The 53,825-nt window shown below is 35.0% G+C and overlaps 2 protein-coding genes across 2 annotated transcripts; one reads left to right on the forward strand and one right to left on the reverse strand.

Annotated features, from left to right (window-relative positions):
• Positions 1-6,317: 6,317 nt before the first annotated feature.
• LOC132278388 (putative pentatricopeptide repeat-containing protein At1g12700, mitochondrial) lies at positions 6,318-45,863 on the forward strand. Its single transcript, XM_059780179.1, has 3 exons — positions 6,318-6,872; positions 7,600-7,791; positions 45,807-45,863. The coding sequence occupies exons 1-3, from the start codon at positions 6,318-6,320 to the stop codon at positions 45,861-45,863; spliced, it is 804 nt and encodes a 267-aa protein (XP_059636162.1).
• A 2,754-nt stretch (positions 45,864-48,617) lies between these two features.
• On the reverse strand, positions 48,618-50,599 carry LOC132279823 (acyl-CoA-binding domain-containing protein 2-like). The gene is made up of 4 exons (XM_059781867.1): positions 49,979-50,599; positions 49,190-49,307; positions 49,041-49,103; positions 48,618-48,926 (listed from the first exon to the last, which is right to left on the reverse strand). Exons 1-4 carry the CDS (start codon positions 49,988-49,990, stop codon positions 48,853-48,855), a joined length of 267 nt encoding a protein of 88 aa, XP_059637850.1. The 5' UTR covers positions 49,991-50,599; the 3' UTR covers positions 48,618-48,852.
• Positions 50,600-53,825: the final 3,226 nt, after the last annotated feature.

Below are 53,825 nucleotides of genomic sequence, written 5' to 3' on the forward strand. Positions count from 1 at the left end.
TTATTTTTATTTATTTTTGGCAAAGAAGAGAACAAAGGAAAAACAAGAACACTACCACCAAACTAAGGATCAAGACCCAGAGTATGATCCCTAGCCAAAGCCGCGATCCGACACAGAGGAGGAACCAACACCCAATCATCAGTCGTCCAGGTTCGAGGAAAAACCGCGAGGGCATGAGCCACCCGATTACAAATATGAAAGTTGATAATGTCGAAAAGTTAAAGAAGTTAGTAACCTGATTTCTGTATACATAAATAATACAAAAGTAGAAAACAAACCAACAACAATTGGCTACTTGACTTTTCCAAATATTCACCCAGAAGTGTTGAGACATTTTCAACTACGTCACTATGAACATATCAGCACAAGAATCCGAGGACGCGCGTGGTGTATCATAATGAATATTTGTTGTCGATTAATGAAGAGACAAATATGTTTTTTCCTCTCACCAATATCCGTAAGTAGACCAGCGCCAACCGAGTTGGTGGAAAGGGAACTTCTAAACGTTAGACAATCATATCTAGTACTTGAATGTGTTTCCAAATATTCACCCAGAAGTGTTGAGACATTTTCAACTACGTCACTATGAACATATCAGCACAAGAATCCGAGGACGCGCGTGGTGTATCATAATGAATATTTGTTGTCGATTAATGAAGAGACAAATATGTTTTTTCCTCTCACCAATATCCGTAAGTAGACCAGCGCCAACCGAGTTGGTGGAAAGGGAACTTCTAACGTTAGACAATCATATCTAGTACTTGAATGTAGGTTCGAATTTTTTTCAACTCTTTAAATTCCTATCTTAAAATGTTACTTGCATTTTAGGGTCGGGGTGAGTAATTGGAGATTTACCTGATAACTACATGTCCAAATGGCTGATAGTTGCGAGATTTCACATTATTAAAAAAAGAAAAAGAAAAAGAAAAAAAGAGGTAAGTAGAAAAAAAAATGGGTCGATGGCAAACCATGTGATCTTTTTGGTCATCCAATGAACATCCACCGGTTTTTGTCTCATCAATCACTTTAATCTCCCACCCAGACTTGTTAGTCGTGGGGGAAGGAAATAATTCATTTCTACAATTAATTTATTTTTCATTGATTATACATTTAAAGAAAAAACTTCTTATAACCACAAACAACTAATACTACAAACAACTAGTAGTAAAGTAATTAGGGGTATATTTGATTAAAGTTTAAATTGTCAATTTTGTGAGCTAATAAAAAAATCAAATTCGTGTTTCTAGCATAGACTTAAGTTCGGGTTTGGTGCAATTGACTTTCATTTACTCTCCTTCTGTTGACAAAAAAAAAAAAAAAAAAAAAATTATATATATATATATATTCAAGCATTTGTTTGATTGTAAAATGATTTACATAATTGTTGAGAAGAATAAAAAGTAGCTTTCAATTACAAACTAAAAAATGACTTACCAATTTTTCTTTTTATTTTTTATGAGTGATTTTCTCTAGAAATATATATGTCCATAGATACAAGAACATAGTGCGTATATATAATTGTTTACACATTTTGTCTATTATATAAATTATTCATGTATATATAATTCACATACCTGTCTATGTATGTATATATATCAATTTATTTGTATGTAAATGTTATGAATAGATTTAGAGTGGGACAGACATGTCTCAGCAAATCAAAATGCACAATTAATGGCATGCTATGTCTTGTGCATCATAAGTTCTCCTCCAATATTATATACATGTCCCTATATATGTATTTACAGAATAAATTTTTAAATAATCCGGGATCATGTAATACTTTTTAGCGCGAAAGAAAACTATTTTTAAGAATTGAAAAATTATTTTCGAAAATTCAAACAAACAAAGAATATTCTTAATACTAGTAATACATTGTTCAAGTAGATAGCTAATCTTTAATATCATCAAACATCAGCTTAAGAAAAGAGTGAGGCTTTGTAGGTGATTTGTTAATTCTCAATCATTAAAGCTGAATCTAAAGTCAACCGAGAATAGTAAACGATAATGAATAAAAATGGGGATTGAGAAGACAGCGCAGACAGGTAGTAATATATGGAGAGAAAGCAAAGCATGTGGTAGTGGGGGCTAATATAATGCAGTGAAGAAAATTGGAGCTTTCCATGAAAACAGCAATGGTGGGCATCTCACACTGCAATTCTCAGACTAGCTTGGGCCATAGATATATATATGTAGATATATGTACGATTGCCCACGTGAATCCATTGGATCTGTCTCTCTCCATACAAGTGTGAGTGAAAGAGGGGGAAGGGGAAGGAGAAGGTGGAGGAATCGCCGTACAATGATTGTGAAGGGACCAAGAGAGGGGGGAACTATAACTTAAATTTAGGGATCCAAATGCTCTCGAAATGTCAATGCATTTCGTCTAGTAGTATCTCTTGTCCTTTCAAATTGAAAGATAGAGATTGAATTTTTCAAAGGATACGGAGTTATTCGATCACGGCATAATGATTGTGATTTGTGAAGTAACCTAGAGAGAGAGAGAATTAGAGTTTAAATTTAGGAATTCGAATGCTCTCGGAATATGCCAATGGTATCTCTTAACCTTTCAAATTGAAAGGTAGAGATTTGAGTCTTTCAAACAAGAAAAGATCACTGCACAATAAGAGAGTGAGAGAGAGAGAGAGAGAGCACGCTTAAATTTAAGGATTCAAATACTCTCTTAATTTCAAAAAATGTGGCCTAATGATAACTTTTATCTTTTCAAATGGAAAGGTAGAAATTGAGTCTTCCAAAGAGTAATTGTCGAGACAAAAAACACCACAACAACAACCATAAAAAAAAAAAAAGAAAAAAAAAGAAGCTTTGGAAGTAACTTTTTTCACAGTTTTTCAACAATTTAAATGATAAATTTCTTACCAGAAACCAATTTAAATAGTGAATTTCATTATTTTTATAAATATCAATATCATAAACTTCAATCATTTTTTAATATTTACAGTAAAATTTTATCATTTTTATATACGAATAAAAATAGATAAAATATGATCTTGTAGAGTTTTATGGCAAAAACTACCAGACAGGGTTTTGATTCTAATGTAGTTTACCCAAAATTCAGTTTAGGCCCAAATATTGATTGGTGCCCGTGTTACAAGTGTCTCAAGTATTAATAATATATGGAATTTTTTTTTATATTTTAATTAAACCTTAATATGAGGAGAATATTTAAACTTTTAATTAAATATTTCATAACTTGATCGCTTATAGGATTTAACTTATAAACATGGTCTTCATTGTTTCAGGCAACAGTAAAAGTTTAGATTCTTAGGCACTAGAACAGAAATAGTCATTTCAATTGAAAGTTAAATCAATATTTAATCTATTTTTTGTAACAATTAACGTATACTATATTGGATAACATTTAATTTTAATACTCGGATTATTAAATTTTAGTAGTTATATTCTTTGCTAGTAGTTGATTTGAGTATCAAAAAGTAACTGGTGATACGATTATATGATACACTTAATGATTTTTTTCTTAATAAAAATTAAATGATTTCAAGAAGATTATGAATACCACTCCTCAGCAATTACAAGATCTAAGGTTGTAAAAACGAATAAATTGCATCAAATTCGAATATTATCGTGTGTTGTATTTATTGTGCGTCGATTTTGTACCTTTACATTATTTATGCTGGTTGTTGCATTTTATGGGAGCTCATACTTGAATCTTTTAGCATTTGAACCACGCACTCCATCTCCATCTTTGGCTCAGATGAGGAATATTGATGTTACACATGTTTTTGATGTTACACATGTTTTAGATTCATGTAATTCATTGAAATAAAAGACAACTATGTCGGATATGAGCGATCAAATCAACAGGACCACCAAGGATGAGTACAAATGTAAGAGGAACAAGTTGAGACATTTTTTTTTCTTTAGAATTGACCAGAACCACGAAAATCTTTCGACGTAGCAGTTGTATCAAGACCGATGGAATCGTGGAGGCACTGTGTCCTGTGGTGTAGCAAGGAGCAACATTATTGTTATATCTGTATCATTTTCATATCTTATCTTGGTCCAGAAAATCTAAAGATTTTGTACTATCATGACTATTGCTTGATTTAAGACCAATAAAATATATTGTACTTGTATCTGTCCAAGAATTATTTAAATTTCGGAAAATGTTGTTTTCATGAGCACGTGATTTGAACTTTAATCACTAAACATGACAATGAAATCATAGAGGACAAATGTTATTACAACCAAAATAATTAGCCAAAGAGAAAAAGCTAAACACGTGGCTTGAACTTTAGTAGAGGACAATGTTATTACAATAAAAATAATTAGCCAAAGAGAAAAAGCTAAACCCGTGGCTTGAACTTTAGTCGATAAACATGACAATAAAAAAATAAAAAAAAACATGACAATGAAATGGTAAAAGGGCAATTTTGTTTCAAAAGAGAATAGTGAGATAATTCTAGACGGTTAGATTATTTTTTAAGAGTAAATCAATATATGTTTGTGTCCAATTTAATTATTTTATTGTAAGCACGTGATTGGCTTTATTATCTTTCCTTTTGGAGTCAGGAGAAAAATGTTGCCTTTATGGACTGAGATTAAATGCTTCTTAAACTTTCTTAAGCACAACAACAAATCAAGTAACATTGAATTTTCGGGAAATGGCAAAATATATATTATTTAGTAAAAAAGGTCACCCTAAATTATTAAAATAGGCGCGCGCGCACACACACAAATAAATAAAGAGAAGACAATACCATTAACACCAGATATATGATTCAATCTTGTTTTGACACATCATTTTTTATTGTCAATTAAAAATAAAATAAAAAAGAATTAAAGTTAGGTTGGGGGTTCATTTAGTCTTGGGTTAATTTCACTACATCCCTTGAGGTTAAGTCATTTTTCATTTATATAAAGATTTTGGTTTTAACTTTCACTTAGACAATGTTTGGTGTGAGTGAATGAAATCAAACGAAGGTGGAATGGAATGTATTTGTTTCCATTCTCTTGTTTGGTGTGTCACATTAAAAGTGAAATGGTCATTCTTAGGGAATGCCCATTTCACTTTTTGAGAGGTGGAATGACCATTCCATTTCCACTAAGAATTAATAAAGTAATAAAATAATTTAAAGAAATAATTCACTGATACATACATTATATAAAATATGTATCTATATGCTATTTGTTCCCCCTCTTTATCTCGTTTTTTTTTTTTTTCTCTCTATTATCTCTTTCCCTTTTATTTTTGCAAATTAATTTTTTAGTTAATTTTTTTTATTATTAATAATATAAATTCATTTTATTCTAACTTTCTTACCAAACATAGGAATGAGAATGGGATTTCATTTTTACACATTCCATGTTTACAACCAAACGGTAGAATGAGAATTGTTATTCTCATTCCATTCCCACCTCCATTCTCATTCTCATTCCATTCCAATTCATTCCACCACACCAAACATGCCGTACACCCCAATTTGCTTTTGGACTCTGACACATGTGAATGGACCCTTTTACCCTTAATTTTTTTAATACAATTTAATGCAAAAAAAAATCTATAACTCTAAAAGACAAAACTACCCCTATCATTGTATACTAACACAGTAACACGCACCAAATGACACACACCACACAACACCCAACACACCTCTCTGCATTTCTCTCCTAACCAAACTAACCCATATATAGTCATGGAAAATATAACCCACGAAGCTCTCACTTTAAGATAAATTAGAAAGTTCTAGCAAATTTTGTGATCTCAAATCCCAAACTCATTTTGTTTTATGAATAGTGAATACTACCTGTAATAATATAGAATATCCATTAATACGTCTAATTTATATTTTGATGAAAATGCATAATATACATCTAATAAATTATACTTTACTGTATCCCATAATCAAGAAGACATGCCCATTGACCTGTCCATAGTTTTCTGCAGCTGATATATGATTTGTTTATGCAAGTCTATATTCATACATATGCATGTTTGTAACTTCCAAAGTACATATATCTGAACAATTTTTTCAGTTCCAAATACTCCTACTTTAATGTTGCAAAATAATGCAAATGTTCTTATAGGTAATGCAATTCAAAAGAGTAAATATATATACTCTTTAACCTTCATATATATAAATCCATTTCAATATTCTTCTTCAACTTCCAAAACTAGCGAATCTGTAGGAGAAATAATGTTAAGGGTTGTCCAAAAATACTTTGACAAATTGAATCAAACGCAACCAATGCCGTCAATGGATACGTTTAATCATCTATTTGGTTCTATCTCCAAAGTCAGATGCTATTTGGTAGTGTTTTCGCTATATAAGAAGATGGGTTTTGCTGGAATTGAGCTTGATTTGTGTACATTGAACATTTTGATCAATTGTTGTTGTCACTTGAATAATGTTAATTCTGGGTTTGGTCTTTTTGGGGAGATTTTGAAGAGAGGTTTGAAGCTGGATTCAATGACCGTCAATACTCTGGTTAAGGGCTTGTGTATGGAAGGTAAGGTTATGAATGCAGTCCAGTTGTTTGATGAAATGACTGAAAAGGGTGTCCAAGGAGACGTGTTCGCATATGGAATTCTTATTAATTGGCTTTGTAAAATCTGCGAGATGGGTCTTGCTCTTGAGTTGCATAGGAAGATGTTAAAGACAAACTACGAGGTGAATGTGTTTACATATAGCATGATCATTGCTTCTCTTTGCAAGGATGTGTTGATAAGTAAGGCGATTGATATCTACACAGAAATGATTGGCGGAGGAGTTTCTCCAGATGTTATTGTTTATAGTTCTTTGATTAATGGATTGTGTAGTACAGGCCGGTTGAAGGAAGCTGTAAGATTTTTCGATGAAATGGTTGATCAAGGAATTCCTGCTGATGCAGTGACATACAATTATTTGATTCATGGCTTTTGTCTGTTGGCCTTGTGGGGGTATTTTTGTCATGAAAAAATTAAAATACACTTTTTTTAAGTCAACAGATGGTCAAAAGGGTAGAATAGTCATTTTATACCTAAAAAGTATTTCACTTACCTTCCAAATTGACATTTGGGGTGTAAGTGAAATACAAAATCACTCTTTCAAATATAAGTAAAAATTAAAACCAAAATTTTCATCTAGGTGAGAAATGACCTAACTTCAGGGAGTCTAAGTGTAATTTACCCTTTAGTCTCTGTATGATATTATTTACTTTTATATTTTATTGATTATGATATATCATAATAAGATTGTGTCACATATATAGTGAGGATAATAACCGATGAGGAGTTAACTATTGTCCCAAAAAAAAAAAAAAAAAAAAAAAAAAAAAAAAAAAAAAAAAACTCCTCAGAATTTAAGAAATGCTACATATTATATCTCCGTTCACTTGTGTTTTTTTTTTCTTTTTCTTTTTTTTTTTCAAAAATTAAAGCAATTTTCATTGATTAAAATATGTACAAGAGGCCTTAGGCCCAAGAGCGACAAGCCCAAATAACATAAAGCTATTAAAACCAACCCAACAAGGGAGGACCCGATCCCAAATGATAACTACCATTAACGGCACCGGCTGTCAATGGAGATCATATACAATCTGGTGACATCAATTCGTAGCTAAGCCGCTATGATTCAGTCTGGAGGGCGCGGAGGAGGTCTTGTAGAAGACGGTGAGATGTTCCAGTCCATGAGGATAGATCTAGATTCCAAGCAATCCTTGAGATTGCCAAGCTTCAAGATAGTAGCGATAGTGGAAGAGATCTTGGCGCAGACAACCCTCTGTGAAGCTTTCTTCCCTCTGAAGATTCTGGCATTCCTTTCCTCCCAGGTATGGTACACCATGGCTGATAAGCCCAATTTCCTGTATAGATTTTCATGTGTGTTTGCGTTCTACTGAGTACTAGACCACTGTACAAGGTTTTCCTAATTAGTGATAACTGTCTGAATATTGCACCAATATTTGATAAAACGCTATATAGGAGAGACGAATGAGCAATTAAGAAATAAGTGGTTATGAGATTCAGGTGACATATTGCACAAAGGACATATGTTTTGGTGGTTGGCCATAGACTTACTGTCAAGGGTTGGCAATTTAGATTGAGCAGCCAACCAAAGAATAAATTTCATTCTTGGAATGGATAGGGAATGCCAAACTATATTGTGCCATGGGACGTTAGGAAGGGCTTCAGCTAATTGTGCAGCTGTGTGGCTAAAAGAGTACTTGCCAGTAGGGGATGGAATCCATTTTTTAATATCACTTCTAGATATGCAAGAAGCAGGTAGAGTGAGCAGTTCTGGGATGGCATTGGTTAGGGTGGTAGGGAAAACCCAGGAATTATCAACAATGAAGTTATCCACTGTTGCTTCTTCATTCAATCTACTCTCTGATAGAAGATTAGTTGTGAATCTAGAGCATAGAGGCCCTCCTGGAGCCCAGTTATCCCACTAGAAGGATGTAGTAGCTCCATTGCCAATAGAGTGTTTAATTGTGATACCCTCGGATTCCCGAATGCGGGTTGGCCGGCCCACGCCCGAATATCCGAGGATATCAAAACAAATTGATAATAAACGAATATAGAGTACAAAAGAATAAAGAAGAATAAATAAAATGCTGACAAGAAACTAAAATGATAATCTAATAATAAACCTCAGAATGTATTTCCATTAATTAATAAACTCTTCTGATACAACTTGTAATACCCCTAATTTTAAAAGGATAGTCCTGACATTTATTTAATTGTTTAATCCTTTATTTAATTGTTTAATTGGTTTTTATTTGATTTAATTAGTTTAAATTGTTTTTTTTAATTGTGTGTTTATTTCATGGTTATATTAAATTTGGGTTTTGTTTTACTTAATTGATTAATTGTTTTGTTTAATTAGTTGTCTTAATTGCAGATTTAATTGTTTTAAATTTTTTTTTTAATTGTGTTGATTTTAGGGGATTTACTAATTTAATTGTCTTAAGTTAATTGTTTTAAGTGACTGGTTTAATTAATTTAAATTATTGTTCATCATGACTGTCTTATAGTTATGTGCCGACAGTTAGTATAACCTAGGTTTTTATGGGCCGAGTTATACATGGATTAGGGTTTAATCACTAAGCCTATAAGATTAGGGTTTAATCACTAAGCCTATAAGTATGTGTGTCACGGTGGTTTAGGGTTTTAGAATAATTAACCGTAATTTTTGTAAAAACAGAGACCGTGGGATACAGAGGGAGAATTAAGAGAGATAGGAGAGGAAGGATAGGTGGGAGCAAGGTAGAAGGAACGTGGGTTTGTGGAACAGCATTGGGGAATTGAACGGGCAATACAAAAACTGGGAATTTAGAGTTTCAAGTCTGAAACTCAAAGGCAAGTTCTTTTCTTTCTCCTTTTCTTTGGCCCGTGTTATGTGCACCTAGATAATCTTTAGGGTTTAATCAATCAATAACTGGAAGATATATGTTTAATATATGTCATATGAACGATCTGTTTATGTTGAAAACCATTTTGTTACAGTTCATGCATGGCTCGTTTCAGTTTTCTGTTCTTTAAGCATGTTGCTCTGTTGTAACTCTAGTCTTTGGAATATTTTTTTTAGTCTCTGTAAATGAACCATGGGGATATTATTGGGATTGATATAAGATCCGTAGGTTCAGTGGTGAAGAGGAACAGAGGGTTCGGAAGAGAACTGAAAGTTTCTGAAACCTGTTCCAGTATTGTTTTTCAAGCATACTAGTTTAAATGGCTTGATTAAACTCTGTAATTGTTTTCAAAATTATTGTAAACAACCTTGGGGATGCTTCTAGACTAAATTAAGACTCCTTAGATTAGTTTTAGAAACCAATAGAGTGGTAGGAATTGATCAGATAGGGAGCAGACGGACTGAAACGAAACAACGGGACAGAGGCTCTCAAAGGAGGTGAGAGCCGGTTCCATGGATGTGGGAGCCGGCTCCCATAACAAGTAGAGCCGGCTCTAAGGACTCCTAGAGCCGGCTCTAGGCTGAAAGAGCTTACTCCCAAAATTTGGAGCAGGCTCCCTCTTCATTATACGATTAATTTTATTTTTTTTTAGTTTTTAATGCACTGTTTGGTATTCTGGACACTGTTTGAGCCTTGGGATGTTTCTAATGTATTGTGGGAACTTTACAGAGGATCTAATTACTTGATTCTAAGTGTGATTAAACTAATTGATGCATGGTTTAAGTCTCCAAGATAAAGAATAAAACAGTATAAAAGCGTATGACTTAGTACACTGTTATCGGATGGGACGAAATAAATTGTTTAGGTTAATTTAGCAATTTGTTGGACTATAATAGGATTATAGAATTTGTTCTAAATGCATGATAGAGTCATTAATATATTGGATTGGGTCTATGCATGCTTTCGATGCTAGTTGTGTAAACTATTAAACTGTTTCCTGCAATTACATGGTTTAATTCTGGGATTTAAATTGCTGAAATCTTAAATACTTTTCTGCAATTATTTGGATGGTGGTTTTGAACTGTAAATTACTTGTTTATTATGTATACATTGTAATTTACCTGGATATGGAAGATTGTATACACCGGAATGGGACGGTGACATACTGGTGACGGTTTAGCTCCAAACACCTAAACCTAACCTAACGGATTTAAGGAGTGGATTTATAAATATTAAATCCTAATTTTGGTTAAGACATGTCTACTGCAACTAAGTTGAGTGGCTTCCTAGATTAATGGACGGAGGTTAAGTCACATCAACTGAATAAGTTGAGTGACTAACCAGTTGGTTTGTTGTATGTCAGTTTATTAAATATTTGAACTACATACCCTGGATTTGGATGGATTATATATATATGTTTATAGTACCACGAGCTGAGCTTGAGTCTCAGACTCGTTGGTTAGGGTGCGTATATGCGGTGGATACGTAGCTGGTTATAATAGGTTGAGGTGTACCCTGTTAGGTCTAGGTACTCATGCCTACCTTTGGGTGCGTATTCGCATGTTGCCTTCTATTCAGGTTGATACCCCTATTATAGACCAGTGAATGTCCCTTAGTGTGGATATATTTATACGTATGGACTAGATAGATTTTGTGAGGTGTCTACGGTGTATCTGCGTATCGGGTCATTGTATGGATTGCAGTTAGATTAGAACTTGCTCGTGGGTCTGACCCTCTCCTTTATTATTCTTTTCAGGTACATGACGGTTCCAGCCTTAGAGCTTGATCGTGCTTGTCAAGGACAGTCTCACATTCATTTGATTACGTAGGATTTTTCTCGATGTTTCTAGCATTTTCTATTTTAAGTTTTCAGTTTCAGTTGAATTTTTGGTTAGGGGGCCACCAGTGGATTCCCAAGTTGTAACCTTGAAGTTTTGGAGGATTGGAGTTTTATTATTTCAGTTATGCATGGAGGGTTTTATAATTAATGTTTCTTTCAGTTTTATTCTATCTTTATTATTTCATTTTGTCATCTGTATTCGCTTTAAAATACTTTAATTGTTTGATATTCCCTCGGGTTTGGGCCTGGGCCTGATCAACCCGTGTCTCGGATCCGAGGGGTATCACAGTTGGTATCAGAGCACTCCAGGTTCAAGTGTTTCTAAGACGTTTCGTATTAAGACTTCCGCATAGCGTTTTTTTTATATAGAGCTTATGTTTAGGATTTGTTGAATTCTTTTACGGTTCGTTTAAACTCGTACTGATATCTGTCTTTCTATGTTAACAGCATGGTTAACACTGGAAGAGGACAGAACATGAATAGTCGACAGAGGAGAGCGGCACGTAGACAGTAGGAACGTCTACAACGTCGGCAAATGGAAGAAGAGCAGCAAATGCCAGGGTTTCAGAAGGAGCATGAGGAAGTTCAACAGAGTCAGGGTCGGGTCAGAGATCCAGAGATTCCTCCACACCTCAATGACCTTGTTGCTCGAGCTATAGAGGCTGGGGTAACAGCTGTACTCCGGAACCAACCACAGGTTCAGCAGACACCTGTACCAGCACTAGTGGTTCAGATGGATTCTTGGGGAAAGGCTAGGAGCTTTTTCGCAAAAGGGAGTCCACCTGTGTTCTCGGGCTCCACCGATGCGAGAGCAGCTCACCAGTGGAAACAGGATATTGAGCGTCATCTTCGTTTGGTTCAGTGCACGGAGGTTCAGAAGCAGATGCTTGCTACTTTCAAGTTAGTTGGGGATGCACTACAGTGGTGGGAGTCAGTTACCACCCAGAGGAGATGATGACATTGACTTATGATGAGTTCAATGCTCGCTTTGACGAGAAATATTTTCCCTATGCAGTCAGGGCAGCTATGAAAACTGAGTTTCTAAATCTGCAGTAGGGGAACATGACAATGGCGGAGTATGAGCAGCAGTTCATGCGCTTATCACTTTTTGCACCGGAGGAGGTGGATACAGAAGAGAAAAAATGCAACAGTTTCGTCAAGGGACTGATGTGGTCTATCAAGAGAGCTATTACAGGTAGTCCAGCCTATACTACTTATGCTCAAGTGGTAGACGCTGCGCTACAGCAGTATCAGTTGACTGTGGATATCAGATAGGCCAAGGGTGAGAAACGGGTGACAGAAACTCTGCTAATCAGTCAGCTGAGAAAGGGAATGGGAACGGTCACCGACAGAATGACAAGGGCAAGTTCCAAGGACAACAGCCTTGGAAGAAGCACAAGGGTGGATCAGATGCTCCCAGGGATGTGGCACCTGTTCAGCGACAGCAGAATGGGGGACCACAGGCAGGACAGGGTCAGCCACAGGCTAACCGACAGAGGAGGCCATTCGGTACTTTTCAGGGTAGTTGCTGTACTTGTGGGGAGTATGGTCACACTTCCCGGTAGTGTTCTACAGTCAGACAGGGACAGGGACAGCATGTGCCGCAAGGACAGAGGGAGCCAGTGCCTTTACCAGCTCCACAGGTTCCACGGATTCAGGGACAGACACATCTGGCTTTACCGGCACCGCCGCAGATTCAGGGACAGGCACCACAGCAGTTACACTATGGCAGGGTGTATAACCCCATGCCACAGGATGTTCAGGCACCTCAGTCTATTGAGGGTAAGTTTCTATTCATGGTTTACATGGACGTGTTTTATTTGATACGGGTGCTACACACTCATTTGTAGTTAAGACTTTTGTTGCTTTGTCTGGGATGAGGACGAGGGTATGCACTAGACCTCAGGGTATTTCTACACCATTGGGCGATACAACTATTATACATGAGAGTGATGGGTCTGTGACACTAGATATTGGCAAACTCAGATTTCTAGCCAACTTATTGGTCCTAGACATGCACACTTATGATGTAATACCTGGGATGGATTGGTTGTCTCACTACCATGCCCAAGTTGATTGTTATGATAGATCTATTATATTTACCATACCTGGTCAGGATATGTATGTAGTAGCTATGCCACGTTCTAAAGGGGGCGGTAACACCTATTTGTTCCATATGGAGGAGGAAAAGGAGGAGGGGATTACTGTGTCATTGGATAGCATACCAATTGTACATGATTTCCCAGATGTATTTCAGGAGATTCCAGGATTGCCACCTAGTCGCGAGATCGATTTTGTGATAGACTTAGCTCCAGGCACTGCGCCTATTGCTAGGGCACCCTATAGGATGGCACCGGTAGAGATGAGAGAGCTGAGGGATCAGATTCAGCAGTTACTCAGCCAGGGTTTTATTCGTAGAAGTACATCACCTTGGGGAGCACCGGTTCTGTTTGTGAAGAAGAAGGATGGTTCGCTTCGCCTGTGTATAAATTACAGGGAGTTGAACAAGGTTACAATTCGTAACAAGTATCCTTTGCCCAGGATTGATGACTTGTTTGATCAATTAAGGGGAGCCACATATTTCTCTAAGATTGATCTGCATTCTGGGTATCATCAGCTGAGGGTTAGGGAGCAGGATGTTCCTAAGACAGCATTTCTCACGAGATATGGTTCTTATGAGTTTCGTGTTATGCCGTTTGGGACGACTAACTCACCTGTAGTGTTCATGGACTTAATGAACAGAGTTTTCTAGGCTTATTTGGATCAGTTTGTTATTGTTTTTATTGATGACATCTTGATCTATTCTCGGTCGGAGGACGATCATGCTCGACATCTTCGCATAGTCTTGCAGACGCTTCGTGAGCACCAGTTATATGCCAAGTTCGAGAAGTGTGAATTTTGGCAGCGGGAAGTGAAGTTTCTGGGTCACGTGGTGTCAGAAGGGGGGATAGCGGTTGATCCAGCCAAGGTTTCAGCTGTGGTGGAATGGGGTCAGCCTACTTCACCTACCGAGATTCAAAGTTTTCTCGGTTTGGCAGGATATTATTGTCGGTTCATCCAGGGGTTCTCCAAGATAGCAGGACCACTCACTCATCTGACCAAGAAGGGTGTACAGTTTGTGTGGGATGAGCACTGTCAGCGAGCTTTTGATGAGCTAAAAAGGAAGTTGACTTCTGCACCAGTTCTGGCTACTCCACAGAGCGGGATATAGTATCTTGTCTATACGGATTTCTTATGGATCTCGGAAACTTAAGCCTCATGAGCTTAATTATCCAACACATGATTTAGAGTTGGCAGCAGTGGTCTTTGCCTTACGTATTTGAAGGCATTATCTGTTAGGTGAGTCCTTCAGATTATTCAGTGATTACAAGAGTCTGCAGTACTTGTTCACTCAGCGGGAGCTGAATATGAGGCAGCACAGATGGTTGGAGTTTGTAAAAGACTATAATTTTTCTATACAGTACTATCTAGGGAAAGCGAATGTGGCGGCGGATGCACTCAGTCGTCGACCTGTTGGTAGTACCTTTTGCTGATGGTTTGAGGAAGGATGTAATGACTGAGACTCACCACTCTGAGTTCTCTGTTCATCCAGGAGGCGATAAGATGTATCAGGATATGAAGCGGCAGTTTTGGTGGGCAGGTATGAAGAGGGATATTGCTCTTTTTGTTTCTCAGTGTAGTACTTGTCAGATGGTTAAGATTGATCATCAGAGGCCGCCAGGAGCTCTACAGCCACTACCAATTCCGGAGTGGAAATGGGAGAGCATATCTATGGATTTTGTGGAAGGGTTGCCAAATTCTTCCAAGGGGCATAATTCCATATGGGTCATTGTGGATAATTCCATATGGATTTAAATATCTTATCGGTTGTTAAGAGCATCCACTTCCATAATTGCTTCCACCAGACGGAACTTGATATAAAGTGTGAATTACCACTTCTATCTATCTAAACCGTCTCGTGATCCATTCTATTCGTATGAACTGAAGTCCTACCAGTTTGAAATAGACAAGAATCAAGCTGACCTAATGTATCAATCAACCAATATCCCATCCAGAATCCTGACTCTTGTGTAAAATCAGAAATCCCGCAACTAAATCTGTAAAATGCTCTCTCATTTCCACTTTAGTATAAGAAATGACTGCAAAGGATCTAGTGATCTTTGATGGTCCATCTCTATTATCTAATAAATATTAGACTTGGAGATAAATCACTATGTCCATTCTCTTGCCTATCGTGAAGCATCATGTTTCCACCAGGATGAAGAACTAAAAGTTGTGAAACTCAGTCCTTGCATCCTCCATCCAATTTGTCTGCAGAAAGTACCGTTAATCCGGTACCACCAGCTTTCGTCTGTACCTATTGTTTAAATTGGAGTATCTTCAAAAGCGAATTCTGCAACTAAATCTTTCCACCACTGATCTGTGATAAACTTACCGATATTGAAAGTCAATTGGTAATTCCATTTATCAATAGTCAACTATGACTTTAACTTAACAAAAGTCAACAAACTACGACATTTCCATACATATCATACACCTCATCTTTATATAAGTGTTGTAATACCCCCTAATTTTGGAACACAGGTTGATCAAGTCCGCGCACAAAATCAAGGGATATCAAAACAATTTAAGTATTTAACAAGCACAGAATACAAAGATGAATAATAAAGAATAAATAAACCGCTGAAGAAAACTAATAAATAAATATTACTTAATGATTCTCCAACAATTACAATTCGGAAATCCCATAACTCAAGGACCCCTTAAAACATTATCCAATAATCCAATACTATTTAAAAGTACACAAGATGAATAAACGAATGACAGTCTCCCAGCTGCGGATCTTCAACCTCGAGACTGGAACCTCTAATAACCTGAAAAATAAATCGTGGGTTAAACCCTACGAGCAAGTTCACTCTACCAGGCCTCTGAAAACCAATAAACAGATCATCTCTGATCAAAACCAAACCTAATAAAATTTTAACTTTAATAAAGCACGATATACATGTCTATATATAATTATATATACTATACTAATCACATCCATTAATAGGTTTATTAAATTTCCATACCTATTAAATAATTATTAAAATAATATTCATACCTAGACCAATCTACCATTTCATTTTATAAAAACTCCTTTGACCTTAATCCCATCCTAGTCAGTTGTTTAATAATTTAAACAACAAATTATAATAAAAGCAATACTCTATTTAATCCCAACCCGATAATGATTTTAATTGTTTAAATCACATATCCAAAATCCAAGTTTTGACAAATCATCCACGTCTTCCCCAATATTATTTTATTAATATAAAATAATACACTAACCAGTAAGTACTAAACTATTCTCATTTAAGAATATCTAACCCTAATCCAATCCATACATACAACAACCATAGATGATATTTTAATCATCTAACACATAACAACGTAATTATGCTTTGGCAAATCAACCATGCCATTGTAAATATTTTTATTTATATATTGGCAATTCAACCATGCCTCCATAAGTATATTTATTTATACATTGGCAATTCAACCATGCCTCCGTGTATGTATATTTATACATTGGCAATTCAACCATGCCTCCACAGGTATATTTATTCATACATTTAATTAGCAATTCATCCATGCTTTCCATATATGTATTCTATTCATACAAATATTTAGGTAATATATTTAATCATTTGACAATTCATCCATGCCCACACTTTAACCATGAATTAACTTTAAAATTAACAATACGCTAAATCATACATAGCCATCACATGCATATTATACGCATATCATTAATTTAACAACCAGCCTATTAAGATATGCCAAATAAGATTGATAATATTAATCATCTTAAATGATTTATATATATATATACCTACACATATGTTATTTAATGTATATATGTGTTTAACACCTTCTTTAATAATCCTTAATTATTTAAAATCAATATACATATATATATATATATTCATCCTTCCATACAACTCATAGACAAATTAAACTATAGACAAATTAAACTATATATACACATATATAAATAATTATATATATATATATATATATATATATATATATATATATACACACTTCCTTTCATAACAAATTATTAATTTATTATATTTACACAAATTAGTCCAACTAAATATGTCAGAAATAGTTTCCTTTAAATACTCCATATTGGTTTAAATAGTTTTCCGACACTTTCTCACTAAAACATAAATATCTCCTAGTAGGATGGGAATCTGATAATGAAATTGGTACCATTGGAAAGAAGACGAAAAATCCTTGAATTTGAGCTCAAGAATGACCCAATTTCGATTTAAAATGACTAAGTTATGACCGTTTTAATTTCTAGTGTCGAATTAGGCCAACATAGTTTCCCACGCGCGCCCACGTGCTTACTATGCACTTGCACGCGCTGGATTCAAGCCTCCTTGTGTGCTGGTATTGGCTAAGCTCTTTCAGCTACCGTGAGCTCACCACACTGAATCCATCACTTCCTTTATGCCGCATCCAATGGTCATAAATGAGTGCGCAAATGAACACGCTCACACTAGATTATTTTCTATTAACTATAATAGATCTAAGGTCCAGATCAGCGAGTGCACCATCTTCTCATGGTCTGCAATACACCAAATAATCCCATAGTTGACCAGACCACTTCTATGGTCCAGATACACATGCGCACCAAAGTTTTATGCGCCGCGATGCACCATATCAATTCACATAAGTTTAATTAATCAAATGGCCCTAATTGGCGTATACACCCTATTATCCTACACCGCGCCGCACTGGATCAATTCTTTATTGTGCCGTCGCTCCCAGTTACCTAGTATATATATATATATATATATATATATATATATAATTATTTTCCAAACAAATAATAGGAAAATAAATCCTAATAAATTCCTAAAAATATCAGAAAAATTCCAGAAAATTACAGAACAATTCTAGAAAATAAAGAAACCATAATTAACTCTCTTGGGTCACAAATCCACCTATAGATTGATTTTAAAATATACATAACACCTATATATATCAATTAAAATCCAATAATCTAAAAATCAAATATAATAGTTTATACTTTTTAATTATTCCGATCTAACCATAATTTTAAACAAATAAATTTAATTAAAGCCTTGATACTCAAGGTGAAATCCTTATGAGTTCTAAGAGGAAAGTTAGAGAAAACTCGCCTGAAGGTTTCGAAACGAAACCGACGCTTTAAGCTTTAATTATCTCTTCCAATTCCGACGTCCTCCTTTTCAGATCCGACCTCCTCCTTGTCAGCCCTTCTTCTTCCTCTCTCTCTGTCTGTTTTAATTTTCTAACGTGTAAAACCTTTAACCCTAAAGCCTTATGTGTATTTTTATACACCTTAAATTCCAAATCCTATTCCAACTAGTATTATGAATTAAAATAATAATCTTTAAATAATTTATATCTATAAACATATATATATATATATATATATATATATATATATATAAATATATATTCCTTCCATAATTAACTCATTAGTTAATTAAATCATATATACTTATAAATATCAATAAATATATATCTATATATATATCTTTCCATAACAATTATTAATTAATTATATATATATATATATATATATATATATATATATAATTGATACAAAAGTGATCATTTAAATAATTAAATAACCACGGACCTTCATTAATTAACCCAATAAGGTTTCATACAAGCCCAAGACCACATCTTTTGGTCCAACTTTCCTTAAGCCCAATCCAATTAATTTAAATAAATAAGATAATTAATTAAATACAGAAATTAAAATAACTAATTACATGAAGCACATAAACAAACAAGAATTTACAACTCAGTCATATAATACCAATAAAATCAACACACCAATAATTCAATCAATAATCAACCACACAAACAATCAATCATCATACATAATCACGAAATATAACTTAATTAAAATAAGATAATTAATCTAGCACTCAATAAAATAAAATAAATCATTGAAAAATAAAATAAAATAATTAATCCTAATTAATAAATCTTTTAAAATTATCGGGGTATTACAAGTGTTTGGTTTCACCATCTTGTCTTTGACACACCCTGCTTCTTTAACAAAAGTTAATGACAATCCAACTTCTTTGTCTAACTTCAAAAGAATATGAAATCTTTCCATCCTCTACATAAGTCATTAATTTCCTTGCAAAAGCTAATTATTGCAAATTGTGACTAAAAAAAATAATTCCATATTATTTATGGAAATGAAGAGACTTAGTTTCCTCCTCCATGTGCAACACCGGCAAATTCCTCCTAATGACACACCCTCTTGAATAAATTCTTGATTAAGAATTTACTGATGAATATTTATTCAGTCTCCTATCCTCACTCGGTGTCATTCCAATAAGTACTTAATCTAGTACTAAATCCTCCTTCCGACTTGGTAACAACTTTTGAAATTTTCAAGAAGATGTTCAACAAATCCAGCACCTCTGATATATTATCATGGCGTTACAATGATCTTTATTTACCACTACCTCACGCATACCGAAACATTAACAACCACCAATATCATGGCGTTGTAATATGATACAAATCCATACCTAACGTAAAGTATATCAAACTAATCGTTCTAGATTGTTTGACTCGTAGTGATGGTTTAATTATCCCATCCCAAAACACACCATAATGGCACATGTCCAGGTCCAATAGATTGGCTAGATTTATGTGTATCTACCAAATCCTACGACCGTATGCTCACAAATCTAGCGTAAATAGTGCTATTAGTCCATGTTATTAAAACAATAGCTAGCTGATTACACACTTGTGTCCCCAACTAAACCACAAACCAAATCCTGAGTAATTAACAAAAAAAAAAAAAAATTAAAACACGTATGATAAACACAATAAAACAAGATATACTCCTACTTAGGATATCGTTTTTTCTAAAAAAGAAAGTCTCCTTTGAAATCAACCTTACTAGATTTTTTTCAAAATTTCCTTTTAAAGTTTCATAAATAATCATCCAATCTCGAAACATATCCTTTAAAACATAGCTTAAAAACACAAATATTTGCCTAAGCAAATACCAGGGGCTTAACCCTCATCCTTCTTATATGCGGAATGTAAACTGTCTAACTTGGCTTTTTAAAGCGAATTAGAACGTCACAACATAATACCAATGCCCTCCTGTATGTGATTTAAAAATTATGTATTTCATTCTGATGAGAACACATCCGATCCCCAAACTCCTGAACAATACTTCTTATATACCTCTTTTAGAGATGATAAGAAAGCTTAATTATTTGTAGAGTGATCAACCCCAATTCTACTAATAACATTCGCTATACTATTAGCAATTCAGATCACCTCGCACGATCATCCATCTTCAAGATTTAGTACCCTCTCTATTGGATGCACATAAATCTCCTCCATTAGGATCCTCTTCGGCTCTTACTCCTCACTTGTCTCCTTTTTGAGATCAACTGAAGTCGTGTTGGCCTCGATATGCGGTGTCCTATCACGTACACCTAAATCCTCCCTTGGCTTATTCTTTTAAAGTAACGCCAAATGAACCTAAACCATCGATCCCTAACTCTGCCTTTTGGTAACGAAATCGATAACGTACTCCTTTACTCCTTTGAGTCTTTATCGCTTTCGCCTTAAACCCATCCTTTTCTTAGTGCCAACCATTCTATGACTACAGAATATAATTGACATCAGCTCCTTCTAACAAACCGTAAATAGAGTACAACGAATCCTAATACGAGCTCTAAGTTTTAAGAGACGCAACGCGGAAGTCACATAACGAAAGACACTCCTAAGGACACTTGAACCTGGAGTGCTCTGATACCAACTGTGATACCCTCGGATTCCCGAATGCGGGTTGTGTGATACCCCTCGATTCTAGAGTCACGGGTGATCAAGTCCGGGCACAGATCCGAGGGATACCAAACAATCAATATGTAATTGAACACAGAATATAAAAAAAATGAAATAAGATAAAATAATAATAAGCTGATAAGAATTCCAAATACAAAAAATCCTTCAAAAAAAAAGATTTAATATAATTTAAACCTTCCAATCCTTACAACTCGGGAATCCACCAAGTGGACCCCTAATAATCCTCAACTGTAAATGAAACCCAGAATTAAAACCCAAGACTAAAATAAGAAAGAAACTCCTATATAGTCGGAAGAGTGAGTGTCTGTATCTGCATCACCACGATCAAGCCCTAAGCCTAGTACTCACGAACACCTGAAAAATAAGGGTGGGTCAGGCCCACATGCAAGTTCCATACTACTACAATCCATACATAAACCCAATACGCAGATACATCCTAGATAGCTCAGCAATAGCTAAAATAGTCCATATAGATATAGATACACACTATAGGACGCTCACTAGTCCAATAGGTCTGTCTCAGCCTGAGTAGAGATACCATGCAAATCGCACATACTGTGGTCATGTGTATCTAAACCTACCAGGGAACAACACCTGTGTCCAGTTGTCCATCCTAGGCGATATACGCACCCTAACCATGGTCCTGAGACTCAAGCTCATACCATGGCACCATAATGATATGTATATAAAGTCCGTATACTCCTAATACAAAATATCATCCATTCTTTGTAGTGGTCTGATATAAGTATAACAATCCATCCAGAAACCAAAGTAGGTCATTCAATTCATAATTGATATGACACAAATATGAGTGGGACTGAACCTTTATGGTGAATTCACACCTCAATCCAGAATAGGTAGGTTATAGTGTTTGAACTAATCCATACCTAGTATGCCACCGTCCCATACCGGTGCATACCATCCTCCATCCAATATAGTTGACAAATTAATAATAAATATTCATCAACCATACTCCAAAATAAACATAAATACAGTCTATTATATGTATGACCAAATTATGCATCCAGTATATGATTATAATCATAAAACTTCCATTTAAATTGTTAACGCATTGATAGACAATTTAAACCATCCATATCCATCCAATTGACAAAACAGAAATTTCAATAGTTCATCAATTAACACCCACACCATGGTATAATGACTATCAGAAATATGAGCTGAGCACATTATACTAGACATCCCTAACCATACTCTCATACTAGTTCATTTAAATTATTAAAACAAAGACTAGTAATGAAAATCCTCCTTAATCCCTGACGGCATGAAAATTATCGTTTCATTACATGACGTCCTTTTTAATCCTCCATGTTAAAACCTGTGCTTGACATAATATGTCAACTAAGAAGTCTCACAATACATTATATACAACCCCAATGGTATTTTATACTTACCAAAATAAACTGGTTAAAACAAACCGGCAAATAAAAACTCCTCCACTTCTGACAGCATGCAACAATGTATTTAAATTATATGACGTCGATAACCACAACCCAACCAACCCTCATGGAACTTAAATATATCACAAATATCTTTGGTACAACATCCATAAAATATCTTTCAATTCAGTCCATTCAATTGGCTAACCAAACTAGAAATTTAAGACTTTCTCCTTCCTAGACAACATGCACATTAATTTTTTTGTTTTAAAAATTCATGATGTCCATTTAAATTAACACACTAGCATATACTAACTAATTTATGGTTTTAATAAGTTAATTTTAAACATCTAAAACCCCACACCATTTTCCATTAATTTCATTTAAGCCCCTAAAATCAGAAAAACTACAAAAACGCACTTACTGTGCATTACCAAAAGTGGAGCCGGCTCCATTATATTTTGGAGCCTGCTCTATCCTCTTGGAGCCGGCTCCAAAATAGTTTAGAGCCTGCTCCATCTCAATGGAGCCGGCTCCTTTGAAGAATGGAGCCTGCTCTATTATTTGAACCTCCGTCTTCTTCAATTCCGGACACTTTCTGACTTTCCGGTTGCCTCTGTTCAAGTTCCTAACCCACTGTTTTAAGTTCCAGACCATCCCAACTAATTATAAGAAGTAATTTTGCATCACTACATGATTCAAAACAAGTGTACATTCAAGAGAAATCATGGTTAAAACAGGTATATAATCCAACCGTAAAAGCAGTCCTAAAACAAATTCAATTTCATGCAATTAAATTCCTTTAAATTCAAGCACGTTAATTAAATAAATTTTACTGTTCGTTTAAGTCCTAACAATCCTAGAAGCTTCTCCAATTTGAATATGAATTAATTAACAAAACATAAACCATAAACGAAACAATTTATGGTTCCCCTGTTTGCCCTCTTTGCTACCGACGAACTCCATCCTTCGGTTCTGAATTTTTTTTTTAAAGTTTACAAGGTTCAATTAGAGTCTAAACAACCCTAGAAGCCCTTCATGTTCCAATGTAAATCAATTGACAAAAATCTAAACCGAAAACAACACAATTGATGCAAGAGAACTGAGACCAGTTAATTAAGCATGCAACAGGTTACAGTCTGATAATCTTGTATCAACCTTCCATTTTAAAGTTAAATTAATTTCCTGGAGACCATATAGAATGCACAGAACACAAGTTTACAGGAAGGAGATAGAATGAAACTTGCCTTTAGGTTTCAGTTTGAAACCTTACAACGTCGTCTATGGAGTTTCCGACGAACGGACGACCGGCAACCTTCCTACTGCTCAGTTCCAATACCACAATCCATCCACTCCTTCCTCCTTGATACGACCTTCAGGTCACGATTGAACTCCTAACTGGTGGCCCATATAGTTTCCTCTCCAAACCATTATGTGTGCCTCTGTTTTCTCTCTCAAGAATTCTTACGTGCATAGTTTGTTTTTAACCCTAGCAGACTTGTAAAGTTAAATATATAGGCTACCATAAAAACTTAACCCTAATTCCAACCTCCTATAAGTCGGCACCCATAATTACATAATCGTAACACCCTAAACCTAATTAATTAATTACACGTAAAACAAATAAGGAAAACAAATAAATAATCACTCAAAACACATAAATAAATTCAAGACAATAAATAATTAAATACATACCCACTATTCACAATTAAACAATATTAATTTAAATACACACTATTAATCACTTAAGAAAAACAAAACAACTAAATCACATAATTAAATCAATTAATCAATAAATAAATAAATAAATAAAAATTCCAATTTTATCCTTTTTAAAACTAGGGGTATTACATTCTTCCCCCCTACACAAAGGAATTCCGTCATCGGAATTCACGAAACTCTGAATTAATGACTTGCCAAAATTCATTTCCGTTTCCGTGTGGCACAACTGTTTTATATGAGCTCCACCCAAATTCCAACACAACCAACAATAACCAGGTTTCTATGTTTAAGAAATACCATACCTGTACAACTCCTAAGTTGTATCTATCAACGATCCAATCCTATCCAATATTTAGTGAAGGGTAACGATCCCTATTCCTCCAAGTTCCATAGAACAGACGCATATAATTCCTATGCATCCAGCGCTAACAAATTGGTAACACTAAAAAAATAGGCTACTGCCTAAATCGATAAACAAAATCTTTGAAAAGTCAGTGTAACACGTAAAACTGACCTTCCTCCAAAAACATCGCTTCCAATACGGAAGACATCCCAAGCAACCATTTCCTGATAGAAACTCCTATGTACGAGTTCAACAATGTACAAAATCCGATTGCCGCCTCCAAACCACGCTCAACCATTTGCAAAAGAGAATATTTATCTCCGATGTATCCTTAAATAAAGACAATGTCTTATTATATAACCTCGCTTCCATGCCAAACCAAATAGTGAGAGATCGGCACACATACTATCCAAAATCCCCAAACATCTCAGTCATCCCGACCTTCCTAGAATTAGAAAGACAACTGCCAGTCCTCTTTCAGTACCCTAAACTCATTTGAGTAAAGTACGACCTCCTGTGGGATCAGCTTAAATATTATAAGTTGACCGCCTCCATTTCCCTGGTAATAGCAAGTGTTATTATTTCCACATGCTAAACTCAATTATCTTATCAACTGATAAGATCATCCTCCTCACTATTACTTCTATCGGACGAAACTCAATGCAAAGTGTGAATCCCCACATCTATCCATCTAAATCGTCTAGTGATCCGTGCTATTCATAGGAACTGATATCTTACCAGTTCCAAAATAAACAAAATGAAACTGATTTAATTGTATCAGTTAGCCAATATCCCCACCAAAATCCTGACCCTTATGTAGAATCAACCATCTCTCCTTTAGATCTGTGGAAACTACTCTGGTAGTCCCGTTCTAGCATGAGAAGTGACTGCAAGGATCTAAGGATCTTTGACGGTCCATCTAGATTACCTACTAGATATCAGACTTTGAGGCAAATCACTATGTCCCTTCTCTTACCTGCCTTCCAACCATCTGCTTCCTTTTTCGAAGAAGATCCACTAAGAACTAAGAGTTGTGAACCTCAATCCTTACATCCCCCGTCCAATTTGTCGAATAAAAGTATTATTAGTCTGGTAACGACAGCTTCCATAATTAGATGTTCGGCCTCATCTTCAAGTCTTTGACATCTTACTTGTCTAATACAAGTAAGTGTCTAATAGACATCCTGTCCAAATACAACTTCAGATAGAATCTCTTCATCCTCCAAATAGATTATAATTTCTAGTGACAACTATTTGTTGCAAATTGTGACCCTTAAAAAAAAAATTCCCGTATTATTTGTGCAAATGAAGAGACTTTGCTTCATCCTCGATATGCAACTCCAACAACTCCTCTTAATGACATGCTCTCATAAATCAAATTCTTGATTATGGATAGACTGATGAATAGTTAATCCGTCTATTACCCTCAGTCGGTGTCATCCTAATAAGTACTTAAACCAGTATAAAATCCTCCTGCTGACTTGGGAATTTTTATTTTTATTTTAGAAGATATTCAGTTAAGCCGTTTCCTCCAATTAACTAACGCGACACTACAGTTTATCAAATGAATCTATATCATTTGACTCGAACTGCAAGTTTACTTATCCCATCCTGAAAACGTACTATAACTATGCATGTCCAGGTTCATTAGATTGGCTTCAGGTAGGTATAGTTACCAAATCCTATGACCACATGCCCAAAATCCTAGCGTAATTAATGTTATTCCTCCAAAACGATAATTGACTGTTCACTCACTTGCGTCCTCAACTAAATCGTATTCCCGATCCTGAATAATTAACGAAAAGAAAACACATAATGCACTCACAAAAACACAATAAAATATAATAGAATCCTGCGTAAAACATCGTTCCTCCTAGCAAAGAAAATCTCTTTTAGTAATCAACTTTACCGGATTGGTTCACAATCTCCTTTTCCAGTTCCAGAGGTAATCATCCAACCCCGAAACATAAGCTCAAATCATAGCTCATAACAAAAATCCATTTGTTTCAATAAGTTCCCAAGGCTTAACCTCCATCCTCCTTATACCTAGAATGCAACCGTCTAATGCAGCTATAAGAAAGCAACTTAGACCGTCACAACCTAATTCCCATACTCTCTGGAATGTGATATCACATCATTGCTGCGTTCCGATAACAACTCTATCCGATCCTAAACTCCTGAAGAGTTCTCTTTAGTAACCTCTTTTAAGGTAACACGAATTTTTTTTAACTATATGTAGGTCAATCCCCACCAACTCTACTAGTATTGTTCATTATACTACTAGTGAACAAGATCCCCTTTGCGCGATCCTTGATTGACAAGATTCGATATCCTCTTTCTGGGGTGTGTTGCAATTTCCTCCACTAGAATTCTTTTCGGACTCCTATTCCTCGGTTGCCTCCTTTATGAGAACAACTAAAATCGTGTTGGTCCCTTTATGCGGTGACCTAAAACATACTCCTAAATCCTTCCTTGGCTTATACTTCAAAAGTAGCGCCGATCGGAACTTAACCTTCGATCACAAGTTTTGCTTCTGATAGAGAACTCGATAACGTACTCATCGACTCCTTCGGGTCTGATTCACAGTCGCCCTGGACCCCATCCTCCACCTAGTGTCAACCATTCCATAATTATGAAATATAATTGACATCACCTGCTCCTCTTAACGAACCGTAAAAGAGTACAACGAATCCTAATATGACTCTAAGTTTTAAGAGACGCAACGCAGAAGACTTCTAACGAAAAACACTCCTAAGGACACTAGAACCTGGAGTGCTCTGATACCAACTGTGATACCCCTCGATTCTAGAGCCACGGGTGATCAAGTCCGGGCACAGATCCGAGGGATACCAAACAATCAATATGTAATTGAACACAGAATCTAAAAAAAATGAAATAAGATAAAATAATAATAAGCTGATAAGAATTCTAAATACGAAAAATTCTTCAAAAAAAAAAATTTAATATAATTTAAACCTTCCAATCCTTACAACTCGGGAATCCACCAAGTGGATCCCTGATAATCCTCAACTGTAAATGAAACCCAGAATTAAAACCCAAGACTAAAATAAGAAAGAAACTCTTATATAGTCGGAAGAGTGAGTGTCTGTATCTGCATCACCACGATCAAACCCTAAGTCTGGTACTCACGAACACCTGAAAAATAAGGGTGGGTCAGGCCTACATGCAAGTTCCATACTACTACAATCTATACATAAACCCGATACGCAGATACATCCTAGATAGCTCGGCAATAGCTAAAATAGTCCATATAGATATAGATACACACTATAGGACGCTCACTAGTCCAATAGGTCTGTCTCAGCCTGAGTAGAGATACCATGCAAATCGCACATACTGTGGTCATGTGTATCTAGACCTACCAGGGAACAACACCTGTGTCCAGTTGTCCATCCTAGGCGATATACGCACCCTAACCATGGTCCTGAGACTCAAGCTCATACCATGACACCATAATGATATGTATATAAAGTCCGTATACTCCTAATACAAAATATCATCCATTCTTTATAGTGGTCTGATATAAGTATAACAATCCATCCAGAAACCAAAGTAGGTCATTCAATTCATAATTGATATGACACAAATATGAGTGGGACTGAACCTTTATGGTAAATTCACACCTCAATCCACAATAGGTAGGTTATAGTGTTTGAACTAATCCATACCTAGTATGCCACCGTTGTAATACCCCTAGTTTTCAAAAGGATAAAATGGGAATATTTTGGGTGGTTTTTCATTTTTATTTAAATTATTGGACTTATTTGTTATTTGGTTAAATTAGTTGATTTATTATTATTTGTGTGTATTTAATTTAATTATGATATAGTGAATTGGTTTGCTTAATTGATAATTGTGGTTGTTTAAGTTCATTGTAATTATTTTTAATTTAATTATTGGTTAATTTAAAGTTTTGATTATTAGTGACTTAATTGACATGTAGTTTTTGGTAGCTTATATAATTTAGGTGTGTTGTATTTATGTAATTGACGTGTAATTTTTGGTAGCTTATATAATTTAGGTGTGTTGTATTTATGGTTTAGATTTAGGGTTTTATTTTTGTGTAGTCGCCGACTTAAATTAGGTTTTACGTAAATCTTATAAATATACGGTTATATAATTTGACTTAAGGTTGTGACGTGTATATATATAAATCTTATACGTCTGCTAGGGTGAGGAAATTAAAACTCAATTCACGTAAGGGTTTATGAGAGGAAAAACAGAGAGGTTCCTTGAGAGGGAAAAACAGAGGGAAATTGAGAGAATCAATTAGGATTGCAGCCATGGATTGAAGGTGGGATCAAGGAAGAAAGAGTCGATGGCTTGTGGAATAAAGCTGGAACAGTGGGAGAGTTGCAGGTAGTCTACAGTTCGTTGCAGAATTTAGCAACGGCGATGAAGGTTTCAAACCGGAATCTTAAGGCAAGTTTCATTCTCTCCTTCCTGTAAACTTGTGTTCTGTGCATTCTAAATAGACTCCAGGAATTTAATTAAAATTTTTAAAACAAATTTTATGCATATTAGTTTAGTCTGGAATTTGGTTAACCGTATAATAACTGAAGATGGTTTTTCTTGCATAAATTGTTAGATTATGTATTAAATCTCTGTAAATTAATTCATAATGCAATGTGAGGTGTTGTTAGGATGGTTAGGAAGTTAGTTAACCTTTATAATGGAATTTTGACACATGTGATCAGACTTTAGATTGTTCATACATTCAGTTAACTGTGATTGGCGTTTGTGGATACGGTTTTGTTTTTGTTTTAGATTTTTGTCAATTAATGCATGCTGGATGGTGAGAGGTTTCTAGGGCTTTAAGAATTTAAATTGAACCCTAGGAATGTTAAAATACTTGGGACAGGAACGTCGGACTTCGCCGGAAACGCAGAAAAATCATCGGACGAAGTAGAGACGAGGCAGAGGGGCTCTCAGGGGTGAGAGCCGGCTCCTAAATGGTGGGAGCCGGCTCCCATGAAGAGAGAGCCGGCTCTCCATGAGGGGGAGCCGGCTTTAGAAGCCTAGGAGCCGGCTCCAATAAAGGGGAGCCGGCTCCCATGGGAAAAAAACCCCTACGGGGTGTTTTCTATAATTTTTCAGAGTTCTGGGGTTAAACGCAAATACTGAAAATTAAAGGGGGTTTCAAATATGTTAAAATTAACCTATTAAGACCCTTAAATAGTTGGTTTATGCTAGGGTGCTAATCTTAAGGGGCATCAGGAAACAGAAACGTGGAATAGGTATGCTGTCAAGGAAGGATGAATGTTTAAGTTAATAAGTTTGTTTTAATAACTTAAACTGACTGGTATCGAATTACTTTTGGGATATTATATAAATTATTTATATACTTTAATGGAGGCCAGAAATTTCGGTGTAGGATATGGGCATAGACAGTATTAACTTAAATATTAAATGGTATGCTGTCAGGAGTGGTAGGAATTTTAGTTGCTAGTTTTGGTTTAGCGAACTAAATGGACTAGTATGGGAATACTGCCAGGGGTTTCATATAATGAGCAGTTTGGAATTCAGAGTGTCATATTATATCAGGCACAGGTTTTGGAGTGGAGGATTAAAGGGACGTTATGTGGTGTAAATGCTAACTTTCATGCTGTTAAGGATTTATGGAGGATTTCATTACTTGTCTTTGTTTTGGCAAGTTAAATAATATGGTATGAGAGGATGGTTTGGGATATCTAGTATAATGTATTTAGTTCATATTTCTGGCTGATCATTATAACAGGTGATGGATGTTAATTGATGCACTGTTTAACTTATGTTTTATCAATTGTATGGATGTGGATAATATAAATTGTTTATCAATACTTTAACAATTTATTTGGAGGATTAATGATTATAATCATATACTGGATGCATAATAGGATTTTAATAATATCTGTTTTCTATTATGCTGGTTTCTGGATTTATTTGATGTTCTAATGAATGTGCATCGTTTATGGATCATTTGCATTATATGTACCGGTATGGGACGGTGACATATCAGGGATGGATTAGATCAAAAAGCTAAGTCCTACCCCTTCTTACATACGGAATGGATTAACTAAAATAGTTAACTCCTACATGGATACATGTCCTGTCAACTAAAACAGTTGAACGACATAATGGATGCTTGTTTTATCTTTCGGCATTAGGAAGGAATTTATATATATATTTATGGTACTGTGATACGAGCTTGAGTCTCTTGATCACGGTTAGGGTGCGTATATCGCAAAGGTTGAGTAGCTAGATATAGCAAATGTTCCCTGGTAGGTTTAGGTACTTGGCCGCTGAAAAGCGTGTTTTATATGTCACCTTCTACACAAGCTGAACTATGTTATAGGCTAGTGAGCATCCTATAGTGTGTATATATATATCTATGGACTATTATAGATATTGCCGAGCTATCTAGGATGTATCTGCGTATCGGGTTTATGTACGGATTGTAGTAGGATGGAACTTGCATGTGGGCCTGACCCACCTTTATTTTTCAGGTGTTCGTGAGTACCAGGCTTAGGGTTTGATCGTGGTGATGCAGATACAGTCACTCACTCTTTCGACTACATAGGATTTTCTTTCTTATTTTGGTTTTGGATTTTAATTCTGTAAATGTTTTACTAGTTGGAAATATTAGGGGTCCATTAGATGGATTCCCGAGTTGTACGGATTGGAAATTTTATTTATATTAAAACTTTTATTTTGGAGGTTTTACAATTAGATTTCTTTTCAGCTATTTCATTTTATTTCATTTTTATTGTATATTCTGTGTTCAATTACATATTGATTGTTTGGTATCTCTCGGGTCTGTGCCCGGACTTGATCACCCGTGGTCCTAGATCCGAGGGGTATCACAGTTGGTATCAGAGTACTCCAGGTTCTAGTGTCCTTAGGAGTGTCTTTCATTAAAAGTCTTCCGCGTTACGTCTCTTAAAAACAAAAAAAAGTTAGAGCCATATTAGGATTCGTTGTACTCTTTTACGGTTCATTAGGAGGAGCTCCTGGTGTCAATTATATTCCATAATTATGGAATGGTTGACACTAGAAGGAGGATGGGGTCTGCGGCGACAGCAAATCAGACCGAAGGAGTAGAGGAGTACGTTATCGAGTTCTCTATCAGAAGCAGAACTTGGGATTTAAGGTTTAGTTCCGGTTGGCATTACTTTTAGAAATATAAGCCAATGAGGGATATATGAGTGTGTTTTAGGTCCCCGTATAAAGGGACTAACACGATTTTAGTTATTCTCCTAAAAGAGACAACCGAGGAATAGGAGTCCAAAGAGGATTCTAGTGGAGGAGATTTCAACAAACCCAAGAAAGAGGATATTAAATGTTGAAAAGCAAGGATCACATGAAAGTGATCTTGTTCGCTAATAGTACAGTGAACGATACTCATAGAGTTGAGGTGGATAGTTAACCTTGTGTATTACCTTTAAATGAGGTAGATAAAGGGAACTCTTCAGGGGTTTGGGAATTGGATGAAGTTCTTCTCAGAACGAAGCAAAGATTATATAGCACGTTCCGGGGAGTATGGGGATTAAGTTTTGACGATCTAAGTTGCTTTATACAGCTACATTAGACGGTTTGTATCCTGTGTATAAGGAGGATGAAGGTTAAGCCTTTGGCATTTACTGAGGCAAATGGAGTTGGTTTTGAGCTATGTTTTGAGGTTGGGTGATTACCTCCGAAACTGTAGAAAGGAGATTGTGAACCAATCGAGTAAAGTTGATTTCTAAAAGAGCTTTTCTTTGCTAGGAGGAATGATGTTTTACGTAGGGGTTTATTGTGTTTTATTGTGTATGCTTTATGTGTTTCTTTTTCGTCAAGCATTCAGGATTGGGAATACGGTTTAGTTGGCGACACAAGTGAGTGATCAGTTAACTACCGTTTTGGAGGAATATCGTTAATTACGCTAGGATTTTAGGCATGTGATCATAGGATTTGGTTAGTATATCTAACTTTAGTCAATCAAATGAACCTAGACATGCGTGGTTGTGGTATGTGTTCAGGATGGGATAAGAAAAAAAACCAGCAGTTTTGAGTCAAATGATATAGATTCAGTGGATAAGCTGTAACGTCATGCTGGTTTATCGAAGGAACTGGCTTGGCTGAATATCTCCTAGGAAAATTTTAAATAGGTGTTCCTAAGTCAGTAAGAGGATTTTGGTACTGGTTTAAGTACTTGTTGGAATGACACCGACTGAGGTTAGTAAACGAATTTACTAGTCATCAGTAAATTCTTAATCAAGAATTTTTCCCATCAGGGGGGTGTCATTAGGAGGAGGTGCTGGCGATGCAAATCAAGGAGGAGGCAGAGTCACTCATTTGCACAAATAATATGGAAATTTTTTTTTTTAGGTTACCGTTCGCAACAAGTAGTTGTTGCTCGGAAATTTTTGACTATTTGGAGGATGAAAAGATTTCCATATGCGGTTGCAGTTAGACGGGATGTCTAATAGCCACTTATTTATGTTAGAAAGGTAAGATGTCAAAGACTTGAGGATGAGACCAAACATCTAATATCTGTCTCAAAGTCTGATATCTGGTACATAATCTAGATGGACCGTCAAAGATCATTAGATCCTTGCGGCCACTTCTCATGCTAGAGCGGGACTGACAGAGTAGTTTCCACGGATTTAGATGAGAGATTACTGATTCTACACAAGGGTCAGGATTCTGGTTGGGAGATCGTTGACTGATAAACTTAAATCAGTTTCATTTTGTCTATTTTGGGAACTAGTAAGATATCAGTTCCTACGAATAGCGCGGATCATGAGACGGTTTAGATGGATAGATGTGGTGATTCACACTTTGCTATAAGCAACGTCTGGTGGAAGTGTTACCAGGAAAATGGAGGCGGTCAACTTTGGATGTTTGGGCTGACCCCATAGGAGGTAGTACCTTACTCCGATGAGTTTAGGGTACTGAAGGAGGAGGAGTGGTTGTCTTTTTGATTCTAGTAAGGTCGGAGTGACTGAGGTGTAAAATTCATAAATTATACATTACAGTTAAATGGATAGGAGTATGGTACGACTTATCAGGTTCGTCTTGGTGAACCGGTACGGATAGAGACAAGTATATCACTGTTTCTAAATGTATCATCTGCTAACAAGGTGGAAAATTTATACTTGGATATTACTGGAGTTTTTTAGTCCTTTCTTATATCGAAATGGGAGTAGGACTAATCAGGAGGGGATGGTTGGTAGAAATTACTGACATTTGTTGGAATTTTAATTCCATATGGTTTAAGAGTAGTGGACAGAGATAGTTCGCTTGTGGACTACACTTTAGTGGAGTTTACTTTGGCATTTCTTATCAGTTGTACATTGCGCTGATAACGGGGTTATAGCATGTGGTTATTCAATATAGAAGATAACCGGTGCTATGTCAAAGGAGCTTCCTGAAGGTGTTGGAGCAACAACTATGCTTCGCATCTCTAGACGGGAAATGGGATCGTGATATTCTATTTAATCATGGCATATATGCTTAGGATACATATCCTAGGTTGGCATGGGTAATTGAAAGCGTTACTTACCGTTTCAGATATTATCTGTGCTATTGCTGGCACAAGGATGTTCGTGCGACAATGTTTGGGATTTTAGATAGTCGGGTTGTGTCGATCTCTTACTGGTTGGTCCGACATGGAAGCAAGGTTATCTAATAAGACCTTGACTTTATGTAAGGATACATTGGAGAACCATGCTCTCTTTTGGTAATGATTGCGCACGGTTTGGAGGCGGCAGTCGGATTTTGTAGATCGTTGAACTCGTGCATGAGTGTTTTCTATCAGGAAATGGTTGTTGGGAGGACTTCCGTATTGGAAACAATGTTTTGAGAGGAAGGTCAGTTTTATGTATTACACTGACTTTTCCAGGATGTTGTCACTCGAGTTAGGATGTAGCCTATTGTTTAGCGTTACTAAATAACTAGCGCTGGATGCATAGGACTTTTATGTGTTAGTTCTATGGAATTGGAAGGATGAGGGATGGTTACCCTTCATTAAATATTGGGTAAGATTGGATCGTTGCTAGATACAACCTAGGAGTTGTACATTTTTTTTCTACTATTTTTCTTTTACATAGAAACTTGGTATGTTGTTGGTTATGTTAGGAATTTGGTGGAGCTCATATAAACGGCTGTGCCACACGACAACGGAAATGAATTTTGTAAAGTTATTAATTCAGAGTGTCGTGAATTCCGAGGACGGAATTCTTTTTGTTAGGGGGGAAGAATGTAATACCCCTAGTTTTCAAAAGGATAAAATGGGAATATTTTGGTTTGTTTTTCATTTTTATTTAAATTATTGGACTTATTTGTTATTTGGTTAAATTAGTTGATTTATTATTATTTGTGTGTATTTAATTTAATTGTTATATAGTGAATTGGTTTGCTTAATTGATAATTGTGGTTGTTTAAGTTCATTGTAATTATTTTTAATTTAATTATTGGTTAATTTAAAGTTTTGATTATTAGTGACTTAATTGACGTGTAGTTTTTGGTAACTTATATAATTTAGGTGTGTTGTATTTATGTAATTGACGTGTAGTTTTTGGTAACTTATATAATTTAGGTGTGTTGTATTTATGGTTTAGATTTAGGGTTTTATTTTTGTGTAGTCGCCGACTTAAATTAGGTTTTACGTAAATCTTATAAATATACGGTTATATAATTTGACTTAAGGTTGTGACGTGTATATATATAAATCTTATACGTCTGCTAGGGTGAGGAAATTAAAACTCAATTCACGTAAGGGTTTATGAGAGGAAAAACAGAGAGGTTCCTTGAGAGGGAAAAACAGAGGGAAATTGAGAGAATCAATTAGGATTGCAGCCATGGATTGAAGGTGGGATCAAGGAAGAAATAGTCGATGGCTTGTGGAATAAAGCTGGAACAGTGGGAGAGTTGCAGGTAGTCTACAGTTCGTTGCAGAATTTAGCAACGGCGATGAAGGTTTCAAACCGGAATCTTAAGGCAAGTTTCATTCTCTCCTTCCTGTAAACTTGTGTTCTGTGCATTCTAAATAGACTCCAGGAATTTAATTAAAATTTTTAAAACAAATTTTATGCATATTAGTTTAGTCTGAAATTTGGTTAACCGTATAATAACTGAAGATGGTTTTTCTTGCATAAATTGTTAGATTATGTATTAAATCTCTGTAATTAATTCATAATGCAATTTGGTTAACCTTTATAATGGAATTTTGACACATGTGATCAGACTTTAGATTGTTCATACATTCAGTTAACTGTGATTGGCGTTTGTGGATACGGTTTTGTTTTTGTTTTAGATTTTTGTCAATTAATGCATGTTGGATGGTGAGAGGTTTCTAGGGCTTTAAGAATTTAAATTGAACCCTAGGAATGTTAAAATACTTGGGACAGGAACGTCGGACTTCGCCGGAAACGCAGAAAAATCATCGGACGAAGTAGAGACGAGGCAGAGGGGCTCTCAGGGGTGAGAGCCGGCTCCTAAATGGTGGGAGCCGGCTCCCATGAAGAGAGAGCCGGCTCTCCATGAGGGGGAGCCGGCTCTAGAAGCCTAGGAGCCGGCTCCAATAAAGGGGAGCCGGCTCCCATGGGAAAAAAACCCCTACGGGGTGTTTTCTGTAATTTTTCGGAGTTCTGGGGTTAAACGCAAATACTGAAAATTAAAGGGGGTTTCAAATATGTTAAAATTAACCTATTAAGACCCTTAAATAGTTGGTTTATGCTAGGGTGCTAATCTTAAGGGGCATCAGGAAACAGAAACGTGGAATAGGTATGCTGTCAAGGAAGGATGAATGTTTAAGTTAATAAGTTTGTTTTAATAACTTAAACTGACTGGTATCGAATTACTTTTGGGATATTATATAAATTATTTATATACTTTAATGGAGGCCAGAAAGTTCGGTGTAGGATATGGGCATAGACAGTATTAACTTAAATATTAAATGGTATGCTGTCAGGAGTGGTAGGAATTTTAGTTGCTAGTTTTGGTTTAGCGAACTAAATGGACTAGTATGGGAATACTGCCAGGGGTTTCATATAATGAGCAGTTTGGAATTCAGAGTGTCATATTATATCAGGCACAGGTTTTGGAGTGGAGGATTAAAGGGACGTTATGTGGTGTAAATGCTAACTTTCATGCTGTTAAGGATTTATGGAGGATTTCATTACTTGTCTTTGTTTTGGCAAGTTAAATAATATGGTATGAGAGGATGGTTTGGGATATCTAGTATAATGTATTTAGTTCATATTTCTGGCTGATCATTATAACAGGTGATGGATGTTAATTGATGCACTGTTTAACTTCTGTTTTATCAATTGTATGGATGTGGATAATATAAATTGTTTATCAATACTTTAACAATTTATTTGGAGGATTAATGATTATAATCATATACTGGATGCATAATAGGATTTTAATAATATCTGTTTTCTATTATGCTGGTTTCTGGATTTATTTGATGTTCTAATGAATGTGCATCGTTTATGGATCATTTGCATTATATGTACCGGTATGGGACGGTGACATATCAGGGATGGATTAGATCAAAAAGCTAAGTCCTACCCCTTCTTACATACGGAATGGATTAACTAAAATAGTTAACTCCTACATGGATACATGTCCTGTCAACTAAAACAGTTGAACGACATAATGGATGCTTGTTTTATCTTTCGGCATTAGGAAGGAATTTATATATATATTTATGGTACTGTGATACGAGCTTGAGTCTCCTGATCACGGTTAGGGTGCGTATATCGCAAAGGTTGAGTAGCTAGATATAGCAAATGTTCCCTGGTAGGTTTAGGTACTTGGCCGCTGAAAAGCGTGTTTTATATGTCACCTTCTACACAAGCTGAACTATGTTATAGGCTAGTGAGCATCCTATAGTGTGTATATATATATCTATGGACTATTATAGATATTGCCGAGCTATCTAGGATGTATCTGCGTATCGGGTTTATGTACGGATTGTAGTAGGATGGAACTTGCATGTGGGCCTGACCCACCTTTATTTTTCAGGTGTTCGTGAGTACCAGGCTTAGGGTTTGATCGTGGTGATGCAGATACAGTCACTCACTCTTCCGACTACATAGGATTTTCTTTCTTATTTTGGTTTTGGATTTTAATTCTGTAAATGTTTTACTAGTTGGAAATATTAGGGGTCCATTAGATGGATTCCCGAGTTGTACGGATTGGAAATTTTATTTATATTAAAACTTTTATTTTGGAGGTTTTACAATTAGATTTCTTTTCAGCTATTTCATTTTATTTCATTTTTATTGTATATTCTGTGTTCAATTACATATTGATTGTTTGGTATCTCTCGGGTCTGTGCCCGGACTTGATCACCCGTGGTCCTAGATCCGAGGGGTATCACAACCGTCCCATACCGGTGCATACCATCCTCCATCCAATATAGTTGACAAATTAATAATAAATATTCATCAACCATACTCCAAAATAAACATAAATACAGTCTATTATATGTATGACCAAATTATGCATCCAGTATATGATTATAATCATAAAACTTCCATTTAAATTGTTAACGCATTGATAGACAATTTAAACCATCCATATCCATCCAATTGACAAAACAGAAATTTCAATAGTTCATCAATTAACACCCACACCATGGTATAATGACTATCAGAAATATGAGCTGAGCACATTATACTAGACATCCCTAACCATACTCTCATACTAGTTCATTTAAATTATTAAAACAAAGACTAGTAATGAAAATCCTCCTTAATCCCTGACGGCATGAAAATTATCGTTTCATTACATGTCGTCCTTTTTAATCCTCCATGTTAAAACCTGTGGTTGACATAATATGTCAACTAAGAAGTCTCACAACACATTATATACAACCCCAATGGTATTTTATACTTACCAAAATAAACTGGTTAAAACAAACCGGCAAATAAAAACTCCTCCACTTCTGACAGCATGCAACAATGTATTTAAATTATATGACGTCGATAACCACAACCCAACCAACCCTCATGGAACTTAAATATATCACAAATATCTTGGGTACAACATCCCTAAAGTATCTTTCAATTCAGTCCATTCAATTGGCTAACCAAACTAGAAATTTAAGACTTTCTCTTTCCTGGACAACATGCACATTAATTTTTTTGTTTTAAAAATTCATGATGTCCATTTATATTAACACACTAGCATATACTAACTAATTGATGGTTTTAATAGGTTAATTTTAAACATCTAAAACCCCACACCACTTTCCATTAATTTCATGTAAGCCCCTGAAATCAGAAAAACTACAAAAACGCACTTACTGTGCATTACCAAAAGTGGAGCCGGCTCCAAAATAGTTTAGAGCCTGCTCCATCTCAATGGAGCCGGCTCCTTTGAAGAATGGAGCTTGCTCTATTATCTGAACCTCCGTCTTCTTCAATTCCGGACACTTTCTGACTTTCCGGTTGCCCCTGTTCAAGTTCCTAACCCACTGTTTTAAGTTCCAGACCATCCCAACTAATTATAAGAAGTAATTTTGCATCACTACATGATTCAAAACAAGTGTACATTCAAGAGAAATCATGGTTAAAACCGGTATATAATCCAACCGTAAAAGCAGTCCTAAAACAAATTTAATTTCATGCAATTAAATTCCTTTAAATTCAAGCACGTTAATTAAATAAATTTTACTGTCCGTTTAAGTCCTAACAATCCTAGAAGCTTCTCCAATTTGAATATGAATTAATTGACAAAACATAAACCATAAACGAAACAATTTATGGTTCCCCTGTTTGCCCTCTTTGCTACTGGCGAACTCCATCCTTCGGTTCTGAATTTTTTTTTTAAAGTTTACAAGGTTCAATTAGAATCTAAACAACCCTAGAAGCCCTTCATGTTCCAATGTAAATCAATTGACAAAAGTCTAAACCGAAAACAACACAATTGATGCAAGAGAACTGAGACCAGTTAATTAAGCATGCAACAGGTTACAGTCTGATAATCTTGTATCAACCTTCCATTTTAAAGTTAAATTAATTTCCTGGAGACCATATAGAATGCACAGAACACAAGTTTACAGGAAGGAGATAGAATGAAACTTGCCTTTAGGTTTCAGTTTGAAACCTTACAACGTCGTCTATGGAGTTTCCGACGAACGGACGACCGGCAACCTTCCTACTGCTCAGTTCCAATACCACAATCCATCCACTCCTTCCTCCTTGATACGACCTTCAGGTCACGATTGAACTCCTAACTGGTGGCCCATATAGTTTCCTCTCCAAACCATTATGTGTGCCTCTGTTTTCTCTCTCAAGAATTCTTACGTGCATAGTTTGTTTTTAACCCTAGCAGACTTGTAAAGTTAAATATATAGGCTACCATAAAAACTTAACCCTAATTCCAACCTCCTATAAGTCGGCACCCATAATTACATAATCGTAACACCCTAAACCTAATTAATTAATTACACGTAAAACAAATAAGGAAAGCAAATAAATAATCACTCAAAACACATAAATAAATTCAAGACAATAAATAATTAAATACATACCCACTATTCACAATTAAACAATATTAATTTAAATACACACTATTAATCACTTAAGAAAAACAAAACAACTAAATCACATAATTAAATCAATTAATTAATAAATAAATAAATAAATAAAAATTCCAATTTTATCCTTTTTAAAACTAGGGGTATTACAGGTTGGCCAGGCCCACGCCCGAGTACCCGAGGATATCAAAACAAATTGATAATAAACGAACACAGAGTACAAAAGAATAAAGAAGAATAAATAAAATGCTGATAAGAAATTAAAATGATAATTTAATAATAAACCTCAGAATGTATTTCCATTAATTAATAAACTCTTCTGATACAACTGATCCTCTAAAATACAACTCGGGAATCCATACTGTGTGTACCCCTAGAAAATTCAAACTAAACAAATGACAGCAATAACTGTCTAAATCAGGAAACTGAATCATAAAGGAACTCCTATGTAGTATCTGAAGAATGAAGTAGACTAATCTCCGCTCAGCACGAACAACCTCTACTCCTGACGAACACCTGAAAAATAATGGTGGGTCAGGCCCACAAACAAGTTCTACTCTACTACAGTCCAAGCAGAGATCCGATACACGTATACATCCTAGTCAATCCAACAGTAACTAGTAGTCCGTATATATATATACACACACTAAAGGAACCTCACTAGATTATAGGGTTGTCTCAACCTGAATAGTAGGCAACATGCAAAACGCACATATAGTGGGTATGAGTACCTAGACCTACCAGGGTACACAACTACATTATATCTAACTACACATCCTTGGCGATATACGCACCCTGACCACTGATCCGGAGACTCAAACTCATATCATGGCACCATACTTATATATATAAAATCTAGTAACCATCCTATTCAGTATAAATTAATTCTCCATAAGTCATTCAACTTGTTCAGCTGACCTGACTTGAATATAAGTAGGACTTAACATTTTAGTTAATCCATTCCCTTATATAATAAATTAATTCTCCATAAGTCATTCAACTTGTTCAGCTGACTTGACTTGAATATAAGTAGGACTTAACATTTTAGTTAATCCATTCCCTTATATAATAAATTAATCCTCCATAAGTCATTCAACTTGTTTAGCTGACCTGACTTGAATATAAGTAGGACTAAATATTTTAGTTAATCTATTCCCTTATATAAAATAGGTAGAACTTAACTGATAAGTTAATCCGTCCCTAGAATGCCACCGTCCCATACCGGTGCATTAAACCACACAATCCAATAATTAATGTAACGATTAAAGAAATACATCAAACAATCCAGAAATAACCATGATAATATGATATCAAGTTATCAAAAAATAGGAATGACTTATTATTTATTTAAGCTTCCTATATCATATATCCTACATAAACTGATTCTTATACATATGATGATATTTTATTATACCATCAAATAAGCATTCTCCATATCCAATTCATCCTACACATTTAATCTCAATTGCTAAAACACATTAAAAGATTAAATTCATTCGTTTGTTTAAAACATTCAAATAGCAAGCATCATTATGATTGAGTCTATTTAAATTTATTTAAACCCAAATCTAGTTCCTATTTAATGTTCAGGAATCCTAGGCATGTTTCTACGTTCCATCATTCCACAGATATGAAAAATGCATAATTTAAATATGTAAAAATTCACATCGGAAATCAAATCAAAATCATGCATTTATCAATTCATAACACAAGAACAGATATGAACAAAATTCATAAAGCCTATGTTCTAATCCAATTAAACATGCATAATTATTTAATTTTATGTGTTTAATAAATTCTAAAATTTCCTAGGCATGTACAGAAACACGAATCAAAGGGAAAGAGATAGAAGAAGAATTTGCCTTAAACTTTCGGATCGAAAGTTAAACTTTTTTTTCATTGATCTTCTCTCTACAGGATTTTTTTCCTCTTTCCCTCTCTAATTCTCTCTCTTTAGAATATATCACGTGAATATTTCTAACCCCCTTTTACAACCTATAGCTATATATTTATAGGCTAAATAAAATAACCCTAACCCTTTTCCCAATTCAAGTCAACTTAAAAAAAAAAATATTAAAATATTAAAAAGGTAAGTAAAATATGTTACGTATATAATTTATGTATATCTTTATTAAATAAATAAATTATACCCATCCCATTACTTATTAATGGATTATCCAATAATACTTAAGTTACCATAATTTTATAAAGTAACTTAAAACATAACACGTATCAAATTTATGTATATTTTTATTATTTAAATATAAAACATATACATCAGATTAAATATTACTACCCAAGTTACCATAAAAGTAATTAATAAATTACTTTCATTTATATATATGTATATAATATATATCTATATATATACATACACAACTATCCATGGGTAATAATCCATATACATCCAACTTCCTATCCAAGTAGTCAATAGGACCCAATTGGTTGGCCCATTACTACTAACCATAACCATAAAAGAAAAATAAAATAAAATAATAAAATAAAAGAAAACATTTAATTTATAATTGATCAAAACACCATTTAAGCACATAATCTAATTAAACAATTAACACATAGACAAATACAAATAATACATAGACACATAATCAAATAATCAAGTAATACCTAATTTAATTAAACACATAAGCAATTAGTCAAATAATCAATTAAATAATTAAAAATGCAATTAAAACAAATAAATAAATACCGAGACTATCCTTTTAAAATTAGGGGTATTACATTAATGAAGAGTTTAGCAGTATGCCTTAGTTGTAGCATTTTCCTCCAGCTCCAAGAGCAAGGCTATGGGAAGTTTAGAGACCACAAGTTCTTAGACTTTAGGAGATGAAAGTGACACCATTTGATCCAGAGCCTATTGGATTGATCTGTTTGAAGTTCCCGGATAAATCTCAAGATACCTGCCCTATTTGCAGTTTCCAAGTTAGGAATCCCCAACCCACTAATAAGTTTAGGGGTGCAAACCCTACTCCAAGCAACCTTTAAACCTGAAAATTTCATTTCTGGCCCTGACCAAAGGAACTTTCTAAAGATCTTATTTAGCTTATCAATGACCCCCTTGGGCAGGATGAAAATGTTACACCAATAGTTCTGAGTAGATACTAGAACTAACTTGATCAATTGCAGCCTACCTACATAAGATAGTGACCTTGAAGTCCAATTTGTAACTCTGTGGGTGATTTTACAAACCAAAGAACTGCAGTGTTGGCCTTCAAATTTGTAAAGATCAGTGGCACACCAAGGTATTTAACTATGAGAGATGCTGCTTGAATGCCAAGTAGAGAAGAGATTTGTTGATAAGTGTGATCATTTATTCCAGAGTAGTACACTGCACTTTTAGATAGGTTAATGTCAAGTCCAGACATTAAACAAAATAAATCAAGAGCAGACTTAAGGACTGAAACTGAGCAAATGTCTCCATGGCAAAATAATAGAAGGTCATCTGCAAAGGATAAGTGAGTGATTCTTTGCTCTTTACACCTCCAATGATGCTTGAAAGAAGACACCCTTCTCCCATAGTTGGCTACAATAGATGAGAATGCACCTATAATAATAACAAAAAGGAGAGGGGAGATATGATCCCCTTGCTTAAGACCTCTCTTTCCTTTAAAAAATCCCTAGAATTCACCATTAAGAGCTATGGTGAAGGAGGGTAAGGAGATGCAGGATTTGATGAGAGAGACAAACTTAGGAGGATAATTGTATAGTGATAGACAGCTTATGATAAAGTCTCATTTCACTGAATCAAAAGCCTTCTCGAGGTCCACCTTGATGGCACACCTTGGTGGTTTGTTATGTCTGTGATATCCTCTCAGTAGCTCATGTGCAAGAAGGATAGGATCTGTGATTTTCTTTCCATGGACAAAGGCAGATTGAGCTTGATTGATTAGATTTGGTAGTGTGGATTGTAACCTGGCTGCAAGCAACTTTGATATACACTTGTAAATGGTATTAACACAAAAGATATGTCTATAGTCATGGAGAGAGGTTGGATTTGACATTTGGGAACTAAGGCAATGTATGTATTGTTTGCCTCAGCTAAGAACTTACCATTCCTAAAGAATTCAGAAATAACTTTTGTGACTGACCTGCCAATAATACTCCAAGCCTTTTGAAAAAGAATGCATTAAAACCATTAGGGCCAAAAGCACTATCTTTATTTAGGTTCAACATGCAGCTTTTGATCTCCAAATTGGAAGGTATTTCATCTAGATAAGAGTGTTGGGAGTTAGGGACAACTTTGGTAATAAAGATTGCCAGGTCAGAGAGTTGGTGTGTAGGAGGAGGGGAGTGGCCTAGTAAGGATTGAAAGTGTTGAACCACTTGAAATTTAATGTCATCCATGTTATGGATGGTCTGGCCATCATCAAGTTTTAAAGACACAATCTTCTTCTTATTGTTTCTTAAAGTGAGAGATCTATGAAAGAAGGCTGAGTTACAATCTCCAAGCTTTAACCAAGCCATTCTTGACTTTTGTCTTAGGACATCTTCTTGGATTTTTCCCAACCTCAAGAATTCAGTGGTGAAGACTCTTTCCAACTCTTTAAGAGTGAGATCACTGGGGGATGAATCCAGGTCCATTTGGCAGGACTGGAGCTCAAGTTGGATGGCATGGATTTTAGAGTCAAATCTCTGAAAATTCTTTCCCACATTTGTTCCTTAAGATAGGTTTTAATTGTTTGAGCTTTTGAACAACTTAGAACATTGCAGTTCCTTTGACTTATGTATTCCAAACTTCATAAACTGAGGAGTAAAAAAGTTGGTGGGATGTCCAAACATTGAAAAATCTGAAGGGAGTATGTCTTATTGGTGAGTTCAGATTTAAAGTAACCAAAATGGGACTATAGTCAGAGATACCTGGGGTGAGGAACTGGCATTCTGAGATTGGAAAGGAAATAGACCATGTTTGATTTACCAGAGCCCTATTTAACTTTTTTGCTATGCATGCATCTCCTATACTCTTATTTGACCAAGAGTATAAAATGCCACCGAATTTTAAGTCCTCCAATTCAGCATTTTGAAGGCAATCTTTAAAGTCTGTCATTGCTGTGCACCACTTCCTCGATCCTCCATACTTTTCACCTATGTTAGGAATGACATTGAAGTCCCCCATTAATAGCCAAGGGAACTGAGCAAAAATGGCTGCATGGTGAGTGATATCATCCCATAAAATATGTCTTTCAATAGTACAGTTAGCTGCATAGATGAATGTAGTGAAGAAAGCGATGTTAAGACCAATGATAGAAATGTAACAATGTATAGCTTGTTTGCTGCAGTGAATGACTGATCGGTTAATGATGTTTGGATTCCACATACTCCAAATTCTTCCAAGGTTTGAGAAGGGATAATTGTCTGTGATAGACCACTGAGGGGCTATAAATCTATGAATGGCTACCACATTAGAAATTGCCACTTTGGTCTCCACTATGGAGACTAAATCAAGTTTCCTTTCAGAAATTAGTTTCTTAATTTCTGATTGTTTAGAGGGTTGATTCAGCCCTCTAATGTTCACATGAGAAGAGAAATCATGAGAAGGAATGAGAGAAGTGACCTTCAGGATGCCTTGGGCTTACTGAAGAACCCTCTGGAATCAACCCTTGAAAGATGTTGGCTCTCATTCTTGCAAATTTCTTTAAACTCCTTGCTGACAATCTCCTTCCTTGTGTTGGTGGAATACAGGTGCCTGGATCACTCAGAGATGATGAAGCAGGCAACAATGGAGAGTTAGTTGCTTGAGCAAGCTTGACAGGCTTGGGGCTTATTGTTTTGGGGCCCTTAGGTTCCCTGAACTTCTTGTGCCGGAAAAGTGTGGTTGGAGAGACAGTGGAGGTTGGATATTGAACTGGCATGGATGGTGTTTTTTGTTTGTGAGTGGTGATTAGAGTGGATTTTGGTGAGGAGAAATTGAGCTTCTTGCTGTGAATGTGGTGGGGATGGAGATGTGGAGTAGGATTGTGAGTCAGAGATGGAGTTGCTGACAATTATATTGTTGGACGATGAGGTTTTTGGTGATGGGAATGATGAGACAAAGTTATTTATGGAGTCTTCCATATTGGTGTCAAGCTGATGTAGTGGAGAAAATTGGTTGACATTTGAAGCTTTAGCTGTGAGGGGAGATGAGGGCTTAGTAACCATTGCAGTTCCCTTGTTCCTTTTCTTCCTTACTGTAACCCACTCAGTGAATGGCTGAATTGCAAGACTATGGTCCTTGGTTATGAGGGAAGAGGGGCCTGAGTTGTTGACAACACCTTTCCCATGAGGATGATTAATGTAAGTAAGAGGACAGTTGGCTTCTGAGTGGTTGAGGGCCTTGCATTTGGAACAGATTTTTGGCAACCATTAGTATTCAATTCTAATTTCCACCAAGGACAGATCATCCATTCTGAGTTGAACATCCTGTTTGAGAGGTTTGCTGAGGTCTAAGTTAACACAAATCCGAGCAAAATTCAACTTGGTCCTTGATTCTATAGCTTCATCAGCATATAGAGGCTCCCCAACAACACTTGCAATGTGGCTTAGCCCCTTTGTAGTCCAGTAATTAGGTGGAACATTATAGAACTTTGTCCAGATAGGTAAACAACCTAGTTGAACATGTTGAGGTTGGTTGACCTTGTTCCATTTCATTAGTGAGAAGGGGTGCCCAGCTATCCACCAGAGGCTATGGGAGAGAGCATTATCCACCTGTGATGGAGTTTTGAACCTGAAAATGAAGTTATTCTCCACAAGTATTGTATCAGTGAGCCTAAAAGATTCCCACAGTTTTGTTGCAGCATTCTGAACAACCTTTTGAAAGGAAGTTTCTTGTGGATGGAAAACCCCACCAAGTGGTAGGAAGACCAGAAAGCCAGTCCTTCTTCAACAACCTTTCTTGGTGGTTCGATGACAGTTGAGTATTTAGAGGTAAGGGCAAAGTATTCGAACTTCATTTTGTTTGTGCCTAGTTGGACTACATTTGACTAGGTCAATGTATTAGAGGTAGAGTGTGGTGGAGGGTTAACTGTGTTATCTATTGGTAGGGCATCTGTTTTATCTGTTGGATGTGCCATAACTGGTATAGTAGGTGTGTTATGTTTGGGTAAAACAACTGATTTGTCTGTTGGTGTATAATGTGGGAGTGGTTGGGCTATATTTCTAGGCTGGTTGTTGAGAGTAGGGGTAGTACCATGTGGAGAGCATGTGTTGTTATTACCTTTTTGGGGAAGCTGTGATGATGGAGCCTGCATGGAGGTATTGACCAAACAAAAAGATTTGAAATTCAAATTTGAATTTCAAACCAAACCTTCAGCCACCAGTGGTGGAGGAGCCTCTGTAGCAGTGGTGGAAAATGGTGGTGGAGGTGGAACATGTGTTGAAGTAGTTGCAGGAGACTGTTGGTGGTGGTTGATCTGTAGCTTAAGCTTTTCAAGCTCAGTATGTAACTCTGCATTGATCTTCTTTTGGTTGTTGTACATTTCCATTGCCTTCCCCAGATTCTCATTCTTCCACTCGAGTTGCTCATGTAGTTTGTCGATTTGGTGAGCTGGAGATGAGTATAGCAAAGGGTTGAAATTTCTAGGGAGCTGTCCTGTAGAAGCTGTTTGCTGTGACTGTAGTTGTGGTGGCTTTGGTTTATTTCTGTTGTTTACAGCATTATTAACTGGCCGTATTGGTTTTGTGGTAGGGGAAGGAAAATGCACAGGTTGTTGAGCTGAAATTGAAGGTGGGATTGGTGGTGGATAGATCTGTGTATGGGAGGTTATTTCTTATATTTTTTAGCTTTATAAATAAATAAATAAAATGATGATGTCCACTTAATGGAATAGGAGACAACTACGAAATATATATATATATATTAGGAAACATGAAATGGGCTAAATTTTAAGGATGATCTATGGTAGCATGCTGCAAGTTTAGATTTGCTAATGTTATGCGAGGAGAATGAAATCTTCACTACTTCTTATGACACCAATGATGCATGGTATCTAATCTTTTACTGTAGCGGATGTTTGTAGATTTTTTAATCCCTTTAAATTCGGTTTTAATACATTTGTCTATCTGTTGAACATCTATTGAAATTAAAAACAATTGCTTTGAAATCTCGTTTTAACATAATTATTTTTAATTTCAACTCATTAATTTTATATGTTGAAATCTATAATAAATGTGTTAGAAATATGATTTAATTACGTTGAAAATCAGCATATTACAGTGGTTAATTTATTTTTATTATTTATTATTTTTCCTGTTACAGGAATAAATGAATCACTAGTTTGCTCTTGAGTCTGGACCCCCAATCTTAGTGTATGGTTGAAACACGCCCAATCCAAAAGATAAAAATTAAATTCTAAGTCCAATCCTTGACTAGTGAGCCCGGTTCAAAATTACAAAACACTAGCACTTAACTTAGGGTGTTGTGGTGCTGTCGGACTTTCGAACAAACCTTATTTTGCACAAATGCGACTCTTCTGAGTCAAATAATCATCTTCTTCTTTAAAAAAAGAAAAAGAAAATAGATGGAGGTTTTACATTTGCATTGAGCAATGACCCTCTCATAGTCTCATGTAAAGGCAACCAAACCAGAGGAAACCAAGTTCATTTTTTCTTAATTTAGATTTATTACAACCACATTGCTGTTGCTATTCTGGACTTTATCAGTATTTAAACACAACGTACAGCAAAGCCATTTTAGCTAGCACCAAGAAAAGAAAAAAACAGAGACAAAAAGTAAAAGTCATGGATTGAGCAACTATGCAAAGGCTGCTTCTCCCAACTGCTTGACCTTTGTGATGTAGTCAGCCATTGCTTCCTCTTTGGATTTCCCTGTACCAAACCAAATATACAACTTCTCATCGACTATTTCTTTTTCCAAGTGACATTTTAACTATATATATATATATATATATATATATATATATATATATTTGTATGTGTTACCTTCAAGAGCTTTCCAGGCATCCCATTTTGCCCTCTCCTTTAAGCTGAATATTCCGGGTCGATCTGCTTGCATGCTTGTAAATTATAAGAATGATTGATGATCACAAACACATATATATAATTAAGGTTGTGGATGTGAATTAACTTACTGGTGTTAACAGCTCCAACTGTTGCCTGCTTAAATAGCCCGTAAAGGACGAGTTTATCTGCATCCTTTGTTGTTGGAGGCAGTGTTTTTGCCTTTTCAGCATGTTGTTCAAATTCCTCCTGTCACATATATACATTGTTAATTTCTGAAAAATTAATGACCTCAGGTTTACTTCTACGAAGATTAGGTGAAATCATCTGAGTGACAATTTAGTTTATTTAAATTCATGTTATAACTTGTGACAATGTGCATGAGATCTCTCTAATTTTTTTTTTTTTTTTTTAACGTTTTGATTTCATTGATTTGTCCATAGATGTCCCATTTTCAAATTCTTCAATAAGCCCAACAAAGTAAGTGTGTGGGTGCCCAAATCAATGGCATTACACACGTTAATCAAGTCTAAGGAAGCAACTTTGGGCATCTTCAGCAGCATAATCTCGACATGAATGAAAATTATGCTGACAATGCCCATCACAATTAGTTTATGTATGTTTCAATTTAATTTCTATTATATATGTACGCTTTACCATATATATCAACCATATGTATGAAAGTTTCAGTCACAGAAATTTTTTGGCATAGCTCTGATGCAAATAAAAAAGAAGACATTTCTACTGATTGAAAAATTAAATATACAACATAGATATATACAAAACACACATATACTTAGATATATACACATATATTTCTTTAAGTATATGTGTGTGTGTCTGCATATCATCATGTAACAGAAGCAAGACCATGAAAATTTACAGGTATGAGAGAGAGAGAGGGAGAGAGAGAAGAGAACCTGTAAAGCCATTTGATGAAAAATTTAGGAGCTTGTGAGTGGGTGTTTGTTGGAAGCTTGAATTCCTTTGGTATTTATGGAAGGCGAGGGACGGGATAAACGAGGTTGATATTTCTTGTAGTTTTCGCATGGGCTCAACTCAACTACCACTCGGTATTCATTTCAACCCGCATTTTCCGTTAGGTACGAATATAAGCATGCCTCAATTCAACTTATAAAAGGAAATTTAAGACTAAATTTTCAAATTTATCATTCAGTTTGTGAGTAATAAGTATTTTTTTTTTTTTTGGGGTTAAGTGCATAAAACCCCCTCACTATATAAAAAATATGCAAGAAACACCCCTACTAAAAATTAAGTGCATATAAATCCCTATTATCAACCTTTTGAGCAAATTACTCCCTAATCATCAATTTTAACCAATTTTTTTTATAAAAACCCTAAAATGCCCTTGTCGATGTAAGGAAAAAAAAAAAGAAAAAAAAAGAAAGAAAATCTGTCTTTTCCTTTCTCTCTCTAAATCGTCACTAAGTTCTCTTTCTATCTCTAGTCTCTACAACATAGAAGATCACCATACATTTTCATTGCATCTATTTCGACTTCAGCAACAACCAATTAATTAACTCTCGTCTAAAAATTACTACTTTAATAAATAAAACTATGTATTATCGTCGAAAAATTACTTACTTTGATAAAAGGAAAAAAAAATCTGTATTTAGGTAATTTCTAAAGCAAATTGCTTATATATATATATATATATATATATAACATAAAATTAACACCACAAAATATTTGATTGATGAAGACATGAAGAGGATGAACGTGTTCATTTTGTGAAACTTGAAATATAAAGATTGTTGATATTTCCTGAAGATAGATATTTTCAAATATGTCCAGAGTCTACATACATACTTTAACAATAAGATAAATGTTGTGTTGGTTTTGACATCATCTCAATTTGTTTCAGTTTTAGTCTATTATCATGGAGCCTGAGATGCACAAGTTCAATTGTACCTCTTGGTTGTTCATTAGTGCCTGTGATTGAATGTTATTTTGATTGAGCCACAGTATCATTTTGATCCTTCCTAGGTTCATAGCAGCATTTACATTCCAAAAAAAAAAAAAAACAAAAAAAAAAAAAAATTATATGAACATTGTTATGTATATCCTTGCAACCACGCCTACTCCCATATGTTAGAGGGAGAAAAAGAAAAATTTTGCTTTTAAAACCAGAGTTATTATGGGTTGATTGCATCTCTTTTAAAGATTTTGTATCTCATATATATATATATATGACAAGATTAATAAATATATGGAAGTTGTTGAAAAAGAGAAGATAGAGATAAACAAATATGGAAGTTGATGGAAAGAGAGTCCCACCAGAAAGTGTAAACAAAGAGAGAAATAGAGGGGAGAAAGACCTTCCAAAAAAAGAAAAAAAAATTAGACGAGAGAGGGGATATTTTGATTTTTTATTATTATATTTTTGATTTTTTATTTTCTTATATGGGTATTTTAGACATTTCAATGGCTAAATTGACCTAATGTCCTTATTTGCACAAATTGTAAAATATAAGGGGGTTTTATGAACAACAGGGGGTGAATTGCACATTTTGTATATTATGAGGGGGTTTTTTACACTTAATTATTTAAAGACCATTAAATCTTAGTTTTGAGTTTTTTTATTATTGTTTATTATTTTTTTTCTATTTAATTCCTAAATCACTACAAGTAGGAGAAAAATTTTGAAGTTAGAAATTTTATTCAAGAGTTGATTTATAAACTATTTTTTATATTTTCTTTGAAATTTTAGTTACTTAAATAATAATTAATATAATTTAAATTCAATTCAAAAAATCGTATAGAATACACAATTTTAGTACCAAAAAAATGAATAGCATGTATTTTTTCATTTTTATTTAAAATTTATGTCTAGTTTTGTAAGGGCATATATTAAATTTTGAGTCTACATTTTAAATAAAAAGAAAAAATACATGTTATTAAGTCCGAGTCTAAAATTTGCTATAAAAAGAAAAAAATACATGTTATAAAAGTTTGGTTTTAGAATATTGGTACTAAATGTTATCTAGGTATGATTAAAATATAATAATAAAAATTAAAGTCTCACCAATCTAGAGTATAAGATAATCAGATGTATACGATCAATCTATAAATTTAAATTAAGTAACAATAATCATATGCGGACATTGCAGTTCAAAATATATCGTGGAAAATTTACATCCACGAAATTGTATTGTCGATTATGTCCTCAAATCATGCATATGTTGGGGCTGGGGACAAAGATGGTGCGTTATCATTAATAGAGATGTCTGAGGTATAGAACAGTCTTGTAATGCGACAACAACAAACCAAGTGATTGATGCTAAAAAAAACCCATAGAACAATAGGTAGGGTGTTTCCGTTTGTGAGTGAGCGTAGCTTAAATAATGATGATGATAGGTCAAGACACACGGCATAAAAATCGGTGTTGGTTAGCGTGTCCATTAGGCATTTGCTGATACTGTGGGGTCCACTTTCACAGAAAATTAGCTGATCCCTATTCTACATAGGCTCGGAAGATCTGCCGAGCCTGAGCCTCCGTTGAAAAGGTGTCATCATTTCACTGGGTTTAACTTGTTTAAGGTATCTCCCCGCCAAACCTCTAGCGGTTCAGAAGGAAGCGGGTCTAAATGCTCCAAGCTTACGACAAATTACATACATAGATGGTATAATATTTATTACTTTGATTTCTTAGATTTAGAGTTTGTGTTTAACGACACTTTTATTATTATTTTTTTCGATAGATATTATTGACTAAATTTTATAAAAAAATTAATTTTATTATTTTCTTTTATAAAATATGGTTTCAAAATTTTTGTCCAATCTTTTATTTTGGAATATCCCAATATATATATATATATATATATTCCAATAATGGATATACTATATTTTATAACATTTTAAAGTATCTTTTTTGGCATTGACTTGATTATTATTATTGCCTAGTATTATTTTACAAATTGATTTTATTAAACAAGTGCACAAACCACAGTGTACTCATTTATATTGAGTTTGGGGCAATTTTAAAGATAAGACTAGTGCAATATTGTCCCTCTTTGGATGTGTAGAGATGATCACTGGCAAATGTGTATTGTATCTTAGAGCCGTATTGAAACGTTATACCACAGAAAGACCATACTACTTTAGATCAATGCTTGTATGCCTCTCATTATCCTGTCCAGTTATTTCTTATTTAATTTATTATCATTTTTTTCTTATCTTAATTTCTATTGTTGATATTATTGTATATATTAATATTTTATGATTTACTGTTGTATTCATGATGTTCAATTTGATGTATTATTATTCATGTCAATATATTATTCATGATGTTCTATTATCAATTCATGTTGGTGTATTATTTTTTGATGTATTATTCCTTTTGTATGAATAATAATTTTACGTATTATGAGTATAATGTGTTATATAACATTCGTGCAATTTCCCCAACATTTTGGAATTAAATTGTGGCTCTTTTAATCTTTGTATCTTTGTTGCCGAAAATAATAATAAAACTAATTTTTTTTTTAAAATGGGAGATGGTTTATTCAACATTATATTTGCTTACGTCTGGTTGCATTTATTTCAAACATTCCTGTCAATGAATTAATTCCATTACATCAATTGAAATTCTTTTTTATGCTAAAATCATTGATGCGTTAGGAGTGCATATTGGCCAATATATATATATATATGTTTTTTTATTTTGGTAAATTAAGAAAAGTAATTCAAACACGGACACACCATTAAGAGAATTAGACATTCTATCAATTAGGTAACTGATCACTG

The sequence above is a fragment of the Cornus florida genome, unplaced genomic scaffold (assembly GCF_030987335.1).
Source record: "Cornus florida cultivar Cherokee Brave unplaced genomic scaffold, ASM3098733v1 CherokeeBrave_3.0.0_Hap2_Chr10, whole genome shotgun sequence".
Classification (NCBI taxonomy): Eukaryota; Viridiplantae; Streptophyta; class Magnoliopsida; order Cornales; family Cornaceae; genus Cornus; species Cornus florida.

Coding starts and splice junctions, on each gene's coding strand:
- LOC132278388 (XM_059780179.1), top strand. CDS start 6,318: ATGGGTTTTGCTGGAATTGAGCTTGATTTGTGTACATTGAACATTTTG. Junction 6,873..7,599: donor AAGGAATTCCTGCTGATGCA/GTGACATACAAT, acceptor GCTATGATTCAG/TCTGGAGGGCGCGGAGGAGG. Junction 7,792..45,806: donor TGGCATTCCTTTCCTCCCAG/GTATGGTACACC, acceptor GGTGGAATACAG/GTGCCTGGATCACTCAGAGA.
- LOC132279823 (XM_059781867.1), bottom strand. Junction 49,104..49,189: donor AGTTGGAGCTGTTAACACCA/GTAAGTTAATTC, acceptor GCATGCAAGCAG/ATCGACCCGGAATATTCAGC. Junction 48,927..49,040: donor TGCCTGGAAAGCTCTTGAAG/GTAACACATACA, acceptor GGTTTGGTACAG/GGAAATCCAAAGAGGAAGCA.